The following is a 72,089-nucleotide window of genomic DNA, read 5'->3' as shown; positions in this document are numbered from 1 at the left end:
TAGGGTATTGAGTATGGACTTAAAGGGCCCACTTGGAATAAGGTTTACTTATTAGCCCAATAATAGTTTCTCCCATTTTGAGAGTAATAAATTACCCACACCCCCCCCCCCACAAGGTAACAATTCACCCAGTAAAGCCCAACCTATGTTTCATCTCTCTTTATCCACCTCTACCCGTTCCATAACTTCCATTGAAGTTTACTCCAACCTTCTTTCCTCCATGACATTAATCGTCATGCATCCTTCCAAAACCAATTAAATTACTTCCTCCGTTAACTATAAATGGACGCTAACTATTATGTGCAACAAATATTTTCTTTCCTTTTTAGGTAATCATTTCTCTCAATCTCTCTCCTCATCACACGCACCCAACTTTTTCTCTCTCCATTTTATTCTCACAAACAAATTTTGCCTAGAAGTCCGCAAACACCCCCTTTGTTGCAAATAATAATTAATGGAGGAAGTATTTATTGTTCTTTATTCGGTATTCAATTTTATTATTAATTTCAATTGTAATTATGGTTTTTTTTCTTTTTCATATTCAATCATTCTCTGATCTTTGACTCAAAATCTTAGTTTATTTTTCCTTTTTTATTTCAATTTAAATTTTTTTAATTTTATTTTTTTTGGTATTCTTTCAATAATAAAACAATATCTTAAAAGAAAAATTGCCCAAAATAACCCCACCTTTCACACTTTGGATTATTTTAATATATAATCCGACTTTTATACCCAATCCGCTTAAAATGGTCACAACCGGTCATGTAGCCTATTATAACAAGTTAAGTGACACGTGGCGACTTATGATTTGTCAGAAAAATAAAAATTAAATTACATTAAATTTTTAAAAAGGTTATATTTTTAAAAGAAAAAAAAATATAAAACCACACCCACCAGCTACCCAAGCCACCGTCACTGCTGCCTAAGCCCAATCCCCAATCCACCCATCCCCTAACGTAGCGCCGGTACCAGCGTCACGACGGACCCCTTCCCCTAAACCACCAACCCCCTCCCTCCCCCACAAAATCGAAAACCATAATTTATGTTTTTCGACATCCCCAAATCTTTGCCTCTTTCTCCACTCGTACTCACCATTTCTACTATTTCTCTCTGGTAAGCTTTCTCTACTTAACATTCTTTTTAGATTTCAATGGAAAACAAAGCCATAAAGAAGAAGATAAGCCAAAGAGCAATAAATCTCTTTTGCATTATCCAAATTCTGAAGTTGGTATTGATGAATTCCAAGAACTAATAAGCAATTATTTTACCTTGTTCTTTTTTCTTCTTGTTCAGTTTCGATTTTGGGCTTTTAATTATTGTTTGTTATTGGTTTTCAATTCAATTGAATGTTATGGATTCAGGGACCAATTAGAGTATTACACTCATTTTGATAAATCTAATGCATCTTATCATTTATATAAGTCTGGTTCAGTGGGTTTCAATCTTTCGAAGGGGTATAATCCCACCTTTGGGGTTTTGGGGTTGGGTTGGCTGGGGTGGGATCTTGATTTGTGCATTGGTTTCTGGGCGGCGGTGGTTTTGGATTTGGATGGGGTGATGGTTTTGGGGTCTGAGTTTAGGGGGTGGTGAGGATGGTGGTGGCTGAAACTTAGGAGGTGGTGGTTTTTTTTCCTTTGATTTTAATTTTTTTTGTTAAATTTTTTTAAATTTTGGACAAATAAAGTTGTGACACTTGTACATCAAACTTAATAAAAAAAAATTACCTCTCGACCGGTTACTTGTCATTTAGGACATTTTTGAGCGGATTAGGTATAAAGGTCGGATTATTTAAAAATAACCCGAAGGTGGGATTTACTTCTACAAAATTGGCCAAAGAGACTACCTTAGGGTGGTCTCTAGCTCACATGTCTCTTTGGCTTAAGAGACCATTTCATTAAAAGTGGTCTCTTGTTTTAAAAAAAGAGACCACTTATCTAGAATAGATGGACTCAGTTTTTTCAAAAATTAAGACCACCTATTTCAAATAGATGGTCTCAACTTTCAAAATATGAGACCACATATTCAAATCTAAGGTCTCTTTCTTTTTATATTAACTTTTTTTTTTAAATTATTTGTAGTTTAATATAAATAATATCAATCAAACAAAAATACAATTAATTAATACTGAATACTATACACTTAGTTTACACTTACAAAAAAATATACAAATCTAATACTAAAGAAATTCATTAATACTACCATCAATATTCATTCAAAAAATTATACAAAACTCATACTAAACATAACTCATTATTGCTACAATCAAGACCTTCTAAGCATATCTTATGCCACCAACCGAACAATTCAACAAACAAAATCATTAATATTCTTCAATTACACTTTGTATCTTGAAAATTTTTCAAGAAATCCAAAATTAGCACAAAATTATAACAAAAAAAATAATAAACAACCTTTTAATTGCAAGCAACATTGTGGTATGCTTCAGGGGTGTGTGTGAAGGCTACGAGCGAAGGGCTTCTTGATGCAGCGCCCAAGCTCGCGCTCCAGTAAAGAAAGCTGAGCAACAACAATGAGTAGGCTTGTGTGTGCTAGTGCTTGTGGCTTGATGCGGGCGCAACAATGTAGACACCCATTTGTGTCTCCCCAAAACCAAACCCAGTGATGAATGCCTTTCACGTCGAACCATTATCGAATTAGGTGAAAGTGGTTGAAAGTCAAGTGTTGCGGTTTAGTTTTATTAAAATTCTCTTCTCTCTGTTTTGAAAATAACTCTATTTATTTGAAAATAGCCAAACCAGTTTAGTTTGGTCCATAATTAGGGTCCAATAATAGTGAAGTTGGATGGGGCTCGAAAAGACCTTTCCAACGATATATTATAAGCCCAATTCCGATGAATATTGAGGAAGTTATGGCCAATATACTAAACTGGACCCGGTTAATTATTTAAATACGGCCCGATGATCTAGAGGAGGGCCCAATGTTAATTATTATTCCTAAAATTATTAGGATTAATTATAATTTTCTGGAAGTTTCTAGAAGATTCTTTTTAATTCTAATATTATTAGATTTAATAATTAATTATTTTAAAATAGACTTTTATTTAGAGTAAAATATTGTTTTATTATCTAAAAAATACGTATTTTATCTTCTGTACGGATTCCGTAGATCAAGTTGATTAAAGATCGGATTCCGCGTGAAGAAAACGCGTTAATACAGGTTGTCGCAAAACGACAAGTCTGTCGCCACGCGACAGAGTCGATTCCTGGCGACAACGTGTAGTTTTATTCCTTATCAGATTCTATGTTTTTCCGGACTATTTTCATTATAAAAAGGGTTCGAATCCCTGTTTTCAGAATCATCAATTCTCATCAATTCTTCCTTAATTCTCTCTATTCTCTCTCTAAGCAATATATGCTTTCTTTCTCCCTCTCTTTCTAAACTAGCTTTTCAAACACAATATTCCGCATTCACAAGATTTAGAATCTCTTAGCCAAGTTCGAAGTTGCCTTCGCCCTAGACGTGCAAGGTTTGATAATTTCTGAGGGTTTGGTCCAAAACTAGTCAAAACTTTATTTAATTTGATTTCAATTTAATTCTTTAATTATTCTTTATTGATTTTCATTGAAGTTTACTAACTTGTGTATTTTGTTACTAGAAAGAGGTACGAGGCTTCAAAGTAAGTAGATTAGCTTACTTCCTATTTCTTTCACAATGTAGATTGCATGCTTATTATTGTTTATGATTCCTAGTATCATGTTAGGATGCTTTTAATGCTTTCTAGTATCATGTTAGGATGTTATTTTATGCTTTCTAGTATCATGTTTAGGGTGCCTTTACTTATTTCTAATATCATGATATCATGTTAGTACCATGTTAGGTTTAAAGCTTTAATCTTTATCGTTTAGTGACATGCTAGGATTTGTTATTAATCTTGTTAGTATCATGCCTAGGATCTTGCTATTATTATTAAGCTTTATTATGCCTTATCATGCTATTATCATCATTATTGTTGTTGATTTATTATTATGTTGCTTGATATTATATTTTATTGTTATTGCTTGATCACACCTTTTATGATTGTTAAAGGGAATTTGTACTTGAAATCACGCTTAAAAAGATAATTATAAATTTGGTTTAGGCTAATGTGATTTTAACTCAAGTGATCGCCAATAATAGATTTATTTGTGCATTAATATTCAACCAACATAGATAAACAGGGTAGGTTTAATATAATGTTTGTATGTTATTCGAAAAGCGCACATGGATACGAGCAGAACAAAGTAGAGGCCTATTTTATAGGGCAGGTCCTTTCTTTTGTAGATTGGATTCGTACCCTCATCCCCGAACCCTGTTTGGTTCAAGACCTTATGGAGTTGATGGTCCTTTTGGATTATCTTTTGGGTTTACAAGTTCCTAAAACTTGTTGGCGACTCTTTTGCTCTCTTTTCTTTCCCTTTGGAACGCCACCGTACTTTAGTGTATGATCATAGTGGGGTTCAAGTTTGGGATCATAATGCTTGAAATATCCCCTACAGTTTTTGGCGACTCCACTGGGGAGGATTTCTATTTATATTCCTGAAATTTATTTTGGCAATTATTTAGAATGAGTGGATGAGACTCGAAAAATTCTAAGTATTTCATGTGCGTGATTTGATTAACATTATTGTCATATGCATTAAAAGGTCCTCATGGGAGCACCCCATGAGTCAATCCATAGGAATTTTACACGTAGGAAATTTGAGAAATATCTTTCATGACTAGAATCGAAAAGATGATGCGAAATCTGGAAAATTCGAAGAACACGGAAACTTGCCAAGGCATGTAGGAACTAGCGTCTAGAAAACAGGGCTTGTCGCCCGTAAAAAGTTTCTGTCGCCTGGCGACAGTTCTGTCGCTTGGCGACAGGAGCTTTTTTGCGGCGACAGTCCCTGTAGTCTGGCGCCAAGTTCTTCCAATACCGAGCCAGGGGTCTACCTTCTTGTTTTGACCATTTATAGCATTGTTGGCTTGATTTTGCTTATTGATTGAGTCCTTTTCTCACTTTTCTGAACCCATATGTGTTCTACATATGGAAATAACCCTCTGGGGGTTCCTGCTTCACCTGCCCAATGGAATATCCCACTATCATGTGCAAAGTTCAAATTTGGGTACGTGCAAAGTTTGTGAATCCACCAAACCATGGAGTCGAGTTCGATTTCATCACGAACTCGCGGAATCCTGTCCATTCGCTCCAACCCTCCCGGTAGGCTTGTGTGCAATGCATATGGATTCATAACCATGGACGTTTTTGACTTAACCCATATCCTCGAACTTTAGAGAACTAGAGCCATGGTTAGGTTGCAAACTCATCATATTGTGACTATGTGAACTACTTGTGCACCCTTACTTGTATATATTATATGTGTGTTAACCGTTTGTTTGACTTGTGTTAAAGACTAAATAAATTGACTAATGACTAAAAGGACTTTGTCTAATTAATTAATTTTGAATTAATTAAAGGCTAATAAATTAATCAATTCGACTTAGTACGACTTTAGGCATGTCCATTTAGAGTAAAATTACTGGAAACAGTCCAGATTAATGTTCCAGCAATGGCACAGAAATTTGGACTGTGGCGCTGCAGTTTAGTGTATGTCGCTTGGCGACAATTTTGTCGTTTGGCGACAGGCTTTAAACAGTGGCGACAGTTCTGTTGTTTTAGGGACAGTCCAGTTTTCTTGCTCGAGTCATCACGACGAGTCTAATTAACAGTCTGCTAATCAGTTTATCGATTTATTACTGGTTCAAACCACGTTCAAGTCTTTAATTGAGTCTAGGCACTTAAAAGTCCAATGTTCATACACTAAGAGTCAAAGACTTTGTTTAATTAATTAATTAATTAATTAATTTGAACTAATGAACAAGCCTAAAAGCAAGTCATAGTTCCATTAAGTCAACCCGAATTTTTTTCCCGTATACTGCACATGCGTCAACTTGTTTTGGTCATAGCCGGAATTCTAGGAAAAACCACGAGTTTTACAACCTATGGATCTGTAGCCCCGAGTTTTATCTTGAATTTGAAATTGGTTTCATCCCAATCAGAGTCACAGATTAAAAGTTATTACTAAAATACCACAGCCTGTCCAGTTTAATGCATATATGTGAAGTCTTTATTTAGTCTTTGCTTAAGTCTAGTCACATAGTCTAGCCACATGGTCATGAAACAAGTCTTAACATGTCACCTACACTCATTAGTCTTAGCACACACTTTGTACATGTCACCATGACCATCTCTTAGGTTCATGCATGAGTCGTTTTTCCGTCATTTGAGTTGGGGGTCCATTCTATTCCTAATTCTTCCATATTTCTCCATCTCCATCATTTTCCCACTCATTACATTCTTTCCCCGTATGCATGTCATACCTCTCACTCTTCCATAATCTTTTCCCATCTATTGCATGTTGAATAAAGCTTGAGTCAAAATAATTGGTATGAAACTTATCCCTAATTTCCCTTCCTACAGTACTTGGTCAAGGAGAGAAGAGCGTTTAATCAAGGACAACACCTTTGTTCAAGTTTTACGTTTTGACAAACCAATAGGTAGGAAAAAGAAAGCTAAGAAGGCAATGGCTAGTCAAGAAGAACTTAATGAGGTCAAGGGACAGGTAGCCAACTTGACTGAGATGTTACAAAACTTATCACTACAAATAAGTAATCCTGAAAAACAGAAACAAATGGACCTAATCCAGGAAAGCTTGGGCAAGCTGTCCAACGATTTTAGATTCCAAGAGATTAGCTCCCAAGGGGTCTCGGTGGATAAGGACCTTATCCCACATAAGTTCAATCCCAATGACATCCCTAAATTTAAGGCTATGGATAACCCTTATTTTCATTTAAGAGCTTTTGAAACTATAATGAACATTAAGGGGATAGATAGGAAAGCATTTCACTCTGTATTTTCATTATCTTTAGAAGCTGTATGTCAACAGTGGTACTTTGACCTCTAGTTGGGAATCTATTGTAAGTGCTTTCATTGAAAGGTATAAATGTAATATACAAATTGAAACCGACCATAGACAGCTTGAGATGCTAAGACAAAAAGAAAATGAAAGTTTCACTTCCTTTTTCAACAAGTGGAGGGAAACTTCTGCTAATATGATTGAAGTCCCTACTGAGAAGGAGTCTGTGAGGTTGTTTATCAAGAATTTACAAGAGAAGTATTCGAAGCATTTGAGATATCAACACAACTTGAACACTTTCAAGGCTGTCTATGACATAGGCATTGAGATTGAAGATGACCTTGCAAAACAAAAAGCTACTAACAATAGTAACCAAAGTGGCTGGAAAGGAAAGAAGAACGACAATCCTTCTTCTTCTGAAAACACCCACTCTAGTAACAATTTTAGTACCTTTGACCTCAATGAAGTCTTAGCCATGAATAACCAAGAATCTAAGAAAGAATTAAGGAAAGAATTCACTCCTATTGGGATGAGCTATGTTGTTGCCTTCGATCGACTCCATACTAAGGGGCTCATTACTCCCATTGGACCTATTCAAGATCCCGCACCTGAAAAGAGATTGCCTAGTTGGAATCCAGATGCACATTGCAAGTACCATCAAGGTAAGGGTCATACTACTAAGAGTTGTTGGAAGCTAAAGGAGGTCATCCAATATTTGATTGACAATAACAAGCTTCCTATACCTCCAGTCGGCAAGAAGACCGGGTGATGATAAAGCACAAGATAAGAGGCGAGCTTCAACGACAAGATTTCGTGACCTCTTTTTTCTATTTTTTTTCCTTTCCCCCATAAGTCTAGCATAGGCACCCTTTGTCTACCTTAGATTTATTACATAGGTTTTTTTTATTTATTTACTTTTTCCTTTTAATGAAATGAGTGTTTCTTCCCTCACATATGATCATTGCATTGCATTGTCAAAAAAAAAAAAAAAAAAAAAAAAAAAAAAAAAAAAAAATCGCCAAATTAAGTACAAGGTATACCAATTATTTGAGGCACCCCTTTGTAGCCATGTCATATCATCTTCACCCTTTAAATATATAATCCTTTTTTTTAAACCACTTTGAGCCTCGTCTAACGATAGACCTTTTATTTTTCAACCCACATCTACCAACCTTGGGATGGGATGGTGTGTAACTTATGCAAGTTCCAAAATACAAAAGCTTGAGTGACCTCAAAAGAATAAAATAAAAATAAGTAAATGAATAAATGTGTACAAAAGGGCAAGTGTTCCAATGTGTATGATATAAAAATATCTTTGATAAGAACATGTCTCAGATTGCGTCTCTTATCGAGTGCTCGGTACCGTGCCTGAGAAACATGAATGCCAAGTGAGTGATAGACCGCATGATCGGGATTGCCCACACTTATAAAAATAAAAAAAAATGCAAAAGCAAAAAAAAGAAGAGCAAAAAAAAAAAAAAAAAAGAGAGCTCAAAAAATGAGAAACCTCAAGCAAAAAATTACAAATATTCAAAAGCAAGGTTGCACACCTTGGGGGCTTATCTAGGGTCTTGAGCCTTTATCCCCTTCTTCTCTAACCTTTAGCCTAACCACGTTACAACCCTTAAAAGACCTTTTTGAGGTATACACACACTTGTGCGAGGTTCGGCTAGAGCTACGTTTTGCCTGATTCCTAACGGATACGTAGGCAACCTCATATTGAGGTGCGGCCATAAAAAAAATGCATTCATTTTCACATTCACACACTTACACCATGATCATATCAAGGGATTTTCAATGCTCATCCCTATCTACTTAGAGCTAGACTTGGGGGTTTGATCCTTACATCATTAGCCTACCTAGCCTAAGAGTCATCATTATTTGACTCTTATCAAATAATACTTTTCCATACACTTAGCCTTTGCAGCTTAACTTTAGTGTCACTTTCACACACATCACAGATACATGAACAAATAGACTTCCAATTAGGAACCTTTTGTCATGAAATTTTAACATAACGTTGAAGCATGCTTTGTCATATCAACATCACTCATCACTTATAATCATTATTGTATCAAAGTATGAAGTGCTTAGCCTCTATGCCTAAGTTACCTTAATACTTTCATCATTGAGTCAATAACTAAGATAGTTTAGGAGGAATTAATCCTTGCACCTTGAGGGATAGTATCAAATGCATATACTTGATCAAGCTCATTCAACATGCACCATCAAACACTTCGATTCTTTTTCGCGTCTTTCTTTTTCGGGAGAAAGTCAATACCCTCCACAAAAATGACGAAATTTTTTTGATTTTTTACATTTTTGAGTCGCACATCATACACAAGTCATGTACATTGAGTCATGTTGTGTCATATCACATCGAGTGGAGTCTAACACATGTGTCAAACGCTTTGAGTCGAGTCATGCCAAATCAATGAGTCAAGCAACACTAAGCCTTAGGTCAACCCTAAGATAATAAAAGATGAGCAAAGTCCTATAGTCTGAAATATAAATGCAGGTACATTCCAGCGAGCAAGAATATTCCCGGATTTTTTCGAAAAAAAAACCGCGAATATAGATATATGAGATTCTTCCAAGATAAGAGAAGTTTGAGTAAAATTGTGAAGGGCTTTAATTTCCAAAAGATTTGAGCAGATTTGGTTGTAAGGAAACGACCAAATTGAAAGTTCGGAGCGAAATCGAGCAATGAACAGCAGCAGCAGCGGTAGAAATGAAAAAGAAATCTGTCGCCACACGACAAGGTTTGTCGCCTGGCGACAGAACGATATTGCGGTGACAGAAGGTTTTGGCATGCGCCAGTGCAGCGACAGAATGTGTGGCCCCATATTGGATTATGCGGACCTTTTACAGAAATTTCGGGTTCCTTGGTACGCCAGTTAGCCCCTCTAAGCAATTTGACAGGATTAAGTAGTCAGCTCTATTACAACAACAATAAGTGATCGAGCTGACAAAATATCGTCTCACTTAGCTTAAAGCGCCTAAGCATTGGCTCATCGCAAACACCGAAGTAACGGTTCACAACGATTTCCTAGGATGGAAGAAGATTTGAAGATTCGAGATGACAAAGCCTTCAACAGGGGGCTTTAAGATTAAAAAGAGTCTATTACTTAGATTTAAGAAGGACGGTTTGAGATGAAGCAACCTTCAATAGCTTTCACTATGATTGGGGAGGTTATTATTTGAGAAGAACGATTCAAGATGAAGCGGTCTTTGATAGCTTTCGCTAAGATTCTGAAGGTTATCACTTGATTTGAGAAGATACCACGAGATGGGCGATCTTCGACAATGTCCGCTAAGATTGTGGAGGTTGTCACTTATATTTGAGAAGAGCGGTTCGTGATGAGGCGGTCTTCGACGACCTTCGCTAAGATTGTGGAAGTTGTCATCAAGATTTGAGAAGATAGCACGAGATGGGCGGTCTTTGACAACATTCGCTAAGATTGTGGAGGTTGTCACCTAGATTTGAGAAGAGCGGTTCGTGATGAGGCGGTCTTCGACAATGCCCGCTAAGATTGTGGAAGTTGTCACCTATATTTGAGAAGAGCGGTTCGTGATGAGGCGGTCTTCGACGACATTCTCTATGATTGGGAAGGTTGTCACCATGATTCAAGGAAAAGCTCGAGATGTATCAGCAATGATAGACAGCGTTCCCTAGGATGTGGAGAGTTGTCACAAATTCTGAAGATGACAAGATATAGTCAACTTCGACGGTCCCTCAAGGTAAAGAAGAGATTGTCTATAGAGGCGACGCACTGCCGTGGCAACGTACGGCCACAACCTGAAGATGACGACATGCAGTTATTTTCGACGATGTTCCCGAAATACTGTGGAGGATTGTCACCAAGAATATTGAGGACGACGACATATGGTTATCTTTAACGATGACGTTCACGAGGCACTGTGGAGGTTGTCACAAACAACAACAAAAGCAACAGCAAAACGGTTACGCTTAGAGACGTGTGCTCGACGGTGCAAGATACGCGTTTCTTAACTCTTTTATCTGTTTAACTAATGGTTGTTTTACAGGTATCGGCGTTATAAGAATGATTTGGAATTGCAGAACATTTTGAATCATTCTCCGTCCCTATCGATACTTTGACTCTCGTTTTTCGAAACATTCGTTCCTTCAAACTCAGTCAAAGTGGGGGCTTCTGTAGACACCCATTTGTGTCTCCCCAAAACCAAACCCAGTGATGAATGCCTTTCACGTCGAACCATTATCGAATTAGGTGAAAGTGGTTAAAAGTCAAGTGTTGCGGTTTAGTTTTAATTAAAATTCTCTTCTCTCTGTTTTTGAAAATAACTCTATTTATTTGAAAATAGCCAAACCAGTTTAGTTTGGTACATAATTAAGGTCTAATAAAAGAGTAGTTGGATGGGGCTCGAAAAGACCTTTCCAACAATATATTATAAGCCAAATTCCGATGAATATTGAGGAAGTTATGGCCAATATACTAAACTGGGCCCGGTTAATTATTTAAATACGGCCCGATGATCTAGAGGAGGGCCCAATGTTAATTATTATTCCTAAAATTATTAGGATTAATTATAATTTCCTAGAAGTTTCTAGAAGATTCTTTTTAATTCTAATACTATTAGATTTAATAATTATTTATTTTAAAATAGACTTTTATTTGGAGTAAAATATTATTTTGTTATCTTAAAAAATACGTATTTTATCTTCTGTACGGATTCCGTAGATCAAGTTGATTAAAGATCGGATTCTGCGTGAAGAAATCGCGCTAATACAGGTTGTCGCCACGCGACAGACCCTGTCGCCTCGTGACAGACCTTGTCGCGTCGTGACAGAGTCGATTCCTGGCGACAGCGTGTAGTTTTATTCCTTATCAAATTCTATGTTTTTCCGGACTATTTTTCATTATAAATAGGGTCCGAATTCCTGTTTACAGAATCATCAATTCTTACTTAATTCTCTCTATTCTCCCTCTAAGCAATATAGCTTATTCTTTCTCCCTCTCCTTCTAAACTACCTTTTACACACAATATTCCGCATTCACAAGACTTAGAGTCTCTTTGCCAAGTTTGAAGTTGCCTTCGCCCTAGACGTACAAGGTTGATAATTTCTGAGGGTTTGGTCCAAAACTAGTCTAAACTTTATTTAATTTAATTCTTTAATTGTTATTTATTATTTTCATTGAAGTTTACTAAGTTGTGTATTTTGTTATTAGAAAGAGGTACGAGGCTTCAAAGTAAGTAGATTAGCTTACTCCCTATTTTATTAACAACGTAGATTGCATGCTTAATATTGTTTAATATTCCTAGTATCATGTTAGGATGCTTTAATTCCTAGTATCATGTTAGGATGTTATTTTATGCTTTCTAGAATCATGTTTAGGATGCCTTTACTTATTTCTAATAGCATGTTAGTACCATGTTATGTTTAAATCTTTGATCTTTATTGCTTAGTGACATGGTAGGAGTTGTTATTAATCTTGTTAGTATCATGCCTAGGATCTTACTATTATGTTTAAGCTTTATTATGCCTTATCATGCTATTGTTATCATTATTATTTATTGATTATTATTATGTTGCTTGATATATATTTTATTGTTATTGCTTGATCACACCTTTTCTGATTGTTAAAGGGAATTTGTACTTGAAATCACGCTTAATAAGATAATTAATAATTTGGTTTAGGCTAATGTGATTTTAACTCAAGTGATCGCCAATAATAGTTTTGTTTGTGCATTAATATTCAACCAACACAGATAAACAGGGTAGGTTTAATATAATGTTTGTATGTTATTCGAAAAGCGCGCATGAATACGAGTAGAACAAAGTAGAGGCCTATTTTATAGGGCGGGTCCTTTCTTTTGTAGATTGGATTCGTACCCTCATCCCCGGACCCTATTTGGTTCAAGACCTTATGGAGTAGTTGATGGTCCTTTTGGATTGTCTTTTGGGTTTACAAGTTTCTAAAACTTGTTGGCGACTCTTTTGCTCTCTTTTCTTTCCCTTTGGAACGCCACCATACTTTAGTGTATGATCACAGTGGGGTTCAAGTTTGGGATCATAATGCTTGAAATATTCCCTACAGTTTTTGGCGACTCCACTGGGGAGGATTTCTATTTATATTCCTGAAATTTATTATTTATTTTGGCAATTATTTAGAATGAGCGGATGAGACTCGAAAAATTCTAAGTATTTCATGTGCGTGATTTGATTAACATTATTGTCATATGCATTAAAAGGTCCTCATGGGAGAGCCCCATGAGTCAATCCATAGGAATTTTACACGTAGGAAATTTGAGAAATATCTTTCATGACTAGAATCGAAAAGATGATGCGAAATCTGGAAAATTGGAAGAACACAGAAACTTGCCAAGGCATGTAGGAACTAGCGTCTAGAAAACAGGGCTTGTCGCCTGTAAAAATTTTCTGTCTCCTGGCGACAGAAGCTTTTTTGCGGCGACAGTCCCTGTAGTCTGGCGCCAAGTTCTTCCAATACCGAGCCAGGGGTCTGCCTTCTTGCTTTGACCATTTCTAGCATTGTTGGCTTGATTTTGCTTATTGATTGAGTCCTTTTCTCACTTTTCTGAACCCATATGTGTTCTACATGTGGAAATAACCCTTTGGGGGATCCTGCTTCACCTGCCCAATGGAATATCCCCATATCATGTGCAAAGTTCAAATTTGGGTACGTGCAAAGTTTGTGAATCCACCAAACCATGGAGTCGAGTTCGATTTCATCACGAACTCGCGGAATCCTATCCATTCGCTCCAACCCTCACGGTAGGCTTGTGTGCAATGCATATGGATTCATAACCATGGACCTTTTTTACTTAACCCATATCCTCGAACTTTAGAGAACTAGAGCCATGGTTAGGTTGCAAACTCATCATATTGTGACTATGTGAACTACTTGTGCACCCTTGCTTGTGTATATTATATATGTGTTAACCGTTTGTTTGACTTGTGTTAAAGACTAAATAAATTGACTAATGACTAAAAGGACTTTGTCTAATTAATTGATTTTGAATTAATTAAAGGCTAATAAATTAATCAATTCAACTTAGTACGACTTTAGGCATGTCCATTTAGAGTAAAATTACTGGAAACAGTCCAGATTAATGTTCCAACAACGGCACAAAAATTTGGACTGTGGCGCTGCAGTTTAGTGTCTGTCGCCTGGCGACAATTTTTTCGTCTGGCGACAGGCTTTAAACAGTGGCGACAGTTCTGTTGTTTTGGCGACGGTCCAGTTTTCTTGCTCGAGTCATCACGACGAGTCTAATTCACAGTCTACTAATCAGTTTATCAATTTATTAATGGTTCAAACCATGTTTAACTCTTTAATTGAGTTTAGGCACTTAAAGTCCAATGGTCATACACTAAGAGTCAAAGCATGTCACTCACACACACATAAAGCACACACATAACATGTTTGTCTCATTATTACCATGTCTAGAGAGTCTTAAATGCGTGTTTTCCGTCATTTTTTTAGGGAGGTAAGTCATATATTAATCCTCCAATTTTAAAACTTCATTAATTTTTCCCTTAAAATATATACCCCATTTTTGCCTATTCTTTTTTAATTTTTTTAAACCATAAAGTCAAGTCAATTAGAGTCAAGTATTAAAACAAATATGGTTTAACTTACAGCGCGTGGACAAGAAAAGAAGGGCGATTAATCAAGGATAACACTTTTGTTCAAGTCTTACTTTTTGACAAACCAATCAGTAGGAAAAGGAAAGCTAAGAAGGCAATGGCTAGTCAAGAAGAACTTAATGAGGTCAAGGGACAGGTAGCCAACTTGGCTGAGATGTTACAAAACCTATCGATGCAAATAAGTAATCCTGAAAAACAGAAACAAATGGACCTAATCCAGGAAAGCTTGGGATAGCTGTCCAACGACTTTAGATTCCAAGAAATTATCTCCCAAGGGGTCTCGGTGGATAAGGACCTTCTCCCACAGAAGTTCAATCCCAATGACATCCCTAAATTTAAGGCTATGGATAACCCTTATTTTCATTTAAGAGCTTTTGAAACTGTAATGAACATTAAGGGGATAGATAGAAAAGCATTTCACTCTATATTTTCATTATCTTTAGAAGTTGTATGTCAACAGTGGTACTTTTCACTTGATAAAGAAAAGACCTCTAGTTGGGAATCTATTGTAAGTGCTTTCATTGAAAGGTATAAATGCAATATCCAAATTGAAATTGATCATAGAGAGCTAGAAATGCTAAAGAAAAAAGAAAATGAAGGTTTCACCTCCTTCTTTAATAAATGGAGGGAAACTACTGCAAAAATGGTTGAAGTACCTAGTGAGAAAGAATCTGTCAGGATGTTCATTAAGAACCTCCAAGAAAAATATTCTAAACACCTTAGGTCCCAAAGCAATTTAAATACCTTTAAGGCCGTCTATGATATTGGTATTAATATTGAAGATGACCTTGCTAAACAGAAAGCTGCTAATAATAACTCAAATAGTGGCTGGAAAAATAAGAAGAACGACAATCCTTCTTCATCCAAATCCACCCACTCAAACAATGTTAGCACCTTTAATCTAAATGAAGTTCTAGCAATGAATAACAATCAAGGACAAAAGAAACCATTTAGGAAGAATTATACTCCTATTGGTATGAGTTATGACACCGCATTTGACCGCTTACGGAAAATTATACTCCTATTGGTATGAGTTATAACTCCCATTGGACCATTTGGGGACCCAGCTGTCGAAAGGAGAACGGCTAGCTGGAACCCAAATGCACATTGCAAATATCACCAAGGTAGGGGTCATCCTACGAAAAATTGTTGGAGGTTAAAAGAAGCTATTCAAGACTTGATTGATAGTAACAAGCTCCCATTGCCCCCTGCAAGCAAGAAACCAAGTATCAACAACGCACCGCTGTCAGATTCTTTGGCTATTTCCGACGAAGAAAATCAAGTGGATCCATCTAGCCTCATAGAGCCTATCGAGACCATTGAAGAAGAAATCTTCGAAGATGCTCTCGAATTCCATGGCCAAGAACCTACAACTAAGCAAGACGTTTTGGCGTTGACATCAATATTGTCGGAAATGTACAAATTGCTATCACAAACCTTTGAGGCCATAAGAGAGAAAAATGAGTTACTCAAAAGTAGACCTCCACTCAAGCAAAAGAAGCCTTTTTCTCTCCAAGTAATTGACACTCCCAGGAAAAATAATAATAGTTATACTCCAATTGGGACGTCGTATGCTAACATGTTCAAAATGCTCTCCGAGAATGGTAAAATTCAACCTCTCGAACCGAGACCATTTGAGTCATTAAAAAGGATGGACAAATACTATTGTTCATACCATCAATCAGGGGGACATACAATAGAACACTGCTTCAAGTTCAAGAACTTGGTTCAACGTTTGATTGATGAAAAGAAACTGGTTCAACTTCCACAAGATGCTACAATTAATGGAGTGTGGGACAGTGATGATGAGGACGTTTACCTTAAGGATATTGAAGAGACTCCTCTATCAACAATATACCCAGTAAGTGACATTTGGGACGAGGAAGATTCGCCCATAGATGTCCTCACTAGGTCCGGGAGAATACAACCTCCCATTTCAACACAACCTATACCTACTATTCAGCAAATTCCTGTGCCTATAATAGAAGACAACGATGTTGTCAAACAACTGAAAAAGACTAAGGTTGAAATGAATGTATGGAAGCTTTTAGCCACATCCCGAGAGCATAGAGTCGCAGTCATGGATGCCTTGGCTAAAGTAGGCATAGATTCGGACACTACTCCTGAGGGACTTGCTAACTTCCTCACGAGTTCTCTCTCAAGTCCAATAAACTTGGTCACCTTTTCGGATAAGGATTTACCACCGGAAGGTGACAAACACAATAAAGCTCTAAATCTCACAGTGATATGCAAGAGGATGAACGTTCCTATGACTCTTGTGGATAATGGTTCAGCAATTAACGTGTGCCCACTTAGAACCGCAAGAATGTTAGGAATAAGGGATGAAGATTTATCCCCATCAACTCAAGGCATAAGAGCTTTGAACCAACTCGCGAAGACCTTAAGTGGGCCCAGGAAAAATCAAGAGCACGAAGGAATGCTCGTGCACAAAAGAGGGAGATACCCATGGATCAATATCCTCTCACCTTAAATGGACAATTTATAAGAGAAGGAGAGGATTATCCTTGTCATGAATTTCCTAAACCCTACATTGTAAATGGCATAAGACAACCCGGGTTCGAGATCTTTTTGGATTGTTACTTCCTAGACGAGATCCCAACTCCAATTTATAAGGAGAAGGCACCTCCTTGCTTTGACTTTAATGTCATGGGACTCCTCTTTGGAAGAGAAAAGAATGAGTCAAGATACGCGGAAGATGATTCTTCACTCTTTCAAACGGTTCTCCAAAGTGAAGGCTTTGATCCCTCGGAATTTATCACTCCAATAGAAGATCAAGAGCGTGGATGGCGCAAGACGGTGAAGATAACCACTACAAATGGAAGGAAGATTTCAGTAACTACAGGACAAGGACCAATGTTCGAAGAATCGTCTGAGTCAGAATCTGAGTTAGAGTCTTCCCCTATCGAGTCTTCCAAACCTTTAGTTGTAGCACCTCACCTTCTATTTCTACTTCTAAGATAGTTAGCAATCAAGTCCCGACGGAAATTTCTTTATTTGATGTAATGATTTCTGAATTCAATAATATGTCTTCTTCCCCGTATTCTTCTTGTTTTTCTTTATCTAAAGATGACGAGCATTGCTTAACTAATGATGAAAATGATAAAGAAATAATTAAAGCAATGGAAACACTTGAATACAAGACACCAATAATTGAGGATACAGAAACGGTTGATATCTCAAAAGATCCAACCATTAAAAGAGAAGTTAAAATCGGACTAACACTAAGTAATGATGAAAGAACCGATTTAATCAATCTACTTAAAGAATTTATTGATGTATTCGCTTGGTCATACAAAGATATGCCAGGCATTAATAGAGAGATAGCTCAACACATAATACCATTAATTCCAGGAATGAAACCTGTAAAACAAAAGTCACGTCGAATGAAACCCGACGTAGCTCTTAAAATAAAAGAAGAAGTGCAAAAACAAATAACTGCAAGTTTTATCAAGGTATCTAAATACCCCGAATGGGTCGCCAATGTCGTCCCGGTTCCGAAAAAAGATGGTAGAGTTCAAATGTGTGTCGACTATCGAGATCTAAATAAGGCAAGTCCAAAGGACGACTTCCCTTTACCACACATCGATATTTTGGTAGATAATACAGAAAATCATGCGTTTCTCTCGTTCATGGATGGGTACGCAAGATACAATCAAATCCTCATGGCTGAAGAAGACATGGAAAAGACGACGTTCATAACACCTTGGGGTACTTACTGCTACACGGTAATGCCATTCGGGTTGAAAAACGCGGGTGCTACTTACCAACGAGCAGCGACTTCCCTACTCCATGACATGATGCATAAAGAAGTGGAGGTTTATGTGGATGACATGATCGTAAAGTCAAAAGATCTCCCAGGACACCCAATAGCCTTAAAAAAGTTCTTTGAGAGGCTAAGAAAATACAACATGAGATTAAACCCCTCCAAATGTGCTTTCGGAGTTACCTCAGGAAAAATCTTGGGATATGTCATAAGCTCTAGAGGAATAGAGATAGACCCCACCAAAATCAAAGCAATATGTCCATGCCACCGCCCAAAACCGAAAAGCAAATTCGAGGATTCATTGGCCGGTTGCAATACATAAGTAGGTTCATATCCAAGCTAACCACAATATGCGAACCAATATTCAAGAAGCTTGAAAAGAATGTACCAATTATATGGGACGATGAGTGTCAAAAAGCCTTTGAAAAGATCAAAGCCTATCTCTCGAATCCTCCCGTATTAGCTCCAGCACTCCCCAGAATACCTCTAAGGTTATACTTAACCGTCACAAAGGAAACAATGGGAGCCATGCTTGCACAAGAGGTAGAACGTAAAGAAAATGCTATTTACTACCTAAGTAAGAAAATGCTCGAGTATGAGACACGCTATACACCATTGGAAAAGTTGTGCCTCGCATTGGTGTGGGCCACAACTAAGTTAAGACATTACATGCTTGTACATACCGTTTACGTAGTCTCACGAATGGACCCCCTAAAATACCTATTCGAAAGATCTACACTTAACGGGCGTATCTCAAGGTGGATAGTGAATTTGGCCCAATTCGATATAAGATTTATGTCTCAAAAGGCAATTAAAGGATCAGTGGTCTCGGATTTTCTAGCAGATTTCCCAATAGAAGATTCGACACCCTTGGAAGAAAATGAATTCCCAGACGAAAGTTTAATGATGACAGAGGATAATACATGGACTCTATATTTCGATGGAGCCTCAAAACAAAAGGGATGCGGCGTAGGAGTCTTACTAGTATCGCCTAAAAAAGAACATGTTCCTATATCCATTAAGTTAGATTTCGACGTCACCAACAACGCAGCCGAATATGAAGCATGTGTGGTAGGCCTCGAAACTGCTTTAGCCTTAGGAGTAAAGAAACTCCGGATATTTGGGGATTCTTCTTTAATCATTAATCAAATCTCAAAGAGATGGAAGGTTAGGAGTGAAAGCTTAGCTCCCTACCAAACATATTTGGAAACTCTCACTGATCAGTTGGAAAAGGTAGAATACACTTATCTACCTAGAGAGGAAAACCAATTCGCCGATGCTTTGGCAAGACTAGCCTCAATGGTTAGAATTCCTAAGGAAATTGAGCAAATGCCTTTAACCATAGAAAAAAGGCATAAACCAGCATATATTCAAGCTATAAAAGACGATGAAGTGATCCAAGCAGAAGAACATGAAGAACAACCATGGTTCATAGATATACTAAATTATGTCACCAAAGGAGAATATCCTCCTCATGCTGACAAAAGAGCAAAAAAAGCACTAAGACTTTTAGCTTCCCAGTTTGTACTCATAGGAAATGAACTAAACAAAAGGGTACCTAAAGGTCGAGCTTTATTATGTGTAGGCAAAAAGGATGCTCAAAGAGCTATGAGAGTAGTTCACGAATGAATATGTGGAACACATGTTAATGGCAAAATGCTAGTCCAAAAGATAATGCGAGAAGGATATTATTGGACTACCATGAATAAGGATTGTCATCAATATGTAAAGAGATGCCCCAAATGCCAAATCTATGCAAATTTGCAACATATCCCACCATCTCTCCTCTACACCTACACTTCACCATGGCCTTTCTCTACATGGGGAATAGACATAATTGGAAAGATCACACCTCCCGGAACAGGAGGTCATGAATACATCTTAGTCGCAATAGATTACTTCACAAAGTGGGTGGAAGCACAATCATATGCTAAACTCACTGCCAAACATGTAGCACTCTTTATCGAAAGAAACATAATTTGTCGATACAGAGTCCCACATGAAATGATAAGTGACAATGGAACTCACTTTCTAGCCGAATGTGAAGAATTGCTACAAAAGTATGGTATTCAACACCATCATTCTTCTCCTTATAGACCTCAAGCAAATGGAGCAGTTGAGGCTGCTAATAAAAATTTAAAGACAATCATTGAAAAAATGACTGAAAATTATAAGGATTGGCCTGACAAACTTCACTTCGCACCGTGGGGTTATCGCACGTCAATCCGAACATCAACAGGAAATACGCCATTCAACTTAGTATATGGAATGGATGCCGTACAACCTGTAGAGTTAGAATTACCTTCTCTACGCATTGCGTTAGAAAGTAAACTTGATGAAGTCGAATGGACTAGAGCACGGTATGAAGAGCTAATTCTACTCGATGAAAAACGACTAGAGGCTCTACATCACACCCAGTGCTATCAAACCCGCATGGCTAGACATTTCAATAAGAAGGTCAAGACTAGAAATATCAAGGTTGGGGACTTGGTATTGAGAGCATTAAGGAAAAATGTTTTGGACCCAAGAGGCAAATTTAGGCCTAATTGGTCAAGACCATATATTGTCAAAACAATCCTGACAGGAGGCGCGGCTAAGTTAACTGACATGGATGGTAACGAATTTTCAAACATGACAAATCTTGACCAACTTAAGAAATACTACCCATAAGTACTTGAGTAAAATACTCAAGAGAGCTACGTTTGGCCTGATTTCTTAAACAAAGGATACGTAGGCAACCCAGACAGGGTGCGACCACTTTAAATTTTCAAATTCTGTATCCCCGAGGTAAAAAGTACATGTCTGCAAAATTTCAAGACTGGCGCCAGAAGATAGCCTCTGTCGCCATACGACAATTTTGTCGCCAGGCGACAGAACCAATTCGACAGCGACAGTGAATCGGATAGCAGCGCCAAGTTTCTGCGAGTGTCTGGGCAAGTTTCGTATATTCTGGAAATTTATTCGACTTCCGTACTTGAATTAATTCTCCGAAAAATAAATATTGTAATTGTTTTCATTGCTTTAATTGAAAAGTTAATTAAAAATAAAAGCTGAAATTTTATTAATTAATAAAGAAATTACATTATTGATGAAATAAAAGCTGAAAAATTAACTAAAACAAATTAACTTTGTCTAATAAATCAAAGGAAAAGTAATGCTCTATTCTTTTTTCTCTTTCTTAATTCTCTTCCAATTTTTGTCCTCATTTTCTTCCTCTTGATCCATAACCTTTGCTAGGAGACAACCATTAGAAGACCTACACTCTATTTTAGTATAGATAGTTTCCCCCTCCGCTAAAACCCCATGTTTCTTCTCTACCCAAACTTTCTTTTCCGTAGAGTCAACCTTCCTTTTTCCTTTGTCTTTCTTAGAACTTTTCTTCCTTGGCATAATAGGAGTTTTGAATTCGCTCCTTTCTCCTAGGCGTTCTTTAGCAGGGACCTTTTTGTCACCTAGACGATTCTTCACATCGGTCTTCTCAATCTTGACTTGAGATTTATGGAATTTTCCATCAAGCCATTGTTTCACTTTGTTTGAACAACAAGGTGGATCCTTGTGGGTAACCACCTCCCATAAGGGCCTACCACTCCAATATTTGTCAAAGCGCTCAACCTCTTGTGACACAGGAAATTCATAAGGACGGCGGAGATCTCCTGTAGGGATGGTTTGTGCGAGACCATATTGTCTCATAACTCTACAAGGAAAATAGAAGGTTAATCTTGACAAGCTCGGGAGACGACAGTATGCTTGGTTATTACAACCAACCATCGCCTCAACCCTCCACCAAGGGATGACCCAGTTTATGGTAAAATCACCGGCAGCAAACACCTTGCTCCATTCACGGCGGCCTATCTTCAAAAATCGTTTCTTTCGCCGGACTATGCAATTTGGAATATATGTGTGTATATCGTCAGGAGGATTAATAAATTTTAACCTCTCCATGAGCCATATCTGTAAAATATGCATTTGATTAGTATTACAGTGTAAAAATATTTTTTAGTTCTTTGTAATTAAGAATAGTATTATTTTATACCTGTAATAAAATTGGAGAACCTCGAAAAGGTGCTCTTGGATTCTTTCTTAATGCATCCAACCATAGCATGGTCTCTCCAACAATTAGCGGCATTGGATTTCTCCCGGATTCAACTTCTTATATAACAGATATAATTATTGCTTGGCCTTCATTATCCTTACCATTAACTAAAAGGAATTGGTTAAACATACAAAAGAGGAAAGATGTTCTCTTATGGACACGAAATTCAGGATTAGGATTGTCATAAAAATAATGTGCAAATTCTGTCAAATCAACTACATTGCCATGCACTATATTTTTTAAAGCCATACCCCTTAGATCAAAAAAGCATTCAAAATCTTTATAATAATATTTACTAACTCTAGGCATTACCGCAAGATCTGTGGAATAATAGCCTATAATGGCTTCAAATTCTTCCGGTAAAGGGCATATTTCATCATGAAAAAATCTAAAACAGTGAGTATTAATGTCCCAATGGTCTATGGAAGAATAAATAAAGTCCATGTCAAGACTCACCCCCTTTATTCCAAACATACCCCCCATACGGAAAGTATCTAATGCTTTTTTCTCTTTAGAAGTTAAAAGACGACACCACTCATTCATGTATCTACAAAAAATTCTTTTAGCTAAAGGCATGATAACTAGTTAATTAATTAATTAATAAACTGGTTAAATTATGCAGTAAACGGAGGATTCGGGGGCTATTTATAAGCTTTTTTCACGACAGAATTCAATTTCTGTAGGAAATAGGAAAGTGAGTCTGTCGCGAAGCGACAAAACTGTCGCATGACGACAAAGGCTGTCGCGTGGCGACAGGTTTAATTACATGGCGCCAGTATCTCTCTTCGCAGCGACACCTATTACGCGTTGGAAATCGTGTTTTTACTTGCTTGAATTCGACTTTGACTTGATTTATTATTATTTTCCTTTCTTATCCATACATCCTTATTATTATTTTTTTATTATTATATTTTATTAAGCTTAATTAATTTTAGGCTTATTTTTGGTAATTATACTTTTTTTCCTTCATTTTTTCATTTCTTTTTTTGGGGGAGAGAGTCGGTACCCTCCACTAATATTAAAAATGACGGAAATTTTGCGCAAAAATTACACTTTCTCACACACTCACATGCACAATAAAAACTAATAAGTAATAAGTCATGTAAATAATAAGTCATAAATAATAAGTGCATATATATACAAGTGTCTAGTACATAAATCATGTGAATAAAATGGACAAAGTCCTACAAAAGTCAAAATAAATAAAACACAGGTACAACTACGGTGCCAGAGGTCGCAAGTCGCGAGGGACGCCAAATGTATCAAAGAACGTCCTACTCCGTGGAGTACGTCCATCATCGTCCCCTGAGCCACCAGGCGGCGCAAACTGCAACTCAGGGCCAGACCACCTAACCTCACCCTGAAACCCGACAGAAAGAGGCTGGGGCTGCAAAGGCTGCTGCGACGACGAACCAAACTCGTACGTCCCACCACCCATCCCACCTCGAATGGTCGGCCCGGTCGGAACATCCTCAAGTGATGACGCCGAGTCCTCTACAGCGGCGGCCTCAGAACGTCCACCCCGACCACCGAAAGTAGTCCGGCGACGCCTCGAGTCGGACCTAGTAGTCTCTCTCCTAGGCTCGGGTCTCGACCGCGTGCGTGGAGAAGGAATAGGCTGCCCCTGCAAAACTAAATCAAAGTTAGCAAGTACAAATGAAAAAAAACAAGTCAAAAATGATAAATGCAAAAAGTAATACCTCCTCAGCATCGTTGCTACGACAGGTAGCACGGTTCCGCAACCTCACAAGCTGGCTGCGAAAAGCGTCTATGCACCTAGCCATAGCCGTCACCACCTCGCGAGAAAACTGCTAAGTAACCAAGTCAGTAACAATTATGAAGCAAATATAAAGATGATATATGAGAAGTTACTTACTCGAGTCTGGTGACGAGGAATAGACCGCTCCACAAACTGCTCTCCCTCTGGAGCTGGCGAAATAAGCTCCTCGATCGACCCATACATGCCCTGGTAGCGTATGGACATCCTCGGAGGAATGAACTCCCTAGGGCCAGCCTGTTAAGAATAGAAAGTTAGAAAAATACTTGGGGGCTACCTAAAGAAAGATAAACCAAATGAATGAAAACATACCGCTGCCTCCTCTGAAAGGACAGGAGCCGGCGCCAGCAACGGTAGCAGGTTCTCCTCGTAGCTCTGCTCGAGGAGAACGTAGGACCTCCAAGGAGTACCTCGAGTAGGTCCACCAGCACGATCCCGCTGCAAAGCATCGTGGAACATATGCCGGGGTGGAGGAGCAGGAACGACAAAAGCATCTGAGGAGTGCTGGATGGCTACCCTCTCCCCTAGGTAGACCACCACGTCGTACGTCCCCAGAAAGTAACGACGCTCAGCTATGTACTGCGCCGCCAGCGCAGAGATAGGAAAAGTAGCCCAAGGTCGATAGACCGGGCTAGGCTCCTACAAAAGTCACTAAATAAGACACTAACACCAAAAGATGATAAAAGAAAAGGTATAAGTTGTAGAAACCTACCGAGAGGATCATCTCTCGAAGGCGTAGCACCTCCGGTGGATCTCTGCGGCCTCTCCAACTGGCAGCAATGGGGAGCACGCGAGGAGAAGGCCTCGCAGGCGCAAGAGAAGGGAAGTACTCGTAGAACCAAATCTATATGAAAAGACAAAAGTCAGTAAAGGTTATGCTTCTAAATCTAGAGTTAAAACCTCAAAAAGGAAAGGAGATGTACCTCTACGACCCTCTAAAAGCTGGAAAGGGCTACCTCTCCAGACAAGGCCTTGTGACGACAGGAGCGCCGCAAGCCCAGTAGAAAGTCCGCGTAGGCCATGCTGGCCCAATCATATGTCCCGACCAAGTGAAGATCGCGAACAGCGGACAGGTAGTAAAAAAGTACTCTATTACCTCGATCAGGGGAAAACGTCCCTGATAGCAGAATCAGCACAAAGATGCGCACCCGCTGGTCTCGGGTGGTAGCATCATCCTCAAAAGCTGCAGCCAGTGTGCAGCGACGAATACATCGGGAACTCAGCTGTCCCGACTAAGCCTCAGCCTAGGCCCGAACAACGATCGGCCCCAACAACTCCTGAACCTCCGGCGAATAGACGGTGACACCAGCGTCAAAAGGAAGAGGAGTAGACTGGAACTCTAGCCCCGTAATGAGGCTGAAGTCAGCTGGAGTGACTGTCATCTCACCCCAGGGAAAATGAAAGGTGTTGGCGGTGTCCCAAAAGAACTCCACTAAAGCTCGAACGACGAGGTTACCCCGATCGTATGAAAACATGGCCCGGGTGGCCTGCAGGAGAGGAGTTAACCCACATGACTCCAAAAGACGACGAAGCCCCTCATCGCGACTGATGAAGTTATCGTACAGAGAAATGATGGTGGAGTTACCCGAGCCGTGGCTACGGGTCCTCCCACTCGCAAGACCTCGTCGGACTCGCTCCGACAAATGATGAACCGGCGCGTGGAACAGGGTGCGCTCGTCCCTATCCGGCATGAGACCCAGCCTGGAAGTAGAAGGCACGTCCTCGCCGTCACTGGTGGGCTCGTCCTCTCGACGCGTGTCTCTCGACCGAGAACCAGAACCACGTCGTCTAGCCATGCTAAAGTATATAAAAGTAATTAAATTTAAGGCTCTACAGTATCTAAGGTTTGCCAAGGGCGCATGATACTATGTTCGCAAAACAGAGTACGTAGTACTAAAACAGAGCAAAAAATTCAATCAAGCGTGGAAGCATTTTTTAAGCAAATAAACAATTTCTTGCAAACATATGATGAATATGGTGACAAATTGTACAAGCAAAAGCAGTAAAAATGCAAAGAACGACCCACATTGTTCTTCACGACCTTAAGAGGTCCAACAATGGTGAATCGTTCATTTCTTCACCAAATGGAGTCAAACAAGTTTCAAAATACTCCCAAGGTAATATACAAGCATAATTAAACAAATTCAAGACATAAAATTAGACGAATAAAGCAAATTAAGCAAAAACACTTTCGAAATTTTTGAAAATTCGCGAGCAAGAATGCAAAATTCATCAAAAACCGAGTAGAGTTTGAGCAAAACTTACATAGATCGGGAAAATAGATGAGAAAAGCTTCGATTTGCAACAAGTTTGAGCGAATTTGGTTGAGAAATGAACAAGAACGAGAAATTTGAAGTTTTTGCGAAAATATGAGAAGCAGAGCAGCGAAATGAGAAAGAAGAAGAAGACGGGTTTTAAAACCCCGATTCTGTCGCCAAACGACAGAATTGTCGCGAGGCGACAGAACCTGTCGCGTGGCGACAGAGGCAAAACCTCGCGACAGGCGTCTTCGGCCAGCGCTGGAGTGGCGACAGGATGCTAGGTCCCTCCTCATGATTTTGTGGGTCTATTTTAGTAGTTTGGGTTCCTTGGTACGACAGTTAGCCCTTTTAAGCAAATTGACATGATTTAATCAGCTTGATTGCAGTTGCATTAAGTAATCGACTTGATGAAAGATCGTCTCACTTAGCTTAAAGCGCCTAAGTATTGGCTCATAACAAGGCACCGAAATAATGGTTCAATAGAAGCGCCGAAATAATGGTTTACAAAGACAGAAACACCGAAGCATTGGAACAAACAAAATAACAATATATTACGGGACAATAAGCAGAATGATTCTTTGGCGATGTCCCAACATAGAGAGGAGTTGTCTAGTGGCGAAGCACGGCCGTGGCGAGGTAGTGTCACAAATTTTGGAGATGGCAAAGCAAGGTCACCTTCGACGGTCCCTCAAGGTAAAGAAGAGATTATCTATAGCGGCGATGCACTGCTGTGGCGACGTACGGCCACAACCCTGAAGATGACGACATACAGTTATTTTCGACGATGTTCCCGAAATACTTTGGAGGATTGTCACCAAGAATATTGAGGACGACGACATATGGTTATCTTCAACGATGGCGTTCACGAGGCACTGTGGAGGTTGTCACAAACAACAACAAAAGCAACAGCAAAACGGTTACGCTTAGAGACGTGTGCTCGACGGTGCAAGATACGCGTTTCTTAACTCTTTTATCTGTTTAACTAACATTGTTTTACAGGTATCGGCGTTATAAGAATGATTTGGAATTGCAGAACGTTTTGAATCATTCTCCGTCCCTATCGATACTTTGACTCTCGTTTTTCGAAACATAAGTTTCTTCAAACTCAGTCAAAGTGGGGGCTTCTGTAGACACCCATTTGTGTCTCCCCAAAACCAAACCCAGTGATGAATGCCTTTCACGTCGAACCATTATCGAATTAGGTGAAAGTGGTTGAAAGTCAAGTGTTGCGGTTTAGTTTTAATTAAAATTCTCTTCTCTCTGTTTTTGAAAATAACTCTATTTATTTGAAAATAGTCAAACCAGTTTAGTTTGGTCCATAATTAAGGTCTAATAATAGTGTAGTTAGATGGGGCTCGAAAAGACCTTTCCAACGATATGTTATAAGCCCAATTCCGATGAATATTGAGGAAGTTATGGCCAATATACTAAATTGGGCCCGGTTAATTATTTAAAAACGGCCCAATGATCTAGAGGAGGGCCCAATGTTAATTATTATTCCTAAAATTATTAGGATTAATTATAATTTCCTAGAAGTTTCTAGAAGATTCTTTTTAATTCTAATATTATTAGATTTAATAATTATTTATTTTAAAATAGACTTTTATTTGGAGTAAAATATTATTTTGTTATCTTAAAAAATACGTATTTTATCTTCTGTACGGATTCCGCAGATCAAGTTGATTAAAGATCGGATTCTGCGTGAAGAAAGCGCGCTAATACAGGTTGTCGCCAAACGACAAGTCTGTCGCCACGCGACAAACCCTGTCGCCTCGCGACAGAGTCGATTCCTAGCGACAGCGTGTAGTTTTATTCCTTATCAAATTCTATGTTTTTCCGGACTATTTTTCATTATAAATAGGGTCCGAATTCCTGTTTTCAGAATCATCAATTCTCATCAATTCTTACTTAATTCTCTCTATTCATTCTCTAAGCAATATAGCTTATTCTTTCTCCCTCTCCTTCTAAACTAGCTTTTACACACAATATTCCGCATTCACAAGACTTAGAGTCTCTTAGCCAAGTTCGAAGTTGCCTTCGCCCTAGACGTACAAGGTTGATAATTTCTGAGGGTTTGGTCCAAAACTAGTCTAAACTTTATTTAATTTAATTCTTTAATTGTTATTTATTATTTTCATTGAAGTTTACTAACTTGTGTATTTTGTTATTAAAAAGAGGTACGAGGCTTCAAAATAAGTAGATTAGCTTACTCCCTATTTTATTAACAATGTAGATTGCATGCTTATTATTGTTTAATATTCCTAGTATCATGTTAGGATGCTTTAATTCCTAGTATCATGTTAGGATGTTATATTATGCTTTCTAGAATCATGTTTAGGATGTCTTCACTTATTTCTAATAGCATGTTAGTACCATGTTAGGTTTAAAGCTTTGATCTTTATTGTTTAGTGACATGCTAGGAGTTGTTATTAATCTTGTTAGTATCATGCCTAGGATCTTACTATTATGTTTAAGCTTTATTATGCCTTATCATGCTATTGTTATCATTATTATTTATTGATTATTATTATGTTGCTTGATATATATTTTATTGTTATTGCTTGATCACACCTTTTATGATTGTTAAAGGGAATTTGTACTTGAAATCACGCTTAATAAGATAATTAATAATTTTGTTTAGGCTAATGTGATTTTAACTCAAGTGATCGCCAATAATAGTTTTGTTTGTGCATTAATATTCAACCAACATAGATAAACAGGGTAGGTTTAATATAATGTTTGTATGTTATTCGAAAAGCGCGCATGAATACGAGCAGAACAAAGTAGAGGCCTATTTTATAGGGCGGGTCCTTTCTTTTGTAGATTGGATTCGTACCCTCATCCCCGGACCCTATTTGGTTCAAGACCTTATGGAGTAGTTGATGGTCCTTTTGGATTGTCTTTTGGATTTACAAGTTCCTAAAACTTGTTGGCGACTCTTTTGCTCTCTTTTCTTTCCCTTTGGAACGCCACCGTACTTTAGTGTATGATCACAGTGGGGTTCAAGTTTGGGATCATAATGCTTGAAATATTCCCTACAATTATAAACCTAAAATAACTACATCTAATAAACCTATAAAAATTAACAACAATAAGTCGAACTTTTGAAGGTCTTCCAAAATTTAATTTATTAATGTTCAACTTTGATTAATTTAAGAATAAGTCAAACTTTATTTGATGCTTATTGTAGGGAATATTTCAAGCATTATGATAACCCCAAACTTGAACCCCACTGTGATCATACACTAAAGTACGGTGGCGTTCCAAAGGGAAAGACAAAGAGCAAAAAGAGTCGCCAACAAGTTTTAGGAACTTGTAAACCCAAAAGATAATCCAAAGGACCATCAACTACTCCATAAGGTCTTGAACCAAACAGGGTCCGGGGATGAGGGTACGAATCCAATCTACAAAAGAAAGGACCCGCCCTATAAAATAGGCCTCTACTTTGTTCTACTCGTATTCATGTGCGCTTTTCGAATAACATACAAACATTATATTAAACCTACCCTGTTTAATCTATGTTGGTTGAATATTAATGCACAAATAAGACTATTATCGGCGATCACTTGAATTAAAATCACATTAGCCTAAACCAAATTAATAATTATCTTATTAAGCGTGATTTCAACTACAAATTCCCTTTAACAATCATAAAAGGTGTGATCAAGCAATAACAATATAATATATCAAGCAACATAAGCATCATAATAATAATATATAACAACGATGATAACAACATGATATAATAAAGCTTAAATATAATAGCAAGATCCTAGGCATGATACTAACAAGATTAATAACAAATCCTAGCATGTCACTAAAAAAATAAAGATCAAAGCTTTAAACCTAACATGGTACTAACATGATATTAGAAAGGATTAAAGGCACCCTAAACATGATACTAGAAAGCATTAAATAACATCCTAACATGATACTAGGAATCATAAACAATAATAAACATGCTTTCTACATTGAAAGAGAGTAATAAGATTACATACTTTGAAGCCTCGTACCTCTTTCTAATAACAAAATACACAAGTTTAGACTAGATTTGGACCAAACCCTCAGAAATTATCAACCTTGCACGTCTAGGGCGAAGGCAACTTCGAACTTGGCTAAGAGACTCTAAGTCTTGTGAATGCGGAATATTGTGTTTTGTAAAAAGGTTGGTTTAGAAAGAGAGAGAAAGAAAGAAAGAATTAAGTAATTCTTGAGAGAGAATATAGAGAATTGAGAAAGAGTTGATGATTGTGAATGATTTTTGAAAACAGGAATTCGGACCCTATTTATAAGAAAAATAGTCCGGAAAAACATAGAATTTGATAAGGAATAAAACTCCACTCTGTCGCTAACAAACCGACCTTGTCGCCAGAAATTTATCCTGTCGCTAGGCGACAGAGTCTGTCGCGAGGCGACAAGCCTGTCGTTTGGCGACAGAGACAGTTTTTGCGGATTTTTTTTTATCATATCTTTTGATATAAAAGTCCAAATAAGTCATATAATATGTCGTTAGAAAGCCCTTGAAGTCTACTTTCTAATGCAATTAGAATCAGATTAAAATCTTTTGTAGATAAAAAGATATGGCCGAAATAGTGAAAGGGTGTCAGTTTTGGATAGAGTTTCGTATATCTTTAATATCTTTTTCGTTATAGCTCGGATTTAATATTATAATATATCATTGGAAAGATAATTTCAAGATCTATCCAACCATATAAAATTTGGATAAAAAATATGAGTCACGAAAATAATATCTGACTATCTTTGAACATCTTTAAATCCGAATAGAATTAGGAAAGTTTTAAAGAAGGAAAGTTTTATTTAAATTCAAATTCCATGATCTTATCTTTTCAAAAAAAGGATAATTAAGATATTTTAGAAACTTATAGAAGATTCTAATCAATCCTAATTAGTTTAGGAATAGGATTAAACCTTTGGACCCTCCTCATGATCAATTCTAATCCGGTTTGGGCCCAGTTTAGTATTTTGGCCATAACTTCCTCATTATTCATCGGAATTGGGCTTATAATATATCGTTGGAAAGGTCTTTTAAAGCCCCATCCAACTACACCATTATTGGACCCTTATCATGGACCAAAATAAACTGAATTGGACGTTTTCATAAAATAGAGCATGTTTTCGAAAACAGAGAGAAGAATTTTAATAAAATTAACCGCATCACTTGACTTTTCATACTTTCACCTCATTCGATTATGGTTCGACGTGACAGGTATTCATCACTGGGTTTGGTTTTGGGGAGACACAATTTGGTGTCTACACCTATTTATCATAAATGAGTATTTTTTTTAACAAGTCACTAATTGACTTATACAATAATTAACTATCCATTTTTTCTATTTTGAAATAACTAATTAACTCTCATTTAATAAATCAACAAAATCAACTTTAAATACTATTTTTTCCTAAATAATACGTAGTTGAAAAAATTTGGGTTGTACGCTCAGTGTGGAAGAGGGAAGGCTTGGTGGTTCTATGTTCGCACCGGCTAGGGTAGAGGAAGTGTGGATTCCATCGGTCGCTAAGTAAGGCTGGCTGGTTCTGGGTTTGCGCAGGCTACAGTAGAGGTGGGTTTAATCGGCCACTAGATGGGGGTTTTAACTATGCCTAACAAAGTATAAAACACTTACAGAAATACTCTTAATTAAAGTTATGAGATGATATATGATAAGAAATATGAGAATTAAGGGACAAAGGAAAGGAATTCAAGATTCCAACTCTATTTACATGTTCATGTTATAGTAGTTAACTTGACAACTTATCTACACTAGTATTAGATATTGCTTGAGTATCTCACTTTTGTAGAGATCTGAAAACTATTGAAGTAGTTACGCAAAATTATTGACTTACGAGCTAGGAATAAAGCAAGTAAGTTTACATTATTTGTAATGTCATCTCGTTTGTTTAAAGCCCTTTTAAAGATTAAGGCTGGAATAAATAATAGGTTATTGTTTACACACAAACAGACTCGTATATATTCAAAGTAAAAGAACAACGGTTATTGGTTTTATGTGAATGGCATGGTCGTTTAAGCTATGAGTAAAAAATACTTGATTGTAAACAAACAACTCTTTTTAACACAAAATTTATAAGGTTCAAGTCAAAGTAATGATTTGTGTTACAACAATATATCTTTAACAATATCATATAGACTATATAACAAGAAAACGCTCAAGGCTCTATTAGATAGACACTTGAAAGTTGATCGATTCAATTCATTCAAAGACAAAGTCTTACGTGTTGAAAAATGATAGCAAAAGAGAACTATTGTGTTTGTTATAGACAATTAAGTTGGAATGCTAAAGATGATTAACACTACTACATTTTTGACCTATTGCAACCCTCAAATCCGTTGCATTAGATATCAAAATCCGTGGCATTAGGCCTAATGCGACGGCCATGTACCGTGGCATCTGCTGGCGTTGCAATAGGTCTAATGCAACGGCATATGACACCTAATGCCACGGCATCAATGATCCGTTGCGTTAGATAAACACCTGATGCAACGGCAACATTATTTGCCGTGTCATTAGCTATAATACCTAATGCCACGGTTTCTTATACCTAATGCCACGGTTTCTTATACCTAATGTCACGGTTCCCTATACCCTAATTTTTATTATTATTATTATTATTATTATTATTATTATTATTATTATTATTATTATTATTATTACACATATAATAATAAGAATTTTCCAAAAACAAATCAGAATTTATTAATATAAATAAAAAGTTTGTACATTGTTATCTATAAGAAAAATTACAAATTTACATTATCACTAGATAACTAAGAAAGAAAACAATTATAAAGTTAAAATTAAATCATTTTGTCCCCGAAACCATTTGTTCAGCAATGTTATGGACTACATTATCATTTATTTCTTTCTCTAGCTTCTCCAAATTCTCAAGTACACCAATTCGGGAAGCACCTTCTTTAGCTTAGGTATCCACCTCTTTTACTAGTACTTGATCCTGCTTGAGATCTTTGCAACTCGGTGTTCAAAGTTTCCTCAATGGAGTCCAACTCCTATCATAGCAATCGTTGATGTGCTCATGCAATTGTTTACACCTACATCATCCTAAATATAGGTCAGTTCATTCTTATCGTCGAAAACTAATTAGCTCATGAATACTAATTGCAAGCTAAACCGATAAAAAAAATAGTCAAAAATCAGTGTAGTCAATTCTCTACAACCTGCATATATCAAATAAAACCCAAAAAACCTTATAAAAACACAATCCAATTTAAAGAATTCAGAACAAAAAAGAAGATAAACATCCAACATTCCTCTTTTCTCATATATAATTCAATCAGAAAAAGTAACGTAAAAAGTACCCGGAGGATATAGTGGCTACAACAAACAATAAAGTCCAGATCAAAAACCTTTCATGTGCCTCACACCCTACAATTACATGTACAAATGTAAAAATAAGTAACTTTATGCATTTTCACTATTCTCTAAGAACTACTCTGCAGTCTGTGGCACTCTGCATGAGAGGCGTGCAATACATAGGGACATTGTTCAAAAGCTCATAACATAAAAGTAAGCAGTTGTATCAAGGTTAATGAAAATAAACTCTTAGTAGTCCAAAAGTTTATCCATGTACAAGAATTCTTCACTACCATAGAGTATGAGAAAAGAATATAAGAGAATGTCAAATTTAAACAAAAAGGAAAGAATTAAAGTGTACAATTAAACATGCATGTAGTATTTACAAGATATTGCACTCAAAACTAATGACAAGGAATAAGTCCATCTTCAATCTTCAATAACTCAATATATAAACAGATATGACGCATACTTATACCTACAATCGACACCAAATAAGGCCATGAACAATAATGAAACAACAGGGCAGCAACAACTTAACGACATACATAGGAAGAAAAAAACTAGGAAATTGAAGGTCGTAAAAACTTTTTTACCAATCAATCATTACTTTTTAATCAAAATTATACAAACGAAATTTTCTATAATGTAATAATCATATAATTGCCTTCGTAAATAAAAAAAAAATATACGTTAATGAAAGACCTCAAATTGTACTCCATATTGTATTAAAGAGTCAAAATCAAATTGATATATACAGAAGTAGCCAAATATTGATATTATTGGAATGTTAAAGATAATAAGATGGATAAATTAAAGAAACCCAATTGAGGGAAATTTCGATATGCTTTCGCATAGTTCAAACTATTAATTCAATCATATAGCTCATGATAACAAGGACCAAGCACTAAATGATTACAATGACCAATCACTAATATAGCCAGCCGAAACAAAACCAAAACAAGAGACCCATGGAGCAATAACAATAATGGAGTACATAATTCATATTAGTGATTTGATGTTTATTGGCCAAGGTCAATGAAGGTGACCAAATTTGCTAAAAATCAAAGAAAGTTAACACAATTTTAATAAATCTCTGATCACTTTTGCACATTGTCAAATCAGAACACAAAAACCCCATAATAAAAAATATTAATATGCTCTATATATATATTGAGAGATAAATTGTGCATCGCCATTATCAATCCAAACAACCACATTATATAAAAATCAACAATCAACTGAACCCCAGAGCACATAAATCACCCATAATTAAAATGCAAAATAAATAGTCAAATACAACAAAATTCAAAGAGAAATGAGAAATGATGACTACCTTCTTAACAGAAGATAACAAAGTAAAAGGGTCACTAAGATCCCAATTACGAAGCGCCTGACTAGGGTCTTCTTAATAAGAAGTAGGAAACCCAGCCAACATCAAATTGCTAACAATCTGGACAGATCAAAAATCGATCAGGGCTGATGGAGGAATATACCAATAATCTTTATTACTCAGATCCGCTTCCTCTGCCTCCGCCTTCTCCGCCGCCCCTTCTCTCTCTAAAGTCTAAACATTCTGGTATTTTACGGGTTTTTGGAGAATTTCTGGGCAATAAAAATTTTATACAAAAACCCAGAAATTGAAAATCAAGTTCAAGAAGAGAAAAGGATCGGCCATGGATTCAGAGAGAGAAAATGATTTTCAGAGATAAAAATATGGCTACTTTCCCATGGATTCGAAGAGAGAAAATGATTTTCTCAACAAAAAAAAAATGAACCGTGAAAGTAAAAAATGCGGCGACGGGATCTGATCTAATTGACGCAACTCAAACCTAAAAATACTTGGAAAACGATAAAGGAGCTGAGGGAATTTAAAACTTAGGCCCATTATCAATTTACCCAATATAATATCTCACCCGTTGCAATAGCCTTTTCAAGTCGTTGTATTAGCACCTATATTGTAACGGCTTCATCAAGCCGTGGCATTAGCCACACCATTTTATATATAGAGTATAATCCGTGGCATTAGGCTCATCTAATGCCACGGTAATACAAAGAACGTTGCATTAGCTATTTTTTAACCGTCGCAATATATCAAAAATGTAGTAGTGTAAATTACTTTAATGTTTTCACAAGAATTTGAATAGAGTATGACTATATTTATCGAATGTAAAATAAAACTAGATCTTGAGTAGCTCAAAAGTTCACTGAAGTATATAATCGACTTCGTAAAATAACAAAACATCTAGATTAGATCAAGTGATGAGCCAAGAGTGGCCATGTTAAGGTTGTGTATAGTAATTTCATAACCAACTCCATAAATAATTTAGTAAGTCCTGACGGAGATTATATAGAAGTCTTTGGAAATGATTCAAACAATGATGGATCACGTTTCTTCCTATAAAATTCCTTAAAGATATGAACCAACAATTAATGATGCACTAAACAAATTGTCAAAGCTATTAAGAAAATATACCATACTTAGTTATGGATAGAAATAGTTTTTACAATCTTTTCAATGTTTGTCTAGGGCTCTTAGTCTCGGTGGGAGCTATATGGCTCAATGAGAGCTAAGTTCGCTGAAGTGGGATCTAAATGTTTGTTTTTCAACAAACTTTCACCCAAAGAAAGTATATATGTCTCTTTGTGAGCGTTTAAGTGGACAAAGGGGTATTATTACTTCTATATAACAAATTGAAAACATAATACTTGTTGTTTGAAATGATGTCTTTCTGGAAAAGAAACATATTTCCAAAATGACAAGTTGGAGAAAACTAAACCCGATAAACATCAAGACAAGGAACAAACAAAAACTGAAACTAAAAAAACTTTAGAAGGGCGGCTTCGTAAGAATAATCATCAAGAATACTAAAAAAACTTTATAAGTGGCTTTAGAGAATTCATTACTCACAAAAACTTTAAAAATATAATTGGAATAAAATAAAATAAATCAAGGAAAAATGGAAACTAATAATCCCACCTTTGCCATTTCAGCTCAAAACATTCCCAACTTTTGAAATCTGGAAACAATTCCACCTTTTAACACCATCTTCTCAAAACAAGCATCTTATTGATTTGTAAAATTGGTAACCTATTTTAGAAGTTGACTTGACATGTGTCACATTCGGATCAGTCGTTTATAAAACTTTTAATAATTAAAAAAAATTCTTTCCCTTCCGGCCTTTTTCCTTCTTCTCTTGATCCGCCACCTGAACTAGCTCCCCTCCCCTTGCCGTGTTAGGCCCCACCCATTGAACTACAGCCCCACAAACGTTGGTGTATTAATGCTGCATTGAATCGACGTTTGTGCTAGTTTTAATTTGTGAGGTTTCGACTGATAATTACGCTAATAATCAAATTTGAGAGGGGAAGAAGATTGGTGTATGGAGGTGGATTAGTGGAGTTGATAAGTGGTTAATGTTTTTTTGGTGGAGTGGAGTCAAGAGGTGTTGTGGGTTTTAGGTGTAGGTGGTTGCTAAATGAGAGAAACCTTTTTGGGTGTGGTGTCGAGGTAGTTTTGGGGGTGTGTTTTAGTTAAGGAGTGGAGGTCATATGGGTTGCCAGGGTTGGGTTGTGGGGTCAATTGGGATTGGAGAGCGAAGATGTGGTTTTGTCGAAGGTTAAATGGTGGGTCAGGTGGTGTTCGGTGTGTGGGGACATGTATTGACCATTTTAGTGGTTAGGTGGGAGGGGGCAAGTAGAGTTGGGGGTTTGTAGTGGAGGTTAGGTGGGGATAAAATGATGGATGTGATGGTGGTTATGGAGAGGCGGTGGTGGTGTTGCCATTGAAGGAGTTGGGAGGTGGGATTTAAGAAGAAGGAGATATAAGATATTATTTATTTAAAAAAAATAATAACTTATTAGTAGGTTTTAGGGAAAAAAAGAGCTGATCAAAGATGGCCCGAACTGAATTTGTGCAGGTTTTGGGCAACCTTTTCCGACTTGGCCCGATTTTTTAATTTTTTGAACGGGCTTGGGTATTCATTTTTATGCTATTTTAGTTCATTTTTTTGGCCTAGCTCTTTTGGGTGGGTTTGGGCATGTAAATTTTGGCCCAAAGCTAGGCCTGCCCTGAGGAATGGGCTGATTTTTTAAGTTCCGAGTGGCCCTCCCCGCCCATAATAAGGTCTAGATAAAAAAGATCATCAATCAATAATCAATAAATCAATAAACTATATACTAAAATACATACCATCAATGACACGTGTCATTTTCTGGTGTGTCTTTAAGTTTTTTTGTTTTTTAATAAAATTCAATTGGGGATACAAATCTTATTTACAAAAATTCCCTAACCTTATATAATATAACTAGATGAAGCCCGTGCAATGCACAGATCGATCTTTTTTTCAAAAAAAAAAAAAAAAAATTCATATTTATGTGATTACATTTGTTATTTATTAGTTATATGTAATATATCATTTTCTTTGTATTTGTTTTAAAGTATTAGATAAAATTTCTAATCTCAAAAGATAATATTTCGTATTTAATTAATGCAACCATTAAAATCTCATTGGTCATTTATGCTTATGTGGCACTTGAATTATTTATTGGATATAACTATAATTTATAATCTTACGTGGCATGTTAACTAATCTTAGGTGGCGTAATCTAATTGTAGCGTTTTTAAAAATATTAATCCTATGTGGCGCTCTAATAATTTTTTAAAAATAAAAATCCTACGTGACGCTCTAAAATCTCGGGAAAAAACTCCCCTTTATATATATATATATTAGATTACTTAAAATAAAAAATATTTATATATATATAGCCATAAAAAAAATTAACATAATTTTGCTCATTTTCTACTTTAGTTAATATCTAACATATCTTTCGTAATCTTTTATTTTCCTCAAAATCTAATCTATCTAATATACATATATAAAGGGGAGTTTTTTCCCAAGATTTTAGAGCGCCACGTAGGATTTCTATTTTAAATGTAGTTAGATGTATTTATTAGATGTAGTTATTTTAGAGCGCCACGTAGGATTTCCTCAAAAGTTCGATAGCATCTCTTTGTTCGTGCCGATTATAGATTTTTTGATTGAACTGTTCTTTGCCTGGCACCCACGTACTTCTACTTGTGAACATAGCCTGTGGTACTACATAAATTTTACCAACAAAGAAAGAATAATCTCTACATTAATTATTAGTGATACTACAACACTTCAATATGAACTAATCTAACTACATAAAGAAGGTTTGGAGACTCTTAGCATATGAAAAATTAAATTATTTGACAATGTTCCATCCCATTTTTACTTTATTGCTATTACTATTGCCATTGAATGGAGGCTTTGGGTAGTGAGGATGGAGGGTATGGGATGGTCTTAATGGGATGATTGATTTTTAATGGATTATGGACTTAAGTTATCTTATTAAATACGCTTAGATACCCACTTTTATATGAGTACTACAATGATATTATATGTACCATAATAACAATATTATAATGGGTATTAAGTAGGTAACATTGTCATAATAAATTTAATCACTATTTGTTTTTCAATTCTCATATGGGTTGATTTAGACCATTTTGTGAATACTGAACTTTTTTATACTTTTTTTTGTTTTTATTTTTATTTCACAATGTTTAATTTTCAATATAATTAAATTGCATAAGTGATATATTTCCAATTTCCGCTTTTGAATAAGTTAAACTAATTAAATATTTTTTTTAATAAGTGTAAATGTGATATACTACCATTAATTAAAAGTAGAGTGAACTTATTAGTTGCTACCAATCCCTATCAAGGGCTCGTGGAAAGAAGTATAATTGTCCTTATCAATTTTTGTACTTCTAGGGTTATTACATAGTTGAATCGTTTTCTTTTTCACTGTTTCGAATACACTAGTCCGATTATCATACTCCCCTCATCCTTATTTAGTAGACTTGGTTTGACCGGTACAATGGTTTAAGCCTATTAACTGACGAGTTTTTTTTTTTTTTTTAAAAAAATATTTATATATATATATATTAATGTGTCTAAAAAAATGTACAAAGGCTATGGGTAGGGCTGGCAAAAACTAACCCGACCCGAAAACCCGACCCGAACCCGACCCGAAAAAAGCGGGTTAGGGTTGAGATTTTCGACCCGAAAACTTAAATGGGTTGACACGAACCCGAACCCGAAATTAAATGGGTTAGGTTAAGGTTGAAAATCTCAACCCGAAAACGACCCACTTAACCCGAAATAAATTTCAGGTCAAAATCAGGTCGGGTCAACCCTAACCCGACCTGAGAACCCGAACAATTTTAAGTAAAAAAAAAAAAAAATTCTTAAACAGCTTTAACATTGTAAATTAGCCTTACTTAGACTACTTTTGGTTTTATTTGGACTTTTTGTTAGATTTGATTGTTTGAAGCATTGAATGTTTGTGCCTTTGTGGTTTGAAACTTTGTTGTTTAGTTGTTTAGGTCAGTTTCAGGTTAATTTCAGGTCATATTCAGGTTAATTTCAGGTTAAAATAACCTTACTTAAATCCTAACAAAAAATCAGGTCAAATAAGGTCATTTTCAAGTTGACCCGAACCCGAAAAAATCAGGTTCAGGTTGAGGTTTTCAACCCGAAATGTTAAATGGATCAGGTTCAGGTCAGGGGGTATCTGACCCGAAATTACCTGACCCGAACACGAACCCGACCCGACCTGATCCGATTGCCAGCCCTAGCTATGGGGCATACCTCTGCACTTTAGGACCCAAGGACCCAACTGGCCCTAAGAGCAAACAACCAAACTACAACTTACATATCCATTTTATGACTAAGAAACCATTTACAAGCATTTACAAGCCATATGTTATCAATCAAGCGCTGAACTCTCCCAACTATATCAGTTTTGAGTTTTTGACTTTCTTTGCCACCCATTCAGGTCTATAAATTTTGCCAAAATGCCACATTCTTGGCATTCCAGATATGATATACCAAGGATGGGGTTAATGCCAAGTTGGAGCAATGGAGGCAAAGGTTTGAATCTAATGGGTTTAAGCTAAGTCGGAGTAAGACTGAATATTTGGTATGTCGTTTTGGCACTCAGAGGAGGACAAACAATGAAGTGGTGAGTTTGGATGGAAAGGATTTGACCATGAGTGAATGTTTTAAGTATCTTAGGTCGATCATCCAAAAGAATGGAGACATTGATCAAGACGTGGCCCACAGGATTAAGTCAGGGTGGCTTAAATGGAGAGCAGCCACGGTTGTGTTATGCGACCGAAGCATTCCTTTACAGTTGGAGGGAAAATTCTACAGGACTGCCATAAGACCAGTGTTGTTCTATGGTACAGAATGTTGGGCTTCTTAGAAAGAGCATGTTAAAAAAATGGAGGTTACGGAAATGGTAGGTCGTTGGACTACCCTCCCTAACCGGTCAAACAAAATTTAACCAACCCCTATACAAGTATAGTAGCAAGTCAAGGGTCGAACCCAAAGGAATAGTGAGTGAATGTCTATTGTCTTGCGCTAAGCTATTCCGAAATCAAAAGTGGGGTTGTAAAGCTAAAACTAGAGCTAATGACAACAAATAAACTTGTAGAAATCAAAGATGATAAACACTAGGGCTAGGATCCACATGCATTCATAATGGAGATGGCTAATTGGGAGGTCAAATTAGCTAAGTCAATCAATGTGAGGGAAGATCAATCATGCAACCAAAAGAGCATATCAAGCTATTCTCCTAGAGGTCTAACTAGCGTCAACTACGATAAACTCTAGCTAGGAAACATTACAAGACACCTCAATCGTGTAAATGCAAGCCCCAAATCAATGGTTCGTATCAATGTGAACTTACAATGCAATCTAGTGCAACAATCAAAGGTGGCCAATCTTAAATTAATCACACACATGCACATGATTCATCAACCAAGTTTAATCACATCATCAACTCCATCAATTTTCCCCAATTAACACTAATCCATTACTTATACATGCTTCACCATTACCCTAGCAAGTAACTACTCACTAATCATGTTAATTAAGATCAAAACACAACTAATCAACAATTTCATCATGATCATATTAAGGAATCTAAAATCAATACAAAAATCAATTACACTTCAATCAAACTTCAATCAAACATCAAACAATCAACAATCATATGAAAAACAAATGAAATCAACTAAAATCAAACTTATATTCAAAATCAAAGATGAGTAAACCTTACAAAACTTGATCAAAGATCAATTAGAATGAAGAAATCTTGAAACAACAACAATACACCATGAATTTCTCTCTCTTCAAACTAGAGTTTCTCTCTCTAAATAACTCTCTAATTATCCTCTAATCAAATCTAATGAAGTTTAATGAATTCTCATCCCCCCTAAAAATGGAAAGAAACTACTATATATACAAGGGAGAAGTCGGTTATGACGTCCAAAAATAGACCCACGAAGATGCGGCCGCACATAGGGAAGAAGAGGGTGCACGGAGCAGGGTACGGGCACAAACCCAGGGGGTGCGGCCGCACGCGCCACCTGTGCGCCCGCACCAACCCCTAGTGCGCCCGCACCTAGGAGGGTCTCCTCCTCCCCTTTTTCGAACTTGATCATCCTTGTGCGCACAACTTGGTGATAGTGATGAACATCAAAGTAGGCAGCAAGTATATGAGCATTTTGCTGGGTTTGTGGCATAGATGATGCCCCCACCGCATGTGTGCACCGGCCTTGAGACTTGCTCTTCGAGTTCCTCCAAGCTTGAAGCTCAAAATGCTAGCACAAGGCGCCCAATGCGATGATAAATGTTGAAGGGAAGCTCGGAAATCTTTGGATGCTCGATCATAACCTAAAAACAAATGAAAACAAACAAATAATAGAGAAAAACAACGAATAAACAAGGAAATGCACAAAATACAGAAACTAACTACGAAAAGCACAAAGTAAAGAAATAAAGAGCAAAACTAAGAAAAACTAAGGAAAAGAGCTACAAAATGAAATGAAATTTATCCAAAAAGAGATCAAATGAGTGCCATAAATGTCACTCATCACGATCCTAATCCAATGCTCGTAGTATTCCAAATAAGTCTGGGAAAATGTTCCAAATCTGCAATTTTCTATAAAACAATACCAAAGCTACAAAAATACTAGAAAATGCATATTAATTATAATAATAATAGCTCCGTGGAGCCAAAAATACTCCTAAATATGGCTAATGGATGGGGGTAAATCACTATATAAAATAGACATATCAATTGCATTAAGGCATTACCCACTAATTTTTTTCGAGTATTTTATCCTTTTTTTGGTACAGATCATGTTATAACATATACTTCCATCATTTTTTTTAATTGTACCATTTTCTATTTTGGGAAATTGCATATTAATAGCATCATTTCCTTATTTAGTACTTCCTTCGTTTCTATATACTTGACCTATTGCTCTTTGGCACGCAATTTAAAGAAGAGACTAAAGAAGATAAACATAAGCTAAATAAAAAAAAATAAGGAAAATTTGGATTTTGGTACCTCGAATATGGGGGTAATTGAATTTTAGTATCCATCTAAAATTTTATTTTAAATTAGTACCTCCAAAACCACAAAACTGTAGATTTCAGTACCTCCGTCCATGTTCCGTTAAGTTTTCCGTTAGTAGGCCCATTTCTAATTATTTAATCATTTAATTTATTAAAAAAAAGAAAAAACATTTTATAAAAAAAAACTTAAAAAAATAAAAAAAAATAAAAAAATGAAAAATCCCTAAACTCTTAACCAGCCACCACCGGCGCCAACCCCCACCGCCGTCACCCATCCCAATTGACACCCTTGACCCACGAAGTCAGCCGGCCGACCTTCCTCGAACCACGAAACCAGCCGTCCGACCACCCTCAGCTCGATCGACCTTCGAAACGAGCCCAATTGTACCCTAACAACCACGGCGCTTTGTGGGTTTTGGTATGGGTGTGGGTTGGGGTTTCGGCAGTTCGACGACGGTTTTGGGTAAGGGAGAGGAAAACTGCGGCGGTGGTGGGTTGATTTGTTGCTGTCGGCTTCTCGCTGGGCTAGTTTAGGTGGTTCGACGGTGGTTTGGAGTCGGGAGATGACGATGGGGGCTCTCTCGCTGGGCTGGTTTGGGTTGGGGTCTGGGTAGTTCGGCGACGGCTTCGGGTCGAGGAGACAATGATGGGGCTGGGTTAGGGTGACGGCCATGGTACGGTAGTGGTGGCCACCGTTACGCTAGGGTTTCGGGGAAGGGGAAAACAGGGAGGGAAAGGGAAAGGGAGGGTTGGGGTGTCGCGGCCAGGAACGAGGAAGGGAGGGAAGATGGTGGTGGTTGCGCCGGTGCCATGGAAGGGGAAAACAGGGAGGGAAAAGGAAGGGGTGGCCGGCGCCGGTGTCAGGGGAATTCGGCCACCAACAGCCGGGCGCCGGCGCTGACGCTGGTGGCAGTGGTTGTTTTTATTATTATTATTTTTTAAGTTTTTTTTTTATAAAATGTTTTTTCCTTTTTTTTTTTAAGAAATTAAATTATTAAATAATTAGAAATGGGCCCCACTAACGGAAAACTTAACGGAACTAGACGGAGGTACTGAAACCTATAGTTTTGTCATTTTGGAGGTACTAATTTAAAATAAAATTTTAGATGGGTACTAAAATTCAATTACCCCCATTTTTAAGTTACTAAAATTCAAATTTTCCAAAAAATAATGTCATGAAACCCCAATTTATCCCTTTTATTGGTTGTTTGATTTTTATGTATTAATAATATTGTTTGTCTTCTTTAACTAACTCCTTAAATTACGTGCCATAGGACTATAGGTCAAGTAAATTGAAACGGAGGAAGTATGCTTTATTCACCTTTTGCTTGTGTTCAGACACATTTGATAACAGCCATTGTTACCCCACTCATTCTCGCTCTCATTTGTTTGTATTCCATGGTTTAACACTCACTACTTTTTGTAGGGATCGGAAGGGGTCACTACGACACCCACTATGTCACACAACCAAGACAATCAACCCAAATTCAATCTAATGAAACCAAAATTATCACACAACCAATATAGCAACACCAAGACAGCAATAGGGCAATAGCAAATGAACAACAATACCAACAATAATCGGAAGAAACAACAAGAATCAACACACACGGATTATACGTGGAAAACCCCTTCGATGTGAAGGATAAAAACCACGGGACCGTTTAAGGAGTCCACCCTAGCTTCTCTTATTGATAATTGAGGGTAAAATAAATCCAAATCAGTCTACAAAAGGTTTAACAACCCACCAACAACAACAAACAACAAGAGATCAAAATTAGAGAGCAAAAGAGTAGAATTCACCCAGGAAACAGCCGTTCTGTCCGAAGCATATTCTGACCAAACCAAACCTCAAAACGACTATCCAACCGTGCAAAATAAAGCCCTTGATGTCAGGAGTAAGCTGTCAAAATTTGGGGACAATCCAACGGTGGAATTTTCGGTGACGGACAAATCTCTGAAAGCTGTCCCTGAAAATCCGAAGACCACCTTCACTCAAAAACCCTCACTTTTTGTGTGTTTTTTATTCTGCTCTCCTTACTGCACTTGCTGCCCACTCTTAGCAAGAATTACCCCTTGACAAGCTTGCTAAACAAGCCACAAAAATAAGCCCCAAGATGGACTCATAATAACAAGTAAAATGTAATAAAATTTGGGCCATTCATGAAGACCAAAATAATGAACATTTTACCATAACTTGGGTTGGACCCCTAACAATCTCCCCCTCCAGCCCAACACGGGGAAGACTATCACGCTTCAATCATCACTTGAAGCTCATTCCCACAAGCTTGCTAGAAACATCAAGCTTGCTCCCGGGAACTACTTTTGTTAACATATCTGCACCATTCTTGTCAGTGTGGACTTTCTTCAGTTTCAAATGCTTCTCTTCAATCACATCTCGTAACCAATGATATCTAACATCAATATTCTTGGTACGAGCATGGTACATAGCATTTTTACTCAAATCCATAGCACTTTGACTGTCACAAAGTACTACATATTCTCCTTGCTTCAATCCCAGCTCTCGAAGGAACCTCTTAAGCCATATCATCTCTTTGCCCGCTTCCACACCTGCAATGTACTCTGCCTCAGATGTTGACAATGCTACACATTTTTGTAGCTTGGATTGCCATGAAATGGCTCCCCCTGAAAATGTAAACACATAACCTGAGGTAGATTTTCTGTTATCAAGATCACCTGCCATGTCAGCATCTGTATAGCCTTCAAGAATAGGTTTACCACCTCCATAACACAAGCAAAGTTTGGAGGTGCCACGCAAGTATCTGAAGATCCACTTCACTGCTTCCTAGTGAGCCTTACCCGGATTAGATAAGTATCTGCTCACTAAACCCACAGAATGCGCAATATCTGGCCTAGTACACATCATAGCATACATCAAAGAACCAACAGCAGAAGAGTAAGGAATGGATGACATACTTTCTTTCTCCTTCTCTGTTGTAGGACAAGCTCTCTTACTTAGCTTGAAATGTGTTGCTAATGGTGTACTAACAGGCTTGGCATGCTTCATATTGAACCTTTCAAGCACCCGTTCAAATATACTTTTCTTGTGAAAGCCACAGCTTTCCAGCCTTCCTGTCACGAGCAACCTTTCAAGCACCCGTTCAAATATACTCTTCTTCAGTTTGCAAACAAACTTTTCTTTCCCTTTCTCTTTAAATCCTTCAGGTTGCTCCATGTAGATTTCTTCATGCAAGTCACCATGTAAAAAAGCAGTTTTAACATCAAGCTGCTCCAACTCAAGATCAAGACTTGCAGCTAATCCTAGCACAGTTCTGATAGAAGTCATTTTGACAACAGGGGAGAAGATCTCATCAAAGTCAATGCCCTTTTTCTCGTTACATCCCTTAACCACCAATCTGGCTTTGCGCTTCACTATCTTCTCACCATCTTTCTTGTTCTTGAAAACCCACCTGTTTTTCAAGACTTTCTTGCCCTTGGGAGGAATCACCAACTCATAAGTTTCATTCTTCTGTAAGGACTCCATTTCTTCCTTCATTGCATCGAGCCACAGATCTTTCTCTTCAAGAGACAACACTTCTTGATAGTTTTCTGGCTCTCCGTCCTCAGTGAGTAGAATGAACTCTGAGCTTGGATACTTTGTTGAAGGTTTGCGCTCTCAACCTGTGTATCCTCGACTTGAGGGGTAGGCTGCTCCCCCTGCTCATGAACCTCTACTTCATGAACTTCTTCCTCATCTGATGAAGACTCGTTAAGATCAACACCACCATCATCATCATGAACACCATCCTCATCATGAACTGGTACATCACCATCAGGTTGTACCTCACCAACATCTTCATGATTCCCCTCAACATTCTCATCTGCCGGCTGATTTACAGGAGGTATAGGAGAAGAAACATCATCAGTAGTATCAAATGTCAATTCTGAAGTAGGAGTATACCTCGTACTCAGAAGATCTGCACCCTTCTCATGCTCAAAGAATACTACATCTCTACTTCTCATAACCTTCTTCTTTTCAGGATCATATACTCTGAAACCATACTCTTCATCACCATAGCCAACAAAAACACATGGGTTGGTCTTGGAATCAAGCTTCGATCTCTGATCTTTCGGCACATGCATGAATGCCTTGCATCCAAAGACTCTTAAGTGTGAATATGAAGGATCACACCCCTTCCATGCTCTATCTGGAATGTCAAGACCAAGAGGAACTGATGGAGAACGGTTGATCAAATACACGGCACACTGAACTGCTTCAGCCCAGAATGTGTTAGGAAGATCAGACATTCTAAGCATACATCTCACTTTCTCCACAATGGTTCTGTTCATCCTTTCTGCAACTCCATTGTGTTGTGGTGTACCGGGCTCTGTCTTCTCATGTCTAATGGCATGTTGTGAGCAATAATGCTTGAACTCTTTCGAAGTATACTCACCACCATTATCAGTTCGGAGACACTTCAACTTTCTTTCTGTCTCTCTTTCTACCATAGCATGAAATTTCTGGAAGACCTCGAACACTTGGCCTTTTGTCTTCAACATATATACCCAAGTTCTTCGAGTAGCATCAGCAATGAAAGTGACAAAATATCTATTGCCACCAAGAGGTTCAACTTCAATGGGACCACAAACATCGAAGTGTACTAACTCCAACTTGGCTTGCTTTCTAGTAGACTTCCTAGAAAAGGAAGCTCTATGTTGCTTTCCTGCCAAACAATGATCACAAGGGTCAAGAGAAACAGTTTTATCAACAGGAATCAATGCTTTACCTGCTAAAAGTTTCAATCCCTTATCACTCATATGTCCCAATCTTCGATGCCACAGATTAGGAGAATTCTTCTCTTCAACTGCATTCAGCTCACCAGAACATACAGTCAAGTATGTCTTATACAAAGAGCAACACAACTCGCCTCGAGCAACTGTCATCGAACCCTTAGACAACTTCCACTTACCATCACCAAAAGTATGTCGGAAGCCCTCTAAATCAAGAAAATTAGCAGACAACAAATTAAGGCGTAGATCTGGAATATGGCGCACATTCCTTAATGTAAGCACACACCCAACACTTGTCTTCACACGAATATCACCTAACCCAACAATGCTTGCTGAGCTTTGATTTCCCATCTTCACACTACCAAAGTCACCAGACTTGTAGTTCATGAAGTACTCTCTCCTAGGAACACAATGGTATGAAGCCCCTGTATCTACTAGCCACTCTGTGTCTGAACTATCAACATGATGACACTCACTAGTTGCACAAATCAAAGTGACCTCATCATCACTCTTAGAAGCTGTTGCTGCAGTGTTTTTATCATCTCCCTCTTTTTGTGAATCATTCTTTTTTCTTTGTTCCTTTTTCAAACGGAAATAATACCTCTTGATATGACCAGGCTTCTTGCAGTAGTTTCATGTAGTCACATTTCTTCCATCACTGGATTTGGACCTACTCCTTGAGTTATCACGGCCTTTGGGACCCCTACTCTTGCCTCTTCCTCTGTTCTCAACAACAAGAGCTTGTGAATTATCAATTCCCATCTCCTTACTTCTGATTTCTTCATTGAACATGCTCTCCTTGATCACATCCAATGATATCACACCTTTTGGAGCAGAGTTACTAATAGTCACAACTAAAGTTTCCCAACTATCTGGCAAAGAACTCAATAAGATCAAAGCCTGCAATTCATCATCAAGAACAATCTCCATAGTAGTCAACTAGTTAATAATATCCTGGAAGTCATTAAGATGCTCAGAAACTGACTTTCTACCCTTCAATTTCAAATTAACAAGTTTCTTAATCAATGAAGCTTTGTTATGTGTGGTCTTCCTTTCATAAAGACCTTCAAGTTTCTTCCACAAACCATATGGGTCGGACTCCTGTGATAAATGGTTGAATATGCTAATATCAATCCATTGTCTAATAGTCCTTAAAGTCTTTCTTTTCAACTTAGCCCAATCTTTATCATCCATCTTTTTAGGTTTTGTTGGTTTAACAATGCTACCATTTGTCTTTGTGGTTGTTTCTATCGGTTCATGCAAATCTTTACAATATAACAAATCTTCCATCATAGGTCTCCAAATTGCATAGTTAGTTGATGTCAATTTAACCATCGAACTACCACTAGTCGGCTCCATACTGTGACAAATTAAATTCCGGCTCTGATACCAAGTTGTAGGGATCGGAAGGGGTCACTACGACACCCACTATGTCACACAACCAAGACAATCAACCCAAATTCAATCTAATGAAACCAAAATTATCACACAACCAATATGGCAACACCAAGACAGCAATAGGGCAGTAGCAAATGAACAACAATACCAACAATAATCGGAAGAAACAACAAGAATCAACACACACGGATTATACGTGGAAAACCCCTTCGATGTGAAGGATAAAAACCACGGGACCGTTTAAGGAGTCCACCCTAGCTTCTCTTATTGATAATTGAGGGTAAAATAAACCCAAATCAGTCTACAAAAGGTTTAACAACCCACCAACAACAACAAACAACAAGAGATCAAAATTAGAGAGCAAAAGAGTAGAATTCACCCAAGAAACAGCAGTTCTGTCCGAAGAAGATTCTGACCAAACCAGACCTCAAAACGACTATCCAACCGTCCAAAATGAAGCCCTTGATGTCAGTAGTAAGCTGTTAAAATTTGGGGACAATCCAACGGTGGAATGTCCGGTGACGGACAAATCTCTGAAAGCTGTCCCTGAAAATCCGACTCAAAAACCCTCACTTTTTGTGTGTGTTTTGTTCTGCTCTCCTTACTGCACTTGCTGCCCACTCTTAGCAAGAATTACCCCTTGATAATCTTGCTAAACAATCCACAAAAATAAGCCCCAAGATGGACTCATAATAACAAGTAAAATGTAATAAAATTTGGGCCATTCATGAAGACCAAAATAATGAACATTTTACCATAACTTGGGCTGGACCCCTAACACTTTTTACTCTTTTTCTTATATAGTTTCCCCATACCAAATGGTGCGATTAATAAAAAAAATGGAGGAAGTAGAACATTTGGCAGAGGGTATCCAAACTTATCTAACGTTGTATAAACTTTTTTTTTCCAGAATCTATATGAACTTGTATTGTATGAAAATAAGTAAAATTAATTCCAAGGGATTAGGGCCTTAAAGGTTTCCCAGATACAACGGTGAGAGGGATGTATACTTATGAATGTTATTCTGTATAAGTGTATAGACTTCTCCATTTAAAAAATGATTTAGAAAGGTTAACACATCCATCCAATACAATCTTAAACTCGTGAAAGCAGCATAAGAAATTGAAATTCTTATTCCTTCTAATTTTGCCATGTATGCCTTCTTTCTATCCCTCTTATCTCCTCTACTATTTATCTTTTTTTTGCTCCATACAACTATGCTGTATTATGCACTTCATTCCTCGTAAATGTGTTTCTAGAAAAAAGTTGGATTATTTTGGTACAATTGTCAGTAAGAAAACAAGATTAAACTCCTCTTATGGATCTTCGTTGACTGCTATTGACAACTTCAATTTCTGTCAATCAAGCTTTCAAGGATCCAACATAACTTTTTGCATAAGAAAACTCTATGAAATTGAGTTGTCATCACCAAGATTGTTTAGGGGAAACACTTTTTGATGCTGTACTACTGTGCCTTAGTAAAAGTTCCTATCTTTTTTTTGTGATGTTGAATATTCAACATGCTGTGATTGCAGGCTGGAGGCTCAGTGAGCACCACTGGACGTGTGCAGGGCCGCCTTGAAGTTTCTAGAGCTTTTGGGGATCGACAATTTAAAAAGGTAAATGCTAAATGCTAGTGTTTAATGTTTCGTTCAGTTATTCTTCATTAATTAGCTTTTTTCAAGAAGTGTAAATAATCTAGTTGATTTTTTACGACTATACAAGTAAAACAAGGTAACTATGAGATTAATTTGTTATTTTGAGGTCCTCGTGATTAATTTGTAAGTAGCACGTGTGATTCATTTGCATGGGGAAGTTGCAGCTGACACCATTGACTCCTGCAAGACAGGATTCATTGTTTTATGGGCTTGGGCTCATGAGAATTTCAAGTTTGTTGCTACATGCTTCTTATTGGTAGAATGGCAGTTTTGCTGTTTCTACCTTGAGAGCTTGTAGCATTGATTCTGTTTTGACTTTAGTTGTACAGGAGCGCTATTCACCACTCCCTCTATTCTTGTTAATGGGACTTACATGTCAGAGGCAATAGCTCTATTCTTGTTCTACTTGTCACTATTTTCAAAATGAACTCATTAATTGTAGGTGGGTGTTATCGCAACACCGCACATCCAGTCATTTGATCTCAGCGAAAAAGATCACTTCATTATTCTTGGCTGTGATGGCCTTTGGGGGGTATGGCTTTTTTCACTTCAATCTTTTTTGTCATAATTTTATGTCTTAATGTGGAGGTTTGTATGACAAATGGTTATGATTGTAGGTGCTTGGACCTAGTGATGCTGTGAATTTTGTGCACAAGCTTTTAAAAGTAAGTGAACTTTGTATTTGTTATTAGCTCCCTTTTACTATGGCTATAAGTCTTCTGAATATATTGCTTTATGTATTTTCATCAATGGCCTTCTGTTCTTTGAATTCAGACCAAGTCATCTTTGTATGTCTTCTGATTTCCATAAAGGTTATCTACAAATTACCTGGCTATAACATATTGATTGGCCAGTTTGCCTCGGGGTGTTTTTACATGTTAGTTGGTTACTCCTCTGTTGTGTGGTTCCATATGCAAGTGTCGGTATGTGTGCCTGCTTGGTCATAGTCTAGTAAACAAATGAATTTAAAAATAAAATAATTGAATTGAAGATTGTTGACTCGAATGAACAATACAAGAGGGGGGGTGAATTGTATTGTGGAGGAACTAGGGTAATTTTTGCGGAATTTTTAAAGAAACTTAAACAAAAACTTTAAAGTGCAAGAGAGATTTTACGTCGAAAACTTCTTTGCCCTAATCAAGAAGAAAAACCACGACCACAAGGGATTTTAAACTCAATTCTTAATAATAATAGGGCAAACAACCTATTACAAATTAAGACTCTAAACTCAAGTTCCTCTACGAACTTAAGTTCCCCCTCAACTGATCCCTCAATCAGTTGAGCTCTCAAATCTCTCTCTTTCTCCTTGCTTCACTCAAAGCAATCTACACACTCTAGAGTTTATCCAAACTCTTCCCCAATACAACTCAATATAAAACTCTAAGATGCTAAGTACAAAGACACTCAAGGACTTAAGTGGATTTTTGACTCTTTTCGAAAAGCTAAGAATTGTAATGCTCAAGTGTACTTTTCAAAACAGAAAACTAATCCTATTTATACAAGAGGAAATCAGTTGAAACTTTTACGTTTGCCTTAACTCCCACTACACCACAACTTCCATGAAATAAGGAAGTGTAGTTCGTGGATGCTTGGGCAGCAAGTTGAAGCATATCCAAGGAAGTGGTTTACTGCTCCCTTAATTTTCTCAACCTCCTTGACCAGGTAAAAGATCCGTTTTCAAAAGAGTTTTTACCAAGTCAGATTTTCCAAAATAATAGGATAAAATCAAAACAGAAAATCCTTTAATAAATAAGATATTTTTTTACTAAAAATATAGTTTTCCGAAATAAAATTAAAACCAGTTAAAGTAAATAAAATCTTTTATAAAATTAAATCCACTTAAATCCTATCAATTAACAATGTACTTAGCAAAAATACAAGAAGCCTAAAATAAACAATAAAGATATACAATAGACTCCTTGAAATTCTGTGAAGCTTCGACTCTGGAGCTTCAGTTCCTCACTCAAGGAACTTGGCTTCTGATTGTCTTCTATACTTATCCACAGCTCTTCCTTAGACCTTGTTCTATGCTCCATTCGGACTCTAGAACCTCGTTGCATATAAGAACCTGTCAAGTACATCAAAGCTAATAGACAAAAGTTAAAGCCCTTATGGGTTTGCTTAGGTTCCTTGAGTCATCATCAAAACTTAAGATCAACAAAGATGATGATCCCTGTATTTTTCAGCAGCCATAGGTAGCGTAATATATTACCATAATGGTGAATTGGACTGCAGTATTGTTGATTATTGCAGTTTACCTTCATACAAGGAGATTGGAATCAATATATATAATTTTGTCCACTTTTCCACCGCATCATATGTGCTTGAGGCAAGAGCATCCGAATATCTTCCACAAGTTCCAAGATACATTTTTTTTCTTTGTTTTTGGGTGAAAAACCAAATAGGAATAAGGCAATAGAGCTTAGATGTAGAATTCGAAGGGTTTAAGGGGTCGTTTGGTTGGATCTTTAGAAATGGATTGAAATAGAGTTAGTGTCCATTCTATCAATTTTATGGTTTGTTTAGGGATTTTATGTAAAGGAATCTCATACCAAGAGGATTCTATCTCCAACCCATCCCCCCTAGAATAGTAGAATCCCATACCCACCTCACCCCCAAAGATTCACAATCCATTCCTTTAAGGATTTTTTGTGAAAAACTACCTTTCATATACAACTTTTTATGAAAAACTACCTTTTAAAAAAATTGTTGTAAATGACTACCTCATTTTTAAAAAATGTTGTAAATGACTACCACTTGCCGGAATCTGGTCGTTGACTTTTAATTCCGGCGTTGACTAGACCATCCCCACCCCCTCCGCCTCCCTTTTCCTTTTCCGACCACCCCCACCCCCTCCGCCCCCCTTTTCCAATTTCCGACCACCCTTTCCGCCTCCTTTTTCCAATTTTCGACCACCCCACCCCCTGCACACATCCTTTTAGCCATCCCTTACCCCTTCTTGCAGCCCTCAAACAAATTATCAACTTCCGGCCACTCCCCTCCCTACCCCCACTTCCATTTCCGGCAGCAATTTTCGGCCACCCCTCCAACAAATTATCAATTTCTGATTTTCGACGCCGAATACTTCAAAACCCCTCAAAAAATTATCAATTTCTGGCCAAATTTCATCTCACCCACACATATCTCACCCTCGAATTCCCGCCCACCCTCCTTCACCCCCCTTGAAAACCTTACCCTTTTCAATTTCTGGATTTTGGGTTTTTTTTTTTTTTTTTTTTGAATTTTAGGTTTCAAAGACAATGAAGTATGGTTTTAATGGTGGTTACGGGGAAGAAGGGGTAGGGACGACTAGTTTAAAGGAGGTTTGCAAGAAGGGGTAAGGAGGGCTTGCAGGGGGTGGGGATGGTCGGAAATTAAATTAGGAAGGGAGGCGGAGGGACAACAAGCGCAATTTTCCGGCAGGGGTATGAGTAGGGGTAGTCTGAAACTGGACAAAGGGAAGGGGGAGGTGACGGCAAGGGGGTGGGGGTGGCTGAAAACTGGAAAAGGGAGGTGGAGGAGGGGGTGGGGGTGGTCGAAAATGGGAAAAAGCCGCCAAGTGGTCTAGTCAACGCCGGAAAAGTGAGTCAACGGCGAGATTCCGGCAAGTGGTAGTCATTTACAACATTTTTTAAAGAAGAGGTAGTCATTTACAACAATTTTTTTAAAAGGTAGTTTTTCACAAAAAGTTGTATATAAAAGGTAGTTTTTCACAAAAAATCCTTCCTTTAAATTAAATGTAAAAACCATTCTAACAAACAAACCAAAAAAGTTTGGATTAGTATGGGGTTTAGAATCCACGCCTCCCTAACATGATATCTCATACCAATCCATTCTAGTTGAAAACAAACGACCCTAAGAGGATCGAAAATACAGATGTTTAGTTAAAGAGGGGGGACTAGAGGAAACATGATAGAAGAGAATCACAAATTTTCAGAAATGTGGCAGGAATCTGAACAATACAACTAGAATTGTTCCTGTTGCTCAGACTTGGTTACTCGCATAGTCATCAGACATGAGTATGTGTCCAGCTAGGGTATTTTGCAAATTCCTTGATTTTGGCCTAAAGTGAAGTGTCATGGATTGGACATGGGCACTTGGAAGTGAAATGAAGCGTAAGTAACATGGATCTTAACTATAATATAAATAAATCCTTGAGGTACAGCTTTAAAATTGAATTCTTATGGTGTTGGCATGGTAACAGAGGCAGGACATATCATTGTGCATTCATAAATCTCAAGTGGTTTATTTGATGTGGTCTTTCTGTCACAGGAGAATGTACCTGTTGCTGCTGTGTGTCGCCTGCTTGTCAGAGAAGTTGTTCTTGAGAGAGGTTGCAAGGATAACTGCACTGCAGTTGTAATTGTTTTCAGACGCAATTAGGCTACACTTCATTTAGTCACTGTTTCAGGAAGTTGGCATATTGAATATGTTCAAGTTTAATGAGCTGAGAGGCTTGACAGCAGTGCCTGTATATCTAAATATATGCAGATTTGCCTTTATGTTGTGCAATATGTATCTTCCCAAATTACAAAATATTATGGCATAGGATGGGAGGGTCCTGTAGAATTTGTAGTTCGGCCATACAGGACTGTGGTGTACGTATGTAATTTGCTCACTTTTCACTTTGCCTTGATGAATGATATCAATTGATTTGCTGCATTGGTCGTCATGCGTATACCTACCCTCATAAATGAATTTTTGCATTGGTCCTGTAGTATTAGTTTTGCATTTGTTTCACATGCAATCACAAATGAATAACACATAGACAAAGTCTCAATTTTTTTTCAGAAGCTAATGTTGGTTTATAATAACATAAATACTATAATAATCCGGTTGAGGCACTGCTTCCAACGTCTTGTGTTTATTTTTTACTCCTTCCATTTTTTCACATTTACTTTGGGTCTGTTCACATTTACTGAGCTGAACTGAACTGAACTGAACTTATTGGAGCTGAACTGAAATGAACTGAAAATTAGTAAATGTGAATAGACCCTTTATTACTATAGACGCTCAAATTAAGTAAAAATGAAAATAGAGATCATACATGTGAATATATATATTTTTTAAAATAGTGAATATCTTTTCTCTTAAAGTTGAGAGATACGGATAGAAAGTAAAAAAGCAAGTAGAACTTGGATGGTAAAGGAGTATTTGACTATTTGGTAAAATTATTGCGAAAATTATATCTATTCATTAAGTGAATATACCACAATACGAATACTTATTTGTTGATCTTAAGTTTTGATGATGACTCAAGGAACCTAAGCAAACCCATAAGGGCTTTAACATTTGTCTATTAGCTTTAATGTGTTGACAGGTTTTATATGCAACGATATTCTAGAGTCAGAATGGAGCATGGAACAAGGTCAAAGGAAGAGCTATGGATGAGCATAGAAGACAATCAGAAGCCAAGTTCCTTGAGTGAGGAACTGAAGCTCCAGAGTCGAAGCTTCACTGAGTTCCAAGAAGTCTATTGTAACTTTATTATTTATTTTAGACTTCTTGTATATATGTTAAGTACTTTGATTATGGATAGGATTTTAAGTGGATTTAATTTCAGATTTTATTTTCCTTGTTTAAAAAGATTCTATTTTATTTTCGGAAAATTATCTTTTAAACTATTCTATTTTCTTAAAGATTTTCTGTTTAATTCTATCCTAATATTTTGGAAAATCTGACTTGGTAAAATCTCCTTTGAAAACTCTTTTTAAACGGATCTTTTACTTGGTCAAGGAAGTTGAGAAATTTAAGGAAGCAGTAAACCACTTCCTCAAGTATACTTCAGCTTGTTGCCCAAGCCTCCACGAACTACACTTCCTAGTTTCATGGGAGTTGTGGTGAAGTGGGAGTCAAGGCAGACGTAGGAGTTTTTCAACTGATTTCCTCTAGTATAAATAGAATTAGTTTTCTATTTTGAAGAGTACACTTGAGCATTACAATCTTCTAAGCTTTTCGAAAAGAGTCAAAATCCACTTAAGTCCTTGAGTGTCTTTGTACTTAGCATCTTAGAGTTTTAATTCGAGTTGTATTGGGGAAGAGTTTGGATAAACTCTAGAGTGTGTAGATTGCTTTGAGTGAAGCAAGGAGAAAGAGAGAGATTTGAGAGCTCAACTGATTGAGGGATCAGTTGAGGGGGAACTTAAGTTCGTAGAGGAACTTGAGTTTAGAATCTTAATTTGTAATAGGTTGTTTGCCCTATTAAGAATTGAGTTTAAAATCCCTTGTGGTCGTGGTTTTTCTTCTTGATTAGGGCCAAGAATTTTTCCACGTAAAATCTCTCTTGCACTTTAAAGTTTTTGTTTAAGTTTCTTTTAGAATTCCGCAAAAATTACCCCAGTTCCTCCACAATACAATTCACCCCCCCTTTTGTATTGTTCATTCGAGTCAACATTATTTTTAAAGTGCAGCAAATGATATCGTTTTGTATAGGGTATAACCAATGCCACACTGCACCTAGGTGTAACTAAAAAAAAATCTCACTTATTTAGATTATGTTTATTTTATTAAAGAAAACGAAAACGGGTCACGGTAATCCAAAGAAGAGAGTTTAGAACACCTACAAGCCTAAAAAAGATTTCATTTCAAAATCAATTGACAATGAATAAAAGAGTAGCTCATTGTTTTTTTTTTAAAAAAAAAAAAAAATCAAGATTACAAAGTGGTTAATATTGCTGATTTTCTCCCATGTAAAACAATTCATATGTGGACAACATCGTATTTCAATAGATTACTTGATGAAAATGATTTTGAGATCATGCTAATTATACAAGGTAGATCATTAATCTTATTTTATTTAATTTTCTTTAAGAAAAGAAAAACAAATAAACAACCTTGTAAAAATAAATATATTGTCGAAATACAATCAATAACAATAAGTAATAATTTATGAAGTCAACGGTACAAATCTCACTCATAAATTTATTGTTGGTACGTAATGGAGAAATCAATTTGGGCCTAACACAATGAATAATGATTGGTAATTGACCTACCTGTACAACATGCCATGCTTCAACTTTGTCTCCTAATAAAGATTCAATGTTTTAGACAATTAGTTATGCAATCACTTGAGAATAATTCCATGCTATGAATTTGAGGAACCTAATTAACTGCCAAATCAAATCAACAAAGAACACAATCGTGTTATGGGTTGTAAAAATGCTAAAGAAATTTGGGATTTACTTCAAGTAACTCATGAAGGAACTAACGAAGTGAAACGCTCTAAAATTGACTTGCTTATGTCAAAATATGAACGGTTTGAAATGCAACCAAAAGAATCAATTCAGGAAATGTTAACTAGATTTACTAACATTATTAATGAGCTTGTTTCTCTTGGAAAACAAATCCCTATTGATGAGCAGGTCAGAAAAGTTCTAAGAAGCCTCCCTCAAGATGAGAGATGGAGAGCCAAGGTAACAGCCTTACAAGAAACAAAGGACTTCACAAAGTTCAACATTGAGCAACTTGCTGGTTCCCTCATGACTCATGAGTTGCACCTGGGAACAAGCAACAGTGAAGGAAACCGAGGAAAAGGCTTGGCTCTCAAAGCCGGAGATCAAGAAGAATCTGAAGTAGATGAAGAAGAGGCAGCTATGCTGGTGAGAAGGTTCAAAAGAATGTTCAACAGAAACAACAGGTCAAGGAACTTCACCAAGAAAACCTCTACTTCAAAGGCTGACTCTGGTTGTCACAAATGTGGATCACTGGAACACTTCATTCGTGAGTGTCCACTTTGGGAAACAGAGAAAGGTAAACGGAAGGCAAAGGAACAAGTTAAGAGAAACTACAACAAAACTCCTTTCAACAAAACAGACATTAGGAAGGCTATGATAGCTGCATGGGGAGATTCTGAAAGTGAGGATGAAGAGGAACAACCTGAAGAAGAAACAGCTCATCTGTGTTTGATGGCCAAACGTGATGACAAGGCTTACAATGATGAGCTTGCTAAAGAGGTATTCCTTGATCCTAATGTACTTATAACTTATACTAAAGATACTCTCATTGATTTAGTGTTTGAAATGGAAGATGAATGGACTCACACTAGTATTCGTCTAGGTGAGTGTCAAAGAGCTCTCAAAGTCTGCAAGGAACACAGTACGTGGATTGAAAATCAACGAACTGATGTGCAAAGCAGATTTTTTGAACTTTTTGACAAGAATCTTCTCTTAAAAGAAATGCATGAGAAACTCAAGTTTGAAAATATTATGGTTAATGTAGAACTGACTCAATACAAACTAGCTAATGCTGAAATATCTCCAAGTTCCTCCTCTGAATCTTTGCCTAAATTTAATGAGGATTTTGAAAAATTAAAATTTGATCTTGATGAGTTAAGAATTGAAAAGGCAAAATTGGAGAAGGAACTTGAGCTTCGAAAAGAAAGATGCATTAGTCATGTTGGAATTCCTAAGTGGATTGAGAATGCTCAAACCAAAAGAACTGAAGGTCTAGGATTCATACGTTCAAAGCATAAGAACAAGAAAAAATATGTAGACCTGCCTAGCTATAAAGTATGTACCTTCTGTGGTAAAACTGGCCATCTTGTTGCTACTTGTAACAAGAAGGAACAGTCTGTTAACAAGAATGTTAGGCAAGTTTGGGTAAAGAAATCTGATATTGCTTCAACGTCCAAGGAACCCAAGGAAACCTGGGTTCCTGAATCTAACCAATGAGTTCTTTTGCAGGTCCTAGTGAGGGGGAACAACACGTGGTACCTCGACAGTGGTTGTTCAAAGCATATGACAGGAGACAAATCAAAGTTTCTCTCACTAGAGGCCTATCCAGGAGGAACTGTGACCTTTGGAGACAACAAGAAGGGTGAAGTAATCGCTAAAGGAAAAGTTGGAAGGTCCAGTTCTCATTCAATAGAAAATGTACTTTTGGTCGAGGGTTTAATGCACAATTTGCTGAGCATATCACAATTTTGTGATAAAGGAAACTCTGTAAGTTTTACCTCTGATTCATGCAACATCATTAATGATAAAACAGGAAGGGTTGTTCTTGAAGGAACTAGAAAAGGGAACACATACATTGTGGATCTGAATTCTGTTCCAAGGAACAACCTTACCTGCCTGAGTGCCATTAATGATGATCCTTTATTATGGCATAGACGTTTTGGACATGCTAGCTTCTCACTCATGGATAAAATTAGAGCAAGGAACTTGGTCATAGGGCTTCCCTCAGTCAAGTTCCTCATACAACATATTTGTGATGCATGTGTGAGAGGCAAGCAAGTCAGGTCCTCCTTCAAAAGCAAAAACATGGTCAGCACCACAAAGCCATTGGAGCTAATCCATATGGATTTGTGTGGCCCCATGCGTGTTCAAAGTAGAAGTGGAAAGAAATATGTTTTAGTTATTATTGATGATTTTTCTAGATTTACTTGGGTGATTTTCTTGTCTAGCAAGGATGAGACTTTTGATGAATTTGTGTCCTTTTCCAAAAGAGTTCAAAAGTCAAGTGGAAATCAAATTATCCACATTCGATCAGATCATGGAACAAAGTTTGAGAATTCAAGATTCGATGACTTTTGCAAAGAAAATGGCATGGATCATAACTTTTCAGCTCCAAGAACTCCTCAACAGAACGGAGTTGTTGAAAGGAAGAACAGGACTCTAGAAGACATGGCAAGAACTATGCTCATAGAAAGTGGTCTTCCAAGGAACTTCTGGGCTGAAGCTATTAATACTGCTTGTTATATTATTAATAGAGTTATGATGAGACCAATCATCAATAAGACTCCTTATGAACTGTTTAAGGGCAGAAAACCCAATATTTCTCACTTTCGAGCTTTTGGATGCAGGTGTTTTGTCCATAATAATGGGAAAAGGAACATAGGAAAATTTGATGAAAGAAGTGATGAAGCTGTGTTCCTTGGCTATGCATCAAATAGCAAGGCTTACAGAGTTTACAATAAAAATACATTGTGTGTAGAAGAAAGCATTCATGTGATATTTGATGAATCTAATATGATTATGAATGTACAGGAACAAGACATTAATGATTATGAAATTGGAATGATTAGAGACAGGAAAGAAGAGGAAGAAGCCTCCAAGCAAACCAAGGAAGTAAGAGAGGAACCTGAGCAAGAACATCAAGAAAATGCTGAAGTTCTTGATCAAGAAACCCCGGAGGAACAAGATCATGGAGAATCCGGCGACGAGGAAAATGCAGAAGAAACCGAAGAAGAAGTGCCTCAAATTGGAGTTCCTGCTAGAGAGTTTCATCCAAAGCCATTCAAATATCAAGGCTCTCATCCAACAGATCTTATTATAAGTGATATTGGCAAAGGAACTCAGACCAGATCACAGATGAGGAACTTCTGTGCCTTCCAAGCCTTCTTATCCACAATTGAGCCAAGAAATCATGATGAAGCTCTGAAGGATGCTGACTGGATAATTGTCATGCAAGATGAACTAAATGAGTTTGAAAGGAACAAGGTCTGGCATCTTGAAGAGAAACCAGAACACAAAAAGGTTATAGGGCTCAAGTGGGTATTCAGGAACAAGCTGGATGAATATGGAACAATTGTGAGAAACAAGGCCATACTTGTTGTGAAGGGCTACAATCAGCAAGAAGGTATTGATTTCGAAGAAACTTTTGCTCCTGTTGCTAGATTAGAAGCTATTAGAATATTAATTGCTTTTGCTTCTTTCATGGGTTTCAAACTGTATCAAATGGATGTTAAATGTGCTTTCCTAAATGGTTTTCTTGAAGAGGAGGTGTACGTAGAACAACCTCCTGGTTTCGAAAATCCCCAATTTCCTAATTATGTCTTTAAGCTTGATAAAGCTCTTTATGGGCTGAAACAAGCTCCTAGAGCTTGGTATGAAAGGCTCTCTAAGTTCCTTCTTCAAAATGATTTTAAAAGAGGAAAAGTAGATAAAACTTTGTTTTTAAAATCTGAAGGAACTGATTTACTAGTTGTTCAAATATATGTTGATGATATTATTTTTGGAGCAACTAACGAAAACTTGTGCAAGTACTTTGCTGAGCTAATGAGTGGTGAATTTGAGATGATCATGATGGGGGAACTCAACTTCTTCCTTGGACTACAAATCAAACAAACAGAAAGAGGTATTGCAATTCACCAACAAAAGTATGTCAAGGAACTACTGAAGAAATATAATCTTGACCAAGCAAAGACCTACCATACACCTATGGGATCAGGCACAAGGTTAGATGAAGATCTACAAGGAACTAGTGTAGATCAAACTGGATACAGAGAAGTGATACTTTTGATTTAAAAGGTTTTGCAGATGCTGACTATGCAGGGGATCTGGTGAACAGAAAAAGTACTTCAGGGATGATTCAGTTTCTTGGGCCATGTCTAGTTTCTTGGGGATCCAAGAAACAGAACACAGTGGCCTTGTCAACTGCTGAAGCTGAATATGTGGCAGCTGCTGCTTGTTGTTCTCAAGTACTCTAGATAAAAAAACAACTAAGAGACTATGGTATGAAGTATAATTGCATTCCTATTTACTGTGATAATACTAGTGCCATATGCATTTCAAAAGATCCAGTTCATCATTCTCGTGTGAAGCATATTCATATAAGGCATCATTTTCTTAAGGATAATGTGGAAAAAGGCTTAATTAAATTAGATTTTTGTGAAACTGAAAATCAAATTGCTGACATTCTTACTAAGCCTTTGAGCAGGGACAAATTTGAAAAGATGCTCATGGAACTTGGAATGATATAATTGAGTTAGAAGACCTCAAGTTTCCCCAAGGTATAAGTCAATTGTGCATGCATTATATGTGTCTTACACAATGTGTATATGTGAAAACATAGTCCTGAGCATTAGAATGTATGGCAATACATATGGGATTGTGGCTGTATGTGAAGAAATCAAATTGCACTTGCTTATCTATATTACTAACAAGCTATGTTGATTTGTTCCAAGTTGCTCCTAATATGTTGATTCAGGGGGAAAAATCAAAGTCACCTGCTGTTAAGAGGCTTGAAGCAAGCTCTGATCGATTCATCGCTGGTCTCTGCATTCATCTCAAGTGGTGTGAGATAAGTAAGTATACTGAACTTCTTGATATTCTTGAGGCTCAAAATTGGGTTAAGTTGTTTAGTGAATGTTATGACAATGTGATTGCTCATGCTCCGTTAAAAGAATTTTGTGCAAATTTTAAGAATGTGAATGGTGTGTGTACTAGCCGAGTTAAAAATAAGAAAATTAGTTTTGATGCTGATGATTTGGCTGCTGTGTTTGGAACTCCTAATGAGGGGTTTGATGAGTATTTTAAAGGAGAAACTGAATTAAGTATTGATGATGTTTCTATTGAAAAGATTGTTGAGTCAATTGGGGGTAAAGCTTCCAAAGTGAAAACCAATCATAACCTGTTCTCTCCTATCCAAAAATTGTTGTTTGTCTTTGTTCATATGGCCATAATACCAAGAACTCAGCACAGGAACGAGGCTAATCACCTTGATGCTGTGCTCATGTACTGCCTTGAAAACAAAATACAAATAAACTTCCCTTCCCTAATGATCCAGCACCTCTCTCACTGCATCGCCAACCATTTGAAGGTTGGATATGCTAACTTGTTGATCACTCTCCTAGAAAGCTGTGGTGTCTCCATGACAAATTATGAAAGCCTCAAACTAAAAACAAACCATTTTGTGCAACCAAGAACCCTTGAGGCCAGAAACCTAACGGTTGTAAATGGAGTAACCCAATTCCTCTCCAAATCTCTCCCAAAAACCAAGCAGGATGAAGGTAGTGTGAAGAAAATGGAGGAAGAGGAGTTGGATAGATGGCTGGAGGAGGAGGACAGTGAGGGTGAGGGAGAAAAGAAGACTAAGGAAGTGCTCATAATGCCTGCAAAGAGTGCTCCTAGTGTTGGAAAGAGGAAGAGTACAAGGTTGGCCTTTAGGCCAAAAGGCAAAGACAAGGCTGAATCTACTGCTGTAGTAGATTTATGTGATGAAAAGGGAGAAGAGAGAACTTTGGTTCAGGGGGAACAGGGCACCTTTGTGCAAGAAACTAGAGGAAGTCAGTCTGTTCCAGCAGGAGAAGGTCTAGGGTTTGCAGGATTTAACTCTGTCAGTGCTGCCTTGGAATTAAAGAATCTCAAGGGTACAGTGCAAAAGCTGGTGGATGCACAACCTGCTCTGGTTCAGAGAATTGAGGCTCTAGAGAAGATGGTGTCAGACTTGGCAAAGGCTTCTACTGAGCTCACAACAGCAGTGCAGCAGAGCACCTCCACTATATCTCAAGGGCAGTCAGATCTTTTGAGGAAGCTGGAGGATCTGGTCATTGAAGAAGTTCCAGCAGAAGATGCAGGAGAAGAGCATCTATCCTCTGCCCCTGAAGCCTAATTCTGTTTCTCTTATATTTTAGCTATCAAACTTTTTGATTTTTGAACTTGGTCTGGATTGAACACTTTGTTTTATTTAGCTTATTTTGGTCTGTAAACGCTTAAAACAGGGTATTTTGCTTTTTGGATGTTCTGCAGGAACATCAGTTTGTTTATATGGATGTTGCATGCTTGCTTTATGACTATTTGCATACTATTTCTGCCTATATGTGCTTTGTTCTATGCTTTGGACACCAACCATTATCATGGTGCTGTGTTTAGATGTATATATTTGTGTGCATTAATTTTGATGAACGCCAAAAGGGGGAAAAGAAGGCAAACTCAATTGTTGACAAGTTCTCCATCCATCTAAAACTAGAAGGTATAATTTAATTTTCATTTATTTTCATTTCATTCAGTTCCTTGTTAATTTTTAAAGCTAGTTCATTTTTATCTTAAGTAGTTTTTTTTTTCTTTTTCTGATTGTCTTTCAATTTTATTTATGAGTTTGCTTAGGTTTGTCATTCATCAAAAAGGGGGAATATTGTTGATCTTAAGTTTTGATGATGACTCAAGGAACCTAAGCAAACCCATAAGGGCTTTAACATTTGTCTATTAGCTTTAATGTGTTGACAGGTTTTATATGCAACGATATTCTAGAGTCAGAATGGAGCATGGAACAAGGTCAAAGGAAGAGCTATGGATGAGCATAGAAGACAATCAGAAGCCAAGTTCCTTGAGTGAGGAACTGAAGCTCCAGAGTCGAAGCTTCACTGAGTTCCAAGAAGTCTATTGTAACTTTATTATTTATTTTAGACTTCTTGTATATATGTTAAGTACTTTGATTATTGATAGGATTTTAAGTGGATTTAATTTCAGATTTTATTTTCCTTGTTTAAAAAGATTCTATTTTATTTTGGGAAAATTATCTTTTAAACTATTCTATTTTCTTAAAGATTTTCTGTTTAATTCTATCCTAATATTTTGGAAAATCTGACTTGGTAAAATCTCCTTTGAAAACTCTTTTTAAACGGATCTTTTACTTGGTCAAGGAGGTTGAGAAATTTAAGGAAGCAGTAAACCACTTCCTCAAGTATACTTCAGCTTGTTGCCCAAGCCTCCACGAACTACACTTCCTAGTTTCATGGGAGTTGTGGTGAAGTGGGAGTCAAGGCAGATGTGGGAGTTTTTCAACTGATTTCCTCTAGTATAAATAGAATTAGTTTTCTATTTTGAAGAGTACACTTGAGCATTACAATCTTCTAAGCTTTTCGAAAAGAGTCAAAATCCACTTAAGTCCTTGAGTGTCTTTGTACTTAGCATCTTAGAGTTTTAATTCGAGTTGTATTGGGGAAGAGTTTGGATAAACTCTAGAGTGTGTAGATTGCTTTGAGTGAAGCAAGGAGAAAGAGAGAGATTTGAGAGCTCAACTGATTGAGGGATCAGTTGAGGGGGAACTTAAGTTCGTAGAGGAACTTGAGTTTAGAGTCTTAATTTGTAATAGGTTGTTTGCCCTATTGAGAATTGAGTTTAAAATCCCTTGTGGTCGTGGTTTTTCTTCTTGATTAGGGCCAAGAAGTTTTCCACGTAAAATCTCTCTTGCACTTTAAAGTTTTTGTTTAAGTTTCTTTTAGAATTCCGCAAAAATTACCCCAGTTCCTCCACAATACAATTCACCCCCCCTCTTGTATTGTTCATTCGAGTCAACATTATTTTTAAAGTGCAGCAAATGATATCGTTTTGTATAGGGTATAACCAATGCCACACTGCACCTAGGTGTAACTAAAATAAAATCTCACTTATTTAGATTATGTTTATTTTATTAAAGAAAACGAAAACGGGTCTCGGTAATCCAAAGAAGAGAGTTTAGAACACCTACAAGCCTAAAAAAGATTTCATTTCAAAATCAATTGACAATGAATAAAAGAGTAGCTCATTGTTTTTTTTTTAAAAAAAAAAAAAAAATCAAGATTACAAAGTGGTTAATATTGCTGATTTTCTCCCATGTAAAACAATTCATATGTGGACAACATCGTATTTCAATAGATTACTTGATGAAAATGATTTTGAGATCATGCTAATTATACAAGGTAGATCATTAATCTTATTTTATTTAATTTTCTTTAAGAAAAGAAAAACAAATAAACAACCTTGTAAAAATAAATATATTGTCGAAATACAATCAATAACAATAAGTAATAATTTATGAAGTCAACGGTACAAATCTCACTCATAAATTTATTGTTGGTACGTAATGGAGAAATCAATTTGGGCCTAACACAATGAATAATGATTGGTAATTGACCTACCTGTACAACATGCCATGCTTCAACTTTGTCTCCTAATAAAGATTCAATGTTTTAGACAATTAGTTATGCAATCACTTGAGAATAATTCCTTGCTATGAATTTGAGGAACCTAATTAACTGCCAAATCAAATCAACAAAAACAACTTTTTATTTATTAAATTATTTTACTTCCAATCAAATTGTAAGTTGTAATTCATAAGATAATATGCACATGAAAATATTCTAAATATGCAGTTAATTATAATGTATGCATTGCATGATGGCTAGCTACGATGTCACTTTGGGATTTTTTATTTTTTTTTATTATTAATTTATTTATATATTTATGTATATTATATATTCATATTTTTTGGTTGAGAAGTTGGTCCATAAATATCATATAAGTAACTTGATCAATATAACATATGCCTCAAGCACAAAGTGTAAAATTATAAATACTAATTTATAAAAAAATATGGCAAATTTGAGTAAATGTTCAGAGAAAATGAAGTTGTTAATGGGATTACTTGCACTTCAATTATGTTTTGCTGGGTATCACATAGTCTCTAGAGTTGCTTTGAACATTGGTGTTAGTAAAGTTGTATATCCAGTTTATAGGAACATCATTGCTTTGCTCTTATTAGGTCCTATTGCCTATTTTCTCGAGAGGTAAGTATTCGTGTTGCTTCTTGTTGTCCCTTACTTGCATTATGTTTGTCTCTTACATATAATAGATACATATATGTAATCATGTACATTACAGTAATTACACTTATGTGTTCAATAGTGGTTATGAATCGTGTACTTCCATCATATGTATTGCAGGAAAGAGAGACCGCCTTTAACTTTCTCCTTGCTGGTGCAATTTTTCTTTCTGGCACTTCTAGGGTACGTTGTAAAAACTAGTATCACTTAAATTTCTAGCCCTGTTTTTAATTTTGTTTTTTTGTTTTTTCTTTTTTTTTTTCAGAGAAGTTTAAAGAAAGTCTTACATTTTTACTTGTATGTGCAATAGGGTCACTGCAAATCAAGGATTCTACATTTTGGGTTTGTATTATGCATCTCCTACTTTCGCATCAGCAATGCAAAATTCGGTTCCTGCAATTACGTTTGTTTTGGCCAGTTTTTTAAGGTAATTAACTGGTTCTTTTAGTTCTTCTTGACTTCAATTATCTTCCCTCAATAAAAAAAACTAACAGTTCAAAAGAAATGCTTTATGTAATTGGTAAATTTTAAGGAGATTGTTCATAGAATATTATGGAATTACTTAACACCCATTATTGATCCCTTTGTCTTATGAGTTTCAATAAGACAGACATACTCAAAACCAATCAAAATTTGACTCATTTTTCACTTTGACAATACTATGTTTTATTTGGTCTCTTGGTATCGTGAATTCGTGAGTCTACTTCAGAAATTGATTGTTTAGCTTATATTGTGTATAATTTTGTAGACTAGAAGAAGTAAACATATTCAGGAGACATGGGCTAGCAAAAGTTGTGGGAACGATTGCAAGTGTTGGTGGAGCAACCATCATAACTTTGTACAAAGGCTTTCCTCTATTGCACCTTACAGAGCAACCTCATGGGAATAACTTTGTCGCAGAAAATGGAGATATGGCAGTAGCATCTCCTATTACGACACAGAACTTTACTTGGGGCTGCATTTTCCTTCTCGGACATTGCTTCTCATGGGCTGGTTGGATGGTTTATCAGGTTAGCCTTATAAATTGTAACATTCAGTTAGCTGGTAAAGTTTTGATGGTAATACTATGAAGTATGAAGTGAATGCACAAACATGAAATCTCCCTCATTTTGTCGCGCATGGTTACAGCATTTGGTAAGGTGGTCACAACGAAAATAGATATATAACAGATCAAAATGAATTTATTTTTGTCAGGCATCAGTGCTAAAGAAGTACCCTGCAAAACTATCCCTTACATCATACACATGCTTCTTCGGATTAGTACAATTTCTGGCTATTGCAGCCTTTGCAGAGACAGATATCGAGCACTGGAAAATCGCATCAGGAGAGGAGGTTTTAACCATTCTGTATGCGGTAAGTAATTCTTGCCTAGTTTTATTTGTACAAATAAAAAAAAAAAAAAAAAAAAAAAAAAAAAAAAAAAACTGATTCTTACATATGTTATCAAATAAAATGTGCAGGGGATCATAGCATCTGGAGTGGTGATTTCCCTACAAACATGGTGCATTCATAAAGGAGGCCCTGTATGTGTAGCTGTATTCCAACCAGTACAAACAATATTAGTTGCTATTATGGCTGCTCTCTTTCTTGGTGATCAACTCTACTCTGGAGGGTAAGTCATTCTTTTAAGATTAATGTGTTATGCATAATTATCTCAAAAAAAAATTTCACATTTTTCGACCACACGGTAACAAAAATAAACTCAACTTTGCAAAATTCTCTTTTCTTTTCACTACTTTTTTTAAGTGAAAATTTTCCTTTAATAGAGAAGTGTGGTGATTTTGATCAGCTCCCCATATAATTTTGATCTTTTAATCTAAGTAAAGTTAGAAATAGCAGTCATAAAACATTGTTGTTTATAATTATATGGCACTTTTAATAGCTTCCTTAAACATAGGAGTATAAACTTTTCAATAATACTTCGTGAATTATAATAAGTTTATAAATATGGACAAGAGTGCAAAATGTTTATTGTGCACCAAAAAATACAAGTGCATATGTAAAAGAACATATAAGTGGTTAGAGCTTCCCTTCCGATTTCAGGAGATTCTAAGATCGATTCTTGCCCATGCCCTTGTGGCTCTCTAAACACTAAAAGAACATACCACGGTATCACCACATTAAAAGGATAAACATTCTTTTATTTATTATAATAGTTACAATTATAAAACCTTCATATTCTTTTACACAAGTAATTATATTATATTTGGTGCACAATGAGCACTATGCACTCTGATCCACCATCAAAATAGATATCGATCTACCATACTTCCGTTTGTAATTTAAGTCATACCCATTGCTTATTTTCCCTTCATATGTTTAACAAATTCATTAATATTTTTTTTCTAATGCAGGATATTAGGAGCAATAATCATAACAATAGGCCTTTACATGGTGTTATGGGGTAAATCAAATGAATATAACAAGGTATACCAAGAAACAGAAGATGATCAATTGACAAAACATCTTATAGACAACAAAGAAGAAGCACGAGAAGATTCAATCACATCTGACATCCCTTGAAATCAGCAAGTTGCTAATGATTAATGAAATACAGTTACTAAAGAATTGAAAGAGAACTTCAGCATGACAGCACATACAAATGTAAATCATGTTTTCTTGTCTATATGGTTATGGTGGAGGTCTTTGAGCCTCTAAATTTAAGGTTTTAATTAGAGAGCTTAACCCCCTCAATTGTATATTCTTGTATTAGTTTAATAGAAACTTTGATTGTGTCGATTAATTGAACCAACATATAATTTCGACGCCAATCATTAATATTAGTACGTAGTAATATTGATTGATGTATTTCCCACCCAAAGTATTGGTGAATTGTGGAATTATTATACGAATCAAAAAGTGGACATTTATTCGCTAATGAGCTCTAATATTAGGGTCTATTCTGTTCAGTTAAGTTAAATTCTGATATGGGTTGTCCAAGTTCAAATTATAACTAAAATAAGTTTTAATAAGATCTAATAAGGTTAGATAAGTTCAGACAAGATTAGATAAGTTCAAATAAGTAAACATCTGGTGAATAGAACATACCTTTAAATACTTTGCGTATTAAAAAAATTTTACAACTTTCGAACAAGAAAAGGGAGAGCAAAGCTAGAAAGAAAATGGGCATGAGAGAGTACGTTCATGAACTACTCGTGAACAAGCCTGAACAAAATTATAAACATAGATTGTTTAACGAGCCAAGCTTAAACAAATTCACGTTTGACATGTTGATTGATTGAAGTTATTGAATTAAGTATTTTGGTATGCTTGGTCAAGAAATATTACTCATTTAAAGCTTGTTTAAAGCTCTAACAAATTTTTTTTTTTTTTTTAAAAACAATTGAAGCCCTAAACTTTCTTTAACATCTTTGGGCACTAATAAATCTTTGTAAAAAAATGTTAATTAATGCCTATTTATTAGATGCAAAGGAAATATGCTCATTCTATTAACGGAATAAATGTGAACAAAACACAAAACTTAGAATGGGAAATCTATGCTAGACTTGAAAGGAGAAAAAAAATCATGAAATCCTGTACGAAGGGCTCGCCACACGCTCGTCTTCATTGTTGCTAATCATTTCTTGCCGCCTGGAGGGTTTGGAAGTTTGTTGGCATCAACAAGATCTTGAATACCATCCTTCAAATTCCAGCATTGTTCGGTAGAGTGACCCCTTCCTTGATGGAACTTGCAATGGGCGTTGGGGTTCCACATGGCGCTCCTTTCTTCAGGTTTAGGCTCCGGAAATGGCCCAATGGGTGTGATCAAGCCTTGATCGTAAAGGCGATCAAAGGCTGCATCATGAGTCATTCCTAAAGGAGTGTAGGTTCTCCTTTTCTTAGGCAATGGGGCATCAAGAGCTAATACTTCATTGAGATCAACTTAGCTTATATTATTGGTAGTACTTTCGTGCTTAGAAGACGAAGAAGAAGGAAGGTCATTCTTCTTGTTTTTCCAAGTGCTGTTATTGTTACTACCAATAGTCTTTATTAGCTCGTCCTCGATATTGATGCCAATGTCATATACAGCTTCGAAAGTGTTCAATGGAAGAAATTTGAGATGTTGCTTGTACCTGTGAGTCAGATTTTGGATAAAGAGGCGAATCATCTCTTTTTCTTTGGGAGGATCTACCAAGAGTGCAGTTGTTTCCCTCCACCTGTTCAGATAAGCGGTGAAGCCTTCACTCTCTTTCTGTTTGATAATGGAGAGTTCACGTCCAGAAGTTCTAGCTTGAATGTACACTTGTAACGATTCATGAAACTTTCGGTGACATCTTCCCAAGTTGCAATGTGTTTGGCATCTAGAGAATAATATTATTGTTGGCAATCATGCTCTAAGGAGAGAAGGAACACCGTAGGGAAGAATGTTACGTCCAGTCCCTTGAGAGCCATGGTTGCAGAGAACGCCTTCAAATGGAACATTGGGTTGTCGGTTGGCTTGAACTTGGGATATCAGCAGTGGAGAACTTCTCAGGCAGTCTGTCCTTTATATCCAAAGGAGTGAGAGGTCGTTCCACATAGGTGAAATCCTCAGAAATCTTGCTCATTTGCTCTTTGATCTTGTCCATTGCAGCCGCAGTAACATTGTTTTTCTCTACTGTGTTGACTCTGGTAGTGAGCGTTTGCATCATGGCAAACATTGCCTCAGTGGACTTGTAAGTATTCTCAATATCTTCCTTGGTGGCCATTGGAACAAACTGAAAGCAGTT

General features: G+C 36.9%; 1 protein-coding gene and 1 long non-coding RNA gene across 2 annotated transcripts; one reads left to right on the top strand and one right to left on the bottom strand.

Annotated features, from left to right (window-relative positions):
- Window positions 1-33,174: 33,174 nt before the first annotated feature.
- Window positions 33,175-35,598, bottom strand: LOC145599340 (uncharacterized). The gene is made up of 2 exons (XR_014103734.1): window positions 35,151-35,598; window positions 33,175-33,562 (listed from the first exon to the last, which is right to left on the bottom strand). It is a non-coding gene; the product is annotated as an uncharacterized LOC145599340 (long non-coding RNA).
- Window positions 35,599-67,149: 31,551 nt separating this feature from the next.
- Window positions 67,150-70,173, top strand: LOC145599042 (WAT1-related protein At3g18200-like). Its single transcript, XM_081655454.1, has 7 exons — window positions 67,150-67,344; window positions 67,501-67,563; window positions 67,691-67,807; window positions 68,129-68,390; window positions 68,575-68,733; window positions 68,841-68,992; window positions 69,735-70,173. Exons 1-7 carry the CDS (start codon window positions 67,151-67,153, stop codon window positions 69,901-69,903), a joined length of 1,116 nt encoding a protein of 371 aa, XP_081511580.1. The 5' UTR covers window position 67,150; the 3' UTR covers window positions 69,904-70,173.
- The last annotated feature ends 1,916 nt before the right edge of the window (window positions 70,174-72,089 follow it).

The sequence above is a fragment of the Chenopodium album genome, chromosome 20 (assembly GCF_948465745.1).
Source record: "Chenopodium album chromosome 20, dcCheAlbu1.1, whole genome shotgun sequence".
Taxonomy (NCBI): domain Eukaryota; kingdom Viridiplantae; phylum Streptophyta; class Magnoliopsida; order Caryophyllales; family Amaranthaceae; genus Chenopodium; species Chenopodium album.
This window is presented reverse-complemented; position numbering and strand designations above follow the sequence as displayed.

What these genes read in the sequence shown, in the direction of transcription:
- LOC145599042 (XM_081655454.1), top strand. Translation starts at nt 67,151, where the DNA reads ATGGCAAATTTGAGTAAATGTTCAGAGAAAATGAAGTTGTTAATGGGA. An exon ending in TTCTTTCTGGCACTTCTAGG is followed by an intron (nt 67,564 to 67,690) that starts GTACGTTGTAAA and finishes TATGTGCAATAG; the next exon opens with GGTCACTGCAAATCAAGGAT. An exon ending in TTTTAACCATTCTGTATGCG is followed by an intron (nt 68,734 to 68,840) that starts GTAAGTAATTCT and finishes TAAAATGTGCAG; the next exon opens with GGGATCATAGCATCTGGAGT.